Source organism: Aphelocoma coerulescens, chromosome 1A, assembly GCF_041296385.1.
Source record: "Aphelocoma coerulescens isolate FSJ_1873_10779 chromosome 1A, UR_Acoe_1.0, whole genome shotgun sequence".
Taxonomy (NCBI): Eukaryota; Metazoa; Chordata; class Aves; order Passeriformes; family Corvidae; genus Aphelocoma; species Aphelocoma coerulescens.
In genome coordinates, this window is record NC_091014.1 from 62,127,856 (window position 1) to 62,199,944 (window position 72,089).

General features: G+C 39.0%; 1 protein-coding gene across 1 annotated transcript; it reads right to left on the reverse strand.

The window, feature by feature from the left end:
• Positions 1-594: 594 nt before the first annotated feature.
• MTPN (myotrophin) lies at positions 595-31,383 on the reverse strand. The gene is made up of 4 exons (XM_069003129.1): positions 31,202-31,383; positions 9,550-9,663; positions 8,354-8,437; positions 595-3,836 (listed from the first exon to the last, which is right to left on the reverse strand). Exons 1-4 carry the CDS (start codon positions 31,271-31,273, stop codon positions 3,750-3,752), a joined length of 357 nt encoding a protein of 118 aa, XP_068859230.1. The 5' UTR covers positions 31,274-31,383; the 3' UTR covers positions 595-3,749.
• Between the last annotated feature and the right edge of the window lie 40,706 nt (positions 31,384-72,089).

Here is a 72,089-nt window from a genome sequence, read left to right on the forward strand (position 1 = left end):
ACTTTAAAATAAATCATATCAAACACTTCAGGCAATTAGATCCAAATCTCTACTGACAAGCAAAGTTATAAAAGGAAGTTCTGACAAAGTCACTGTAAAGATGTCATGAGAATAATGAATAAACATTTCTATACAATTTTATTTATACTTCAGCTGTGATTTCTGTTAATAACTGTTTTCAATTTCTTTGATGAAGTAAAGGAGAAAGAAAATTGCTTCAGTCTTCACAGGTAATAGGAGAAACATTCCTCTCTTTACAGATTGTCTCTTAGAATTTAACATGAACAGAAGATCTTCATCATTATGCATTACCATTTAAGCAGGAGAAGCAGACTACAAGACCACAAAAATAATCAAAACCCCTTTTAAATGGATGTAATTTAACCCCCCCCCCAAACAAACAACCACAAAGAACATTATATATTTAGTTTTCAAAGCAGCTTCCATTCCACATTTCATTGCTTATAAGCAGCTGAACACTTTAATCACTGTACATGTGAGCTTAGATACCTTTCAGGCAAATAAAAAGTTGTAGCCCGAGGTTAATAAAACACAGGAGCAAAAAGGGAAATAAAACTCTACATTCTCAGATCGCACAATTCAATTCAAGTTTATTCCATTCATTCTTGCAACACAAACTTAAAAATACAGTATCATTTAGCATTCTGATGTCTATGAACCATGATAATGATGAACCCAACTGTGTCAAAACAGTTAACAATGGTGAAAAGAGAAAGTCAAATATCAAAATGCACAGAGCACTAAATTTTCTTCTGTCACTGCGTAGAAAGATGATTGTTTATCCATTTACAAAATATAATTAAGACAAGTTCATTTTGAAATTTTGCATGCAACACTGCAATTGCTTGACCTAGGACACTCTATTCTTACCAGCCTCTTCTACAAATAATCAATGTTCCATTTAACTATTGTACTCCTTTTCTCATTTGCTCCCTGTAATAAAAAGGGAGCAGAGGGTACAAAATCCAAAATATAGTTAACTTTTTAACTTATTCAGCACAAATTTCAAAGGAAAAGGTTTAAGAACAGAGTGGATTTCCAAGTATATGCAATTCCAGTCTGACAAAGTATTTAAATTCTGTTTATAGAATGAAAAATAATTTACAGTTTGGTATTTTTATCTAGTTAGGACCTACTCAAAGATAGAGGAAGCCACCCATTATTTTTTCCACAAAATAGCTAACAAGAAAGAAACAAATTAACAAGCCCAGTCTCTAGACAATTACAAATGCATAAGCTTTTATTTTAACTTTTTTCTTTTTTTCTTTTAAATCCTGGGCAAAAATTATTAAACACCTGTTATGTAGTGCAAAAAGCAGAAAAGTATTTCTTCTTTATAAGCCAAACATTAAATGCCATCTTTTTAACTATCTCAAAAGGCAGCTTGGGTATATATTACAGCCAAATTAACACTTGACTCACTGAAGTCTGTTTGCTTCTTTTTTTCCCCCCAGGGTGAAGTAAGAAAAAATAAGGTGTCCCCAAAATTGTAGAAAAAGGGAGGCAAAATCGCCTCAGTGAATCACCAGAAGAGTTAGTACAAAGATGATGTTTCTTTGCTCACTTAAATGAGAGTTAAAGGGAAGGCAGGAAAGACTACAGAAGAAAAAAAAAAAAAAACCAACAAAAATACAAAACCACTATGGCCAGACAACGTGACACTAATCAACACAAAAAACTTGAATAATCAAGTTCTCCACATAAAAACAGATTGCAGTTTTCTAGACTAGTATTTGAATAGCTAAGTATTTAATAGCATAATATGGAGGCAAATTGATGCCAAAGATTGTTACTTTCATAGCTGAATAAAGAGTTAAACCTATAGTCTGTGTTCACACTATTACAATGACATGACAATCCAGCACTGATCAGAGATAAGATTAAAGAGTCCTCTTATAAATAGTTATTAAAAGCACTGTTCACCAAATATTCTTGTTCTTTTATCAGCAGTTCACCAATTGATTTATCACTGATTTCCAACCCTTCTGTTCTTCCTTGCCACCCATCTCCAAGAAAAGGAGTAATTGCACTGTACAGTTTATGGCCAGAGTTGATTGTTTTCTCCATTGCTTTTCTTATGGTATGTGTAGATGTAAATCAGTTCCTGCTCTCATTTTACACTCTAAATGCAATGCTTTTCATAGCTGAGACATTCAATCCTAATATGCAACATTATTCAAGTAAAACTAAGTCTCCATTAAATACGAGTGGCAGTCGCCAGTCTACTTCTATATATCCACTCAATTTCAACAGTGATATCAAACAATATCAGCTACTTTTGTTTAAGAATTCACCATGAGTCATTATATACATTTGTGTTTCTGTATTGTGTTTGTTACCAGAAAGTTTGAAATCTGTATTCCAAAAGAGAGAAAGATGTATAGTTTGTGGTATAGAACCTGTTACTCAGTTTTAGGTGAACCAGCAGTCTAATGAAAACTTTCAGGATGAAAGCCAGAAGCTCAGACATTCCTGAGGACCACAAGATGTGACAAGAGTGTCTACAACATCATTAAATACCTTCCCATGAATGATCAAGACTGCCATACTTACTGGTATAGTAAATCTTATCTAAAAGTCAATGGTTAATGTGGTATGGTCACACTGGGAATTTCCAGAACAAGCCTCATGCCTTAATGGAATTTAAGAGGTTCATCCATTCAACAATGAAACACTGATCTGAAGATACGCACAATTAAAAAAATTCTGTAGTAGTTAGAGCAAGTTAAGACTTCTGCTTGTACATCTTCCTGCTTCTACATCTGAACTTAGAAAGGTTCCATGTTTACCAGAAAAGTTTAGCAACAATATTCACCTGATATGAATGTCTAAGTAATTATTGTTCATTTTCCACATTTGACTTGATTATCCTTGTGTACCAAAGAGCCTGGAGCTTTCACACATGTCTAGGAATTTTATGCTAACGTGGCGAGTAAAGAAATTTCATCTTACATTCCTATTGGAAAAAAACTACAGTGAAATTTTGACCTCTCTCTCAAAAGCAGTTACTTAAAATGTCTGTCCTGGACTAGAACAAATATGGGATAGAAAGACTTCAAATTCAAGCATCCAAAAGTACCTTGGCAGATATTATGGAGTGTAACACCATCATGCCTCAACTGGTCTTTCTTGGTTTGCTCAAGAGTCAGAAAACATTAGTGTGACATCCAATTAGTCAATATAAAGAACAGCTCCAATAACTAGTATCAAAAGTCCTCAAAACTGCAACAGAAGCTTTAGGCAGAAGAACAAAGCTACCCACTGAGAGAGAAGAGAGAAGAGCAACCCAGCCATCTATATTACTACACTTCAGATTATGGCAGACACTAAGAGCATGGGACTATTGTCTCCTTCACAATTAGTTTCAGGTACATAGCACAGTACTTCCATCTAAAGGAAGTACTTCCATCCATCTAAAAAAATCTTAGTACTAATCTAGGAGGCTTACAAGCCAAAAATTCAGGAGCAAGGTCTGTCTTCCTTCTTCCATTTTCACTAGAAACGGGGAGATTGTGCACTGGAAAGAAGTCCTAGAGGGACACTGTTCATAATAGTTTTCAACCCTCTCTGACCAGATTATCTTTGATACAAGCCCCTAACTAGTCTGATTCATAAAGAATTTCCCTCCCCCCAAAGTATTTAGCTGAAGAAGCTGGAAGATGCAAAGAGTGACAGACAGGCAGCAGTGTGAGGCCACAGGAGAGACATTTAAGATATCAGTCCATCCATCACTGAAGAAGAGTCTTGATTGCCTGGTTGTCAGTGGCTTCAAAGGCAGTTAGTCCATCTGGGCCTTTCACAGTCTTATCAGCACCCTGCAAAGACAATGAGAAGGACTGTCAATTCATAAAGCCAGGCTGCATCAGTACAAAGTGTGTCAAAAGTTACGTACCTTACATAATTATATTGATTACATACAGCTTTTTACTCTAGTGCCTTGTTTTCATTCAGAAACCAACTGGACAGGATTTATATACAGAACTATTCAGCATGCAGCTAATCTGCATTTCCAACTTTGTCATTTAAAATAAGGGAAAAAGCCACATAACTTTTGTTACACAGCAAATTGCAAGTTCAACAGATTATCAGTTAATCTTAGAAACAGATGGATTTTTTGTTTCCAGCAACTACTCCTACAAAAGCAAAAATTCAGTGTTACACACTTCTACAAAAGCTATGGTGCAAGAAGCTCTCACATGCTGAATTAGACAGGTGACACCTGGAAGAGCTGATTTACTAACAAATCATACTATATTTGTTCTAGATCATAAAACAGCCCCACTCATCAAGGATTGTGCTTCTCTTTCATTCTAAAAAAAAAAGTCCCTATTGATACACCAGAAACACCACCACAAAATCATTCCAAGTCCAAAACTGCTCAGGTTTCTTTTGAAAGAGTGATGTGTACACCTAAAATGCAACAAAACAGAACAGGGAGGCAACAGGAGAATGGAAGATAATGAACCAAGTGGATAAATTGAAGAATTAGAATAAACTAGTGCAAGTAAGCACAAGCACAGTGCCAGAATTATGGGAGGACAACAAAAGGAGGGAAACAGAGTGATTACCTAGTCACATTTGCTTTGAGCACTGTGTAATCATATTCATAAAAGGGAAAACACAGACTAAACTGTAAATAAGGTAGCTAAATAAGGGGACAAAAGTTATTAGAGCTCACAGGACTGATTTCAGAACAACTCTGCAACATGATATGCAAATCCCACTTGAAAATATGTGTAGTTGCTCTATCAAATGACAGGAAAAGCACTGTGGGTGCACACACACTTTGTCAAAAGTGTGTACAGCAGAGGGTTGTCTTCAGTTTATGCATAAGCTCTCTGTAGAGTAAGTACAAATCCCTTCTCAATTACAAGGAAGATTGTCAGTATTAGGGACACCCAATAGTTTAAGAACATAATGGACCTAGAATTTCCATAGCTCCTTTACTGATTAAACACACAAAGCCCCATGAACTTCCATACATAATACCATGTCTGTTCCCAAGATGACTCTCACTTTCCTAAACTTTTCTAACAGTCTAATAAACTGGATCTGATACCACTGTGATGTTCTACTAATACTACTTTTCACAATGTAGGATATCTCCCTCTCTGAAACTTGTACGCTCTTTGCTTGCATATACTCAACATGTCATTCCAAAAAGATGGCTTTGCAGTGTTTTTTAAGGCAGCATTGGCAGTCTTCTGGTCTACTGGCCAAACTGACCCTCTTGGAGCTGTTCACCTTCCTTGTGGCCCCTAGAGACACTCAGTGCAAGGTATGCACTGAGTTCACACCAGTGACAGGAGCAGTTGTAGGATCACACCTATATCACTTGGCTCAATGTACAAGGATGTTGCAGTTCTTTGGGATATGAACGTGAGCTGAATCAGCCCGTCCCCAACAAGTGACAATTTGGTCACTGCAAACACATGCTTGGGCTGAAACCATGGGAACACTGCTTGTGAAACACTTATTTTTCCCCTAAAATAATCCCTGAGAGATTTAAGAGGTATTCAACACTTATAATCTTAGTTGTCCAGGGAAAAGAAAAGCAACTAAGAGTACAAATGGCTTCTTTTGCAAATGTTATTTCTACTGCTTAGATAGCACTCAGATTAGAATCTATGTGGAAAACAAGGCTTCAAAGCTGTTCCTTGATGTTAAGCTCAGAAAATCTTGACTTGAAGAAAAATGGAGCTATGCAGTAACTGACCTGACAGAGTTTAAAGAACTTTAGGTTACAAAACTCTCCATCAATGTACCAGCATTTAGGGTACAAAAGATAACTGTTAACTGAGGTAACTTTGAAGTATAAAGAGAGCTTTTAATTAAAACATAGGACTGCTCTCCCCCCTCAGAAAAATACTTCAGAAAAGTTATTGACATGCAAGACCTGAGTTTCTAAAACAGCTTTACTGAATGTAGGATAAGAGGGCCATGAATACCCAAGGAGAACACCATTTATTAAACTCAGTGCTAATAAATTAAGAAAATGGCCCATTAGCTAGACAGAAAGATTCCTTCCTACATTCAATAAAAAGAGAAGGAAACAATAAAGGTCAGGTCAAGAGGACTTTAATTTGCAGAAGTACAACACTGCCTGGAAGCAACTTTAATAAAAATCTCATAAAAGTACAATGATTCCACAGTATTCTCTGCTTTCCCAAAGTAAAAAGTTACTAATATTGGTGTTATGTTCCACTCTGAAAATACACATACATAAATAAATATAAACCCCCTCTCCTTGGCAGGGTAATAACAAACAAGAATGCTTGCCCATTTAAGCCACCAGGCAAAGCACAAATGTTAAACAAGCTCTGAGAGCCACACAGGAGCCACTTGGCTCCAGATGCAGTTCTGCAAAAAACCCAGAGCAACAAACACAGAACCCACGATGGGAGCTGAGCTCCCACCAAACTGGGCAACCACCACTGGGGGCACTTAACGAAGCTGGGAGGAGAGTGGTTTACACAGCAAGCAGCAAACTGCTAAAAAGAGTTGCCAGATGACACAACAGAGGCAGATATCTTCTTGCTCAAAAAGCACATAGATGAATTCATGGACAACAAATCTGTCAATGCTTCTGAAGAGGGGACAGATGTGCACACCTCCAAAATCCCCAGCAGAGCAACCATGAACGAAGGGAATGAGTGAGCAGACGTGGTCATACTCACAACTCTTCCTTTTGCCACTGTCAGAGAAGAAAAAGCTGCTCAACTGCCCAACTCACCAGGATATTTCTTGTAACACGTTTTTTAGTAGAAAGCAGAAATCGAATTGCATTAGATACTTTACAAAGGCAGAACTATTTTGGAAGTTAACAAATGGGTGAACTTTGTTGCATCTTATGCAACAAACCCCATCCTCCATTAGAAGCTTTCAAACTGTTAATTGTCTATTTAAACATATTGGTTTCTCCTACACTAAAAACCCACAACTTTTTACACTACAAATCAAATATCAGATTATTAAAGAAAAACATGCATCAGTGCTTGGAAGATTTCTTGAAATACTCCTCCTTCTCCTCCCTCTCAATAGCTCAGGAGTCTCACATGAAAGGTTTAAAAACATCCCCACAGTCCATACACCATAGAAAGCAATGGAGAATGGTGGCTTAGTAACTGGGAAGAACATTAAACAGTCAGTAATTTTTAGGTCTTTCAGTAAGGGTTGAATCCTGATTGCCCTGTATCTGCTATCAAAGAACATATGACTATGGTACACACAAGGCATGACATGTTTAAACAAGGGTCATAAAATAATAACTGTGTTAAGAGCCAGAACAACCTCTACATATAAGCCCTGCCTCAAACAGACTGAGATGATAAGCAAACTTCCAGTTTATAAATATTTCATCAGCTAGCCCATGTGAATGGAAGTGATCAACATTTAACTCTGCATGAAGAAATTTATTATTTGGGCAACTTATCCAGAATGGAAAACCCACAAAACAGAAATGGAAATAAATCAACTTGGGAGAAAGGACGCCTTTTTTTTGATGATCCTAAATGAAGGATCAGTCCTCACAATAAATTTAAGCAAGTTGGATGCACCATTTGAATCCTAAATTAACAGTCACTGCATTTGTTTACAAAAAAACATAAGTATTATCAGACAAGATCAAAGACATTAAGTGAAATTCATGCAACATTAAAGCAGTTAAGGAAAACTTTACCCTGGAAGTGACATATGAAAAGATTACACAGCAAGAAATCCTTTGGCCAAATGACATAAGTGTAATCAAGAAGCAGTGCATATGAATAGAGACAAAACATTGCTTGAATTAACTACTGGCTTTGTAAAATTGATCACCTTTGCAATATAAATCAAAGTGCAAACAGAGACAGATTAAGCTTATTCTCCCCAGGACAAAATTTACAAGCTGTATGACAGAGAAAGCTTAGCCTCCGACTTCTATTTCCCCTCCCTCTGCCAACCCAGATGGGTTCTCAGTCATCTGGCAAAAGTTGAGGGAAACCACACCTCTGAGCAACTTCACAGCAGAGATTCCTTCACGTGAAACACTTAAACAGCTGCCAAAGCCAAGTCCACTAAAGGAATGCTTTTTTTTTCCCCTTACTGATTTGCAGCTCTGCTCTCCAGCTGGAGCCCACATATTCTTATGGTCACTGTTACTTTTGCTACACCACAGAAGTCCTGCAACTTTGTCCTTCAGCTATCTTTTTCCACGATCAGAGTTTAGTAAGACAAATGGCATTTGTTTGATGTTCTGAAATTATCATCTGGAGCATCATAATCTCATTGAAAAAAAACCCCACAGTAATATGCTTTGCTAATGGATAACTTGGTCTAAACATTTGTATCTCACCTTTGACAGAAGCAATTTCACACAGGAGACGTGGCCCTCATAGACTGCTGATAGGAGTGGTGTGATATTGTGTTTGTCTGGAGCCTGTAAATTGAGATACAGTTACTTGAAGGACAATTTCACACAGCATTATAAGGTTGCACATAACTTTTTCATTTTTTTTTTTAGTCAACAGTAGAAGAAGTAAAAATTTAAGAATATTAGCCAGAAATGCATTCCACTGGATTTTTTTCCTCTCCTTTTAAAAAAGAAAAGTTATTGTTTAAAAAAAGAGGTAATAGCAACACATTTCTTCCACAAGACTTTTACGTATCCCAAAGCTTGTCTATAATTTTAGGCCAATGATGGAAATTGTGGAGTTTCAGCTGACAAATTTTGCCCAGTTTAAAAACCACTACTCCCAATTCTCCCATTTCACAGCCAGCATCACTTCACAAAACAGTTTTGGCTGAAACATTGTTTTGGCTGTCTTCTCTCTAAACTATAGTCCTGGAAAGAATAAGAAATGGAGCAACTGAAATGTTATTTTTAACTCTTCCCCAGTTAGGAAAATTCCCAAGGAAGAGATGATCTTTCCAGACATCCAGGAGAAAAATCTAAGCATTTTAGTAATGAACTAAAGCAAAGATATCTTACATGTTAACTTTTGGACAAGCATTCTAAGGCACAACATTTGGGGTGCATGGTTAAAGTATTTAGGGACTTAACTTCCAGAGAGCTACTATAGGTTAGTCCAGTCTTTTCAAAACCAGAAGCCATGCATGTCAAGCTACAGTAAAATGACTTATGCAGGAAAGAATGTCTCCAAAGAAGAAAAAAAGCACACTAATTTAAACAGCTGATCCTGCCCTGGCCAAGGATGTCTTCTGGAATCCCTTCCAACAAATGTCCATATGCATTGTAAATATTATTCTGATGTGATAACTGGATTCATTTTTCTAATTGTGGTCAAATTAAATTTTAACTTTTTACAGCTACAAACAACTTTTTCCAGTGTGTCCAAACATAATTAAAACATTTAAGCAACATAATTTTAAGCTTCTAATCTCTAGAATCCCACCTCTCAAATACTTTTAAATGCATCAGTTGTTTAGTTTGATTTGTATCTTTCATCAACCATTTAGGCACTTACACCAATCCCTTCAGTGTGTGTGGGGGAAGACCCTAAGATCTGTTTGCAAACCATTAATACATACATTAATGTCAGCTCCTTTCAAGAGCAGAAATTCCAGAATCTCAAGCTGTCCACAGTCTGCTGCATAGTGAAGAGGCTTCCTCCCACCTTCAAGTGTCCGGTTGACATCTTCACCCTTCAATATAAATATAATCTGGTCAGCAAAATTTTAGATCTAACACATCAAGAAGAACCTGAAAGAAATCCAACACCTTCAAACATGCTGAAGAATGCTCCACCCAAATATTTCAGTCACTGCCCAAGAAAAATGAAAGTTAAGTCACTCGACTTCTATTCCCTCACATCTGCATTTATGACTGTAAGACAACCTTGATCCCTTCTTCCATAGTGCATCTCAGGTGTAAGAGGTACCAAGTGCACTAGGTAACTCATGATTTAAAATAACCCAAACCAATTAAAATATCATTAGAGCTTGTACAAAATGCTCCCTGTGGCTTATTTTGCTTCTCCTGCCCCACAACTGGGATCAAAGTTATGTGGCTAAGTTACTTTATTGAAGTTCCTTTATCTGCTTCCTTGAATATTGAAGTTTTGCATAGTGAGAAACCAGCTGCATAGAAGTAAGTCAGCATCATAACTACCAGCAAGTGAGTCCAGGCCATCCATAATTTAAAACCCAATTATGAAACCGTCCACTCTGTTTTATAAATAGCACTTCCCAATTCTACATGATCCAAACAAGTCTGAGAAATCAACCAAATCAGGCCACAGGAAGTTGTATTCTAATGCCTCTCATATGAGTGGATTGAGACATCTCTTAAGGCGTAAACAAAATTTAATTTACTGAGTGCCTAATCAGCTTTGTTTCCTCACCTTGGGTTGTGCAACTAAGGATAAACTGATTTACTGCCCTTCATTAGTGTCAAGAAGTTACTGGAAACCAACTACAGACAAGCTGTGTGGTAAGTGGTTTCTTGTTCCTATGTGCAAGGAATCTTAGTATTTTAGGAAGTGGCTAAATTTAGCATCGTACCTCAAAGCCCTGCACCTCCACAGAAAAACAATCAGAAGAATTTCAGCTGCAGCACCAATCCATACTTCTCTATGGAGCCCCTGCAGTTCCCTCACTCCTGTCCCAAATTTCTAGAAAGTGCACAGAATAGAGGGATTGACATATATCTTCCAGACATTACTTTCCTTCTAAGAATGGAAGAGAAGATTGCCAGAAGGAAATCTTACTCTGCTTTTGATGTTCTATATAATCAGAGAGTTACACTACTAGTCAAATGACAAGATGACCTCGTTATTCTCCTCTCCTCTCAATTCAATTATTCATAATATACCCTTGTAGCAGATAGCATTGTGATGTAGCTTCTCATCTGCTGAATTTCGTTAAGTTCCAATAAAAAAAAATCATCCAGATCAAAGTAAGCTAATAGAACATAAATAGTCTGAAAAAGCATATAAGGAAGCACCATGTACTTATGTTGAACAACTGGCATTTAAATAACCCATCATGTTTGCTGATACATTAGGGATTGGGTGCACGAGTTTGCAGAGCCAGCCCCATGAAAGCCATATAATAACTAACCCAAAAAGTCTCACCAGCCCTTGTAAAGTCTGACACATGCCAAGACACAGTAAATAAAGGAGCATGGGAGAAGGGCAGGCAAGCTAAGTCCTGGGACAGCACATAAAGTTCACATTCCAAAGGAAAGTTAGAATCATCACATTTTAAGATTAGGACAGTCCAGCAAAGCTCTCACTTCCTTAATCCTATAAATATTATTTGGCTCACTGGCTTATACTGTAGTAATTTTTCTTTGTTTTTAAAGAATAAAACAAAGATCCTCTGTTCTCTCCTAAGCTGGCTGTGGAATAAATTCCTGTTGGACAATGAACTTTCAGAGGGGAAAAAAACAACACTTGAACTCCTAGTTTTTTTTAAGATCCCTGTAAAGATGATGAAAACTTTTTTATAGGGGACTACCTAGCAAAAAGGCTGCAAATAGATATGTCCCAAATGTAGATTACATGGTATTGAATACTGGCACTGAGAACACATATCAGCATTCAAAGTTAAACACCAGGACACTTTAGTCTGAATTAACAGAACAAAGACATTATGTAAGTTACAAAAATTAAAAAAAAAACAACCCAAGTACTCCTTTATTTTGCAATAAACCAAGTCAAATTATCCAGTTGTTTCAAAGGTGTGAAAAGCCACTGTAAAACAGATCACTGAATGTTATAAAGCTTTACTTGGCCTTTCCTATTGCCAGTCCAAGAAATATAGAAGTACAAAGGGAAGATAAACCAATGTATTTAAGATACAGGGATCAAACTCTGGCAAACCCACTTGTTTCAAATGCAGTCACTAACACATATACATCAAAAAACTTGCAGGCCTCTTCAGAAAATTTCCCTCTGGGCTTTAGATCTCCTATTTATACTGCCCAGGGCATCTCTCCGTAGGACAAGCAGTGGTTTCCAAAGTGAAGTGTGAAAACCCAGAGAGGTGTGCAAGAAAATCCACCGGGGTGTGAAAAGAAAATGTATTTTGAACTATTAATAAAATGTAAAAATAGCGTTTATTTCATCTTTAGCACATCTTTAATTTCCATTTTTTCATAATTTCCATTGGGGTATGTTTTGTAATGTGCACATTACACAGTACAGGAGTACATATGAAGTTGTCTTAAATATCAAGTTCCAATTCCCCTGCTCAGGGCCAAGTTAGATGGGGCTTTGAGCAACCTGGTGTAGTGAAAGGTGCCCCTGCACACAGCAGGGGGGTTGTAACTCAATCTTTAAGCCTAAGATAAAGACTTGAGGCCCCCCTCATAAATAGTAAAGCTCTGGTGAAGGTGTGACTAATTATGTCAGCACAATGAGACAATGTGGTCTCTCAAGCCCTGACATAGGTTGGTGCAGGAAACAGCACCCAGGTAAGGATTCAAAGAAAAAAGTTATCTCTATGTAAAGTTTTCCAAAATTACTGTGGTTTTGAATAATACTAGCCAAACATGTCATATACTGAATGTTAGGAACTTGGGTATCAGCAATCTTAGTATGTGATTATTCTCAATACTGAACTCTGAGACAGCAAAGTGTTACCAATATATTGGTGGGCTGAAACTAAGCTGCTGAATGTTTACATGAAAAATTACCATATCCTGCAGAGGCATATGGTCAGAATCCACATGAACTGACAAAAAGGAGTATAATTTCTCCTTTACACCCACAGGTGCAAAATCCTCCATGCACTAGACCAAAAGTGACAGAACAATTCTTCAAGGAAGTTTTATGGGACTTCTGCCATCTTCTAGAGTCTAAGAGAAGAGCAACAAGGTTAATAGTTATGAGAGTACTTTGAAGGAGATAGAATTAAGCCAGGATCAAGGAATGGTATCACACTCAAAATAAAACATAGCTTCAGTCAAAGGTCATGCTACTCCTGAAAGAAGATTATTTATTTTCACTTTCTAGAGTAGACCCACAAATTCACTAACAATTGTGCAAATATTTGTGCACAGCTTCAAAAAGTAATTTTCCCATGCAAAAGAAAAGACATGGTTACCTCTTCAATGAACTTGCAGAATACATTGAGTTTAGTTAGTCAGCCATTTAAGGCTAAGTCTGGCATAAACCACATCAGTACCATTTTTCTTTTCAGATCAAAGACCCAGGGCACCAGCTATGCAATAATGTTAAAAACCGGTTCAACACATGAAACATCAGAAACAGCAGTTCCCAGGTATTTTCTTTAATCCCCTCTATTAAAATCTGATTACAGGTAAAGAAAAGCCTCTGTGAATCTCCAATTACTAAACAAGAAGACATGAAAGAAGACTTCTAAGCCCTATTTCAAAAAGTCACATAAAATGGATAACAGAAGAGTATTCAATTAGAAGGTCTGTAAGTATCAATGTCAGTTGAAACATGGCGATCAACTTTTCACTGAAGGACAGGAAAATAAAAACTGGAAGCTCACTTCCAAGTACTTTTAAGAACTTTGCTTTTTAAGAGCAGGATTCATTACAGCTTCCTCTGAATGCAACTATCGCCCCACTTTCTGTAATGGAGCAATTTAATCCATAAAAAGATCTGTTCTACCTAATTTCTTAAGTGCATACTGTCAAAATTAGCTACTCTTGAACGTAATTCGTCCATTACCCTCTCTCTCACATTTTTCATGCTTTACCTTCTCTTGCCAATATACCTACACAAAATCCCTCATTATATCTCATGTCCTTTTCCAGTTCAGCTCTAGTCAAGGCTTTGGATTTTTTAGTTCCATCCCTGCACACCCTGGGAAAGTGCCTATGTTCTTCTTGGGTATCCACCCTCAACTCCAATTTTTATGCTTCCCCTCTTCCCACCTGAGCTTAGAGAAGAGTTCCTGACAGCCAAGCTGCCCTCCTGCACACCTGATGGATGTCCCAGAGTAATCTGGAAGGATCTGCACCTTAACAGCTACCCTCAGTAAGCTGTGCCAAGTTTAATTCCTTTTTCTTTTGCAGCCCTTATTAAAAGGATGAACCAGAGATCGTCCCTAATGCACATTATGACATCAGCTCCACGAAAATGTTGAATGAACAAGTTTAGTCATAAAGTATAAATTCTAAAGCTCATTATTTTCCAGGGAGATTATTTAACCACACCAAACTGACTCCATCCTTCAACAGCCCCTGCCTTTCTGTAGCCTTTATTACACAAGGCTGTATTCCATGCCTCCCTAATCTGCCAACTCCCTGTTTTCCCAGCTCCTGCCAGTTGCAGAAGCATCAACTCTAAAGCCAAATGAGCTAAACTCAAGTTCAACCTCATCTAGCACCATTCTAGCACCCCTACAGCACACTCCAGGTGCTTCAAGCACAGGCTTATGTTGCAGTGGGGCACAGGAACTGAAACCAAACCTGAGCCAGGTGTTCACATGAGCACTGTGCTTTGTCAGCAGTGTTGCTCTAGAACATTACTGCCAGGCTATGAATGTCTCAGCTCACCCTCCACTTTAGCACCAATTTTCCTCCTGTGTGGCAGCAACAGCTTCACTACTTCCAGCCACAGTTTGACCCTTCCAACCCCCACACCAGAATTAGAGGCTGAATGATGAATCCAATGAGGGAACTAACCAATGCGAGAATTTATTTGATCATTTTCTTTTTCCCTGATGAATCTGTTCCTTCATCTGCTCCATGACTTGGCACCTGAACACACCAGAAATTAGTAGCTGGGATTTACACTGCAGTTCTACCACAGGAATAGAAACTGAAAATTGTGGCCTCATTAAATGCTATTGCATAGGTTAACTGTATTAGTAGAGCAGTGCCTGTAATACTGGTGGCATTAAAATGCTCTTTCAAATTTAGAAACAACTCCATATCCCCATCTGTACTTATCCTGTCATACAAAAATAACTGCATCACCCCATTTCATGCATTCCTTTCATTTCAGTTTTAATGAAGGAAATCAGATTCCATGCAGTCAGATGTCCTTAGAGTGCAGGGAAGCGTCTTGTAGGAACTACTGGGTAATTCCTGCCTTCATTATTCTAGGAAAGCAAATAATTCACTGTACAGTCTGTTGCATTACTTCCACCTCTTTGCATACAAGGGATGGCCATCCTTACAGTGTACTAGATAACTCTGACATTTTAAATAAAGCAACAACTTTATCATTGCTATCTCAGTGGTAAAGAGGAAGAGGGAAAAATCCTCTTTCTATAAGGAAAAGTTTAAGCCCTATGGATGAGATATTTTGACTATCTTGCTGCATATTGAAAATACTACTTCCAAAAGTTTCATATTTACTGTCTTCCCCACAGGCCTTTGTTCATGCTGGTTGTATTACTTGTTTTTAAAAATTCAAAGAGATTAAAAGTAAGATGGCAGAAGTAAACTGTAATTTATGGTGCTGGATACAATCTCAAGACATGTTTTACTATAACAGAAATTATACTGGTATCCAGAGAATGAAATCTTTCCCTCCAATGTAAGTAATTTTTAGTTTTGAAATCAAACAAAGTGCCTGAAATGTTAAGTTCTATGTTTTGAAGTGGAACATATGTAAACTGAGGTATGAAATCACTTTAGAACAATGTATTCCTTAGTGATCTGAAAGGAGAGCAAGCTTGGATAAATCATACCTTAGAAAAAATTATTATCCATATACTCAAACAGTTTAGAAAACAATCTTGCACTTCCACAGTGGAACTGATTATGTCTTAATCTTCCCCAAACACTCTATTTCATTTTCTCAGAGTTTGAGTCCGCTCACACCCCTTCAATCATTCTCCAGATTCATTAATCACTGGAAAGACTTTAAAAAACCCCACAACCCCACTCCCCCATCCCCCCCCAAAAATCCACAAACACCAGGTAAGTACTCTGAAGATGAAAATACATTGCTATTTTTGCCATTCTACTTAAATTCTCAGAATGCTTGCATTCTAAGTACTTAACCAAAGTACTTTACTGCTTAACCTGCGTTTGTTTCAGTTGTATGTTCACAGAGTTTTCAAGTGTTTACTGCTGCCACATCAGCTCTGGGGCTCACCTAACCAAAAGTTACCTCTGTAGGACTGAAGATGTAAACACCTTGAGAATCCTTAAAAACAATACAGCAGAAACAACTGAAAAAGCCATCTTCTACACACAAGGTCAATCATTCTGCAATTTCTAAAATAACTGGGAGCTTAAAAATATTGTAAGCCAAGCAAAAACTTCAGTCCTTACTCAAACAGAAGAAACAAGATCATGTTTTTATGTAGCTAATCCATGGGTCATTAAACACTGGTGGTATCGAGGGAAACCTCAAATACTATGCTTCTTGAAATCTGACTAATAATCTAAAAATATAAGGACAGTTTAATTCTACAAGCTTGTCAGTCTAGTGACTCATGTCATTACAGACTATTTATGGCTGAAAGGGAACTCTGGAGGTTATGTAGTCCAGCATTTGCTCAGAGTAGGTCCAATCAGATCAGGCTGCTCAGTTGAGTTCCACAGACCTCTGAGGACTGAAGACTAGACAAGCCCTCCAGGCATAAGCCCTTCCCAGGGTTTGGTCATCCTCACAGGGAAGTATTTTTTCTCTTACACCTAATTGGAATTTCTCACATTTCAAACTGAACTGTTGTCTCTTACAATTTCACTGTGCACAACTAAGCAAACTTCTCTATATCCTACCCTTTGTACAGAAAGATAGTTATAAAATTTTCCCTTTACCTTCTTCAGGGAAAAATAAAAAACCCCCAAAAAAACCAACAACAAAAGCCCAGAATACAAACTACCACAATTCTAACAGCATCAGCTTGTACATCCTTCATCTACCAATAAAAATTGAGGTAAAAAAGCTTTTATAATTTTATCAATAGGTGCTCTGCTCCATAAAGCAGTAGCTATAGATCTTCCTGTGCCTTCCAGGTTCCTTACTAAGGTCAATTGAACTTCAGCTGTCATACCTCCATCTCGGCGTATTTGTACAATGTTTCTAGATTCCTTCCACTGGACCATTTTGCTTGCCCCTTCTGAGTAGCTCTGTGTATTGGTTATAGATTCCTCAAAATACGTGCCCCAGGATGCAAGCTGCACCATTGAAAAACACTCAGCATTTCTCATGCTCTCATGTAAGAGAATTCTGGGTTCTAAAGAAAGGCCCCTGAAGGATCTTGAGCTTCTTTACTTTAGAAAGGCTGCAGTAACACCTCAACTGTATTCAAATAGCACAATTACAGCTAAGCACACGCTCAGTCTGGGCAGAGACTGGATCGAGAGCTGTCCTGGGGAGAAGGACTTGGGGGTGCTGGTGGAGGAGAAGCTTGAGATGTCTTGGCAAAGGGTGCTTGCAGCCCTGAAAGCCAAATGTATCATGGACTGGACCCAAAGCCATGGGGCCAGCAGGTCAATTCTTCCCCTCTTCACTCACCTGGAGTGCGGTGTTCAGCTCTGGGAAAGATTTAGATTAGATATTAGGAAGAAATTCTTTACTGTGAGGCTGGTGAGGCACTGAAACAGGTTGCCCAGAGAAGTTGTGGATGCTCCATCCCTGGTGTTCAAGGCCAGGTTGGACAGGGCTCTGAGCAACCTGGTCTAGTGGAAGGTGTCTGTGTCCATGGCAGGGAGGCTGGAGCTAGGTGATGTTTAGGTCCTTTCCAACCCAAACCATTTTATGATTCTATGAAATAACACAAAAAAAAAGGCAAGCTGATCTTTCATCACAGCAACAAATTTTATAGGTTTTCTCCCCTGAATTATTCTTCCACAAATCAGTTGTTCAAGCACAGAACTGGAACCACAAACACTCTCTTTTTCAATTAACTTTGAAGACTTGAGAAGACCTAACACTGAATATTATGAGTTCAAACACAAAAAGCCAACACAGTAAGCTGAGTTTTACCAATGAAAACTCAACTGCTACTACCTCAGTTTCTTTACTATTGGAATTTTATCACTATTGAAACAATCCTTGGGTCTATGTGCAGAAGGACTAGATTTCTCATGTGACCCTGAAGAAGAGTGCTTTCCCACTCCTCAGTCTGCCTCTGGAGTGGTTCTGCATTGATTCCACTCTGTATTCCTGTTCTCTCCTAAAGCACTGATTCACGCACTGCCAACCTTAACTGCAAACTGGAACAAAAGGCACCTACAAACCCAAGAGATGTATTTTTATAAAATATGTTGAAGAAATCTGACAGCATTGCAGAATACCAGGTCTTAACACAGCTTGCTACACAAAAATAGTCACCCAGTCTGCCCTTTAGGCCTTCACTTCAGTGATCCCACAACATTCCATCCAGTCTTTTTGAGTAGTGTTGTAGTTCAACTTTTGCCCCCACCCCACAGAACAGTCTCCAAGGCTAAAAAGCAGCACTGACTTTGATGAAGTAGTTTTCATTCTTGCCAAGACAAACTGATTTAGCCAACCACAGTCCACACTAGCACTTCCACAGGTCTGAATACTCTAAACACCTTTGAGTAGAAGAGAAAATAAATTAATTTCTTCTTCCAAGCTGGTTATACAATTTCCTTTAAATATTTTCTTATGCTAACTGAAACAAGCACCAGCCTGAAGCATTTTTTGTTGGGCAGAGAGGTTAAATATTTGCCTCTATGACAGGAACTAACACAGCTTTACATTTATCCAGTAGACAGACCCTCACATCATCAGCCTTAATACAAATCTGAAGGTAACTGAACCACCAGTTCAGTACTTCAGACAAGGAAACCATTTTTGTAATCTTTTGTGTATTTCAACATAACACTAGTCTAATGTGTTTTCACATTCCCATCTGTTTTTATTAACTAAGAGCAAAAACAATTCAAATGACCAGCTCAAAACAAGTCAGTGCAGCATATAATTTAAAGTTCTGTACATTTTTTTTTCCTCTAAGAGGGAAACCTCTTGACATATGATGCCTTGGGTACTGCAGACCTAAGAACTGGGCAGAGCAGATGGAAAAGATAAATTTCACATTTCCACTCAACCCACTGTATTGAAAAAACTACTGAAACAATGCAGGAGGCCTAAGAAGAAGCAACAGTATTTTATCATTTCTGCTCAGCAAGTTTATTGAGTCTCAGGTTTTCTTGTCTCTATCTTCTGATTCACAAGAAAAATGACCCTGTTTCCCTACTTGTCAATAATATTCAAACCAAGAGCAAGAGTGGAACCTGGTGAAATAACTAATAACTCAAAGTCTGGGTTAAGTCCAGAGAGCAGAAAGGGAAGTAAAAAGATTAATGTTGTAAACTGTGAATCCTTGATGATTTTGAAGCCAATTTCTTCAGTTAAAAACTCACCGTAAGATCTTGCCAGAGCCGAGGAAATCAACTCACTGTAACTGTAAGTAGGCAGTTTCCAATGGCAACTGCAAAAATTTTGTGCCGGGTCCAAATTTTCATGTGAATCCCCTACATTTTAAAAAATTACTGACTTTCAGTCCACCCCAAAAAAGTAAATGTACCCTGGCCTCATTCAGCCTGCACAGAGAGACAACTGCTGTTGCTGCTCAGCGGTTGAGCGTATTCTGACCAGTCCAGTAGTTTTCCAATGGTAGCCTGAGTGGACTACTGAACTGAAGCAAATGACCTAGATTTATTGTATGGGATAACTACTTTCCACTTGGAGAATTTCAGAAAACCTAGAAGTCCTTTGGTTTTTGTTTTAACAGCTGAGAGTAACTGCATTAGTTGAGCTGTCCTACTGATTGTTTTTGTATTTACCCTCAGAGATATTAAATAACATCTTTTCAACACTTCTGGTGTTTTATTCCCTGTCCTCTAAATGCTATAACTTGAAGGAAATTTTCTCCCAGATGTCTTCTTTCTACCCTGCATGCTTTGGGGAATATATGGGACAAGCTGTCTTTACACCTCCCCCTTATCACATCTTACTGAAACAAACAGAAATACCAAAAAAATCCTGTAGATAATGATCAAAAACCAAATCCAAGTTAACAGATGTTGAGAAGGGAACTTGAATACAGAAAGTTAAATCCTATGGAAGAGGCTGAAAACACAAGTATCAAATTTTCATTATTTTTCTGGATTCACTTCTAGTATTTGCTATTAGTTTTGCCTGCAATATCCAACTGAGTTTCCATTTTTAAAAAGATGAAAAAAAGGCTACTCAAAGAATTTCAACACAACATTCCCTCAAAAAGACCCTCATCAGTTTATCAAAAAGGGGTTTCTGTTCTGAGGACAGTGTGTGTCTCCCCAGTTGGCATTTTGCAGCAAGTTTTATAACCAGAGCAGACAGATGTAGATGTCCATGTAAAAAATGGATATCTACTTTGCAATTCTCTACTGTTGGAGAAGCCTTAATTGCTAATAATAACACCAATAGTTGGTCTATAAAAGAAAATGAATTATGAACCTGATGATGAATTTTGCCTGTCTTGATATGGTATCTAAAGTACTCTGAAAAGCTTTTAAAGCACTGCTACACTTGTTGTGGCTTAAGCCAACAAAAAGGTGCTTACCAAGGCTTACTTTTCAGGTTTTGTTAGTGGAAAACAAGTATCTAGCTTACCCACCATAATCAAATGCAATCTGAAGTCCTTTGTCTGAGTAAAACGAATACAATTCCAGAAACAACTGCAAAATAAACCAAACTACTGAGCCATCTGTGCTTCAGTTGTATCAGCATTTTGGGAGACAAACAAACCTGGTACATGAGTTGTTCTGTGGAACAGTAATGAACCAACTGTTTCCTAGCTACAGCTTCTAGAAGCTTGTGCTACAATTCCAGCTTCAAAGATGTGCTAAACACACGTTATTGAAAACAGTTGTTCTCCCCAAAATCCTTAATCTGTGCAAGACTTGAGCGAGAAATAGCGTAACCCACTCACTACTTGCACTAGCAAGGGATGAAACAGGAATGAAGGGCCTAGTTGTGCAGCTTCTCTCAGCTCCTATGAATTTCCATCTATAAGTTTGGTCCAAAAGCACTTGTTTCTTAGTTAGGCAACAGCTCAGAGTAATGGCAGCAGCTAGTTCTGACACCATAAACTGTTGCAGACAAAGGTATTATTACTCTTTCAGATTACCTCTTTAATTGATGAATGTTAGTGCACCAAATATTCTGGATCGTGAACTGAAACAGTCAAAGATCAGACACTTTCCAAATCGTCTCTGCTTAGAAAGATTGTTAGAATTTGGAATGAAAGTTAAAATGCTTCAGTTAAAGCATCAGGACTCGCCTGCCAGGTAAGATATGGGGGCAAAACATCAATAAAAGCCTTTAACCATTAATTCTGAAAGAACTGCAGATCAATCTAACAGCTTTGTACCTTAAGTTGACATAAGCCTAACGTTCACTTTAAAGAGATGTGTTAAGTACTGCATCTACTGAACACGGTGCAATGTCCATTTTCATAGGCAACACTGGGCTGGCCTAAAAACGTTCTATTTTTCATTCCAGATGTGACTGGCCAGACTGTGTTTTACCACTGCATTTTGGACGATGTGGTTTGGATGATACCTACTCTAAGGGTATACTAAGGAGAAGATATTCCAGCCCACGTGCATGCAAGATGATTTCTAAAGAGGAGCCATCAACCACACCTAAACCAAGAATCAGAGCAGTAATTGTCTCAGTAATTCAGTACTATACCATCAGCAAACTGACAACAGACAACACTATGAAAACAGAAAAATCTACAAAACATCTGTTCCTACAGTTTCACACAAAATCAAGCTTAACATGTTAGAAATTGCTCCAAAACTTAAGCAGCTGAGCAAAGGATCCCAGCCATTAGCACGCAGTCTGCACTGAGTTGTTAACTCCCAATTAAAACACTTTCAGTTTCTGGAGGAACCCACATCCAAGTTCTGTATTAAACTGCTCAGGACATGTTTGTCCCAGGAATGAACAGGAAGTGGATGTTTTCCTTTGAGGCAAACACTCGGCGCCAGCTACTGAGTTTCAGTTTCAATAGATGCCAGCTTGATACTTTGAATTCTCTGCATGATCTGAAGACACAGTAATTAAAAAACCCCGCAACAATAATAAATGTGAATTCTCAAAGCTCAGGTTGTACTGTATCAGGAAGATATGACAGAATAAACAGGAAGATGAGTGTACCTCCCAAAGACAATTGCTGTGGTTAAAAAAACCCCTGAATTCAAGTGCTTTAATTGGGACTTAGCACCATAAGCACGAATTACTTCTCCAGAAAAAGAACAAAAGGTATGTCCAAGGCAAAATCAAGAGTTCTATCAAATCCAAAGCAATGAAGCTTAGCTTATAAATAGGTTTTCCTTTAACATGCATTATTTTCTTGTGCACATGGAATTTACATTTTCTTCATTCAGCAATGCATAAAAAGATATGAAATGTCAAAAGCAGCATTAATGAGTTCTAGAAGTTGTGTGCCTTAACACAGAGTTTTGTTGACATGATGAAGCAGTTGGTGATTGGAATAATGCAACAACAAAATACGGAAGCAAAAACACTTGATCAGAAGAGCTGTTTTTACATCCATAAAATAAATGCTGCTTTCTAAGCAGTATATACTTAAAAACATATGCATTAACAATTACAGAATGGCTCCCTAAACCAGTTAGACACATTTGGAATATTCAGCTTCACTGTAATACTTTTATTAAAATTTACAAATATTGGTATTGCACTTTTAAGTTTGAAATAATCCACCTACAAAAGTTAAGGTATTTTGTCCAGATTTCCAGGAATTACTGTTGAAAATGCTTTAGTAAATACAGTCTACTAACTTGTCACAGGACAGGAACTAAAGACTGTATTTCATATTATACTCTCATTAGAGGAGTCTATTTTGAAAGTAATTATATTTACTGCCATTATGCCCAAGACAAATTTAAATAACAGACAATTGCTGGTTTTATCACAACCCAAATTCAAGTTTTTTAAACCTTGCTAAATAACCATGACTTTAGCCAAGAAACAGTTAATAGTATTATTGAAGTTATTGAGAAGTCAGCAATCCAAGAAATAAAGATTCTCACAAACGCCTCACTTGAATACGAAGGATTCTGTTGTTTTTGTTGTGAGTTTGTTTGTTTTTTTTTTAATACAGGGCATACAGAGAAATGCAGATCTCACCTCACAGGAACTCTCCTAAACTTTTTTATTTAAGGACTTGAAATCATCTACTTTTAATTGCATTACCTGAATCAAGCACTGGAAGTATTTTTGAACGAACAGAAAAATACTTTTTAAACATTTATTGCCTGTGGTATTTGCTTTCATAGTGTCATTAACAAATCAGTTTAAATGAGAGATGCTGATGGCAACTGTTCTATGGACAGCTCTCTATCTATTGTCTCAAATGGCCTAACAGCTCATCTTTCCTGCTTGAAGGTAATCACTAATTTATAGGTCACATGTGTGTTAAAAAGCAAGTTCATAAACGACCCGAGTTTGAGAAACGACAGTATCAGTCATTCAACAACAATTATCAAGATTTGATCTTAGCTCATCAGAAACTTTGAGCACACAATTTTGTTGTGTAAACTGACTCAGAACATTCTTTGAACTTTGGCTGAAAAGAGTGACAGGGCAGTCTCCCAAACACCTAGGCAGTGATGATTTGGTCTGCTCAGTTCATTAGCCATCGCGTGCAATTACTCTCTTTGATTTCCAAAGCGTGGCTGAAGGCAAAGTAAAATGATTTCACCATTTCCCTTCTGGCCTGTAACCAGCCAGGAAGGCAGCAATGTATATAAGCGAAGACAAAACTGAGGACCATATTCTAATTCTTGGTGCAGCAAGAAAGACACATAAATTCTTTCTTTGGAGAAATGCAACGCCCTTGGCAGACAATGTATCTGAACCGAGCTACAGAATTACACTGCATAAGAAATACTAACAAAGACTGTAAAAATGGGCAAAGTGCTAAAAGCACCAAACCCCAAGTCGCCCAAGCTACTTCAAAGCCGTATTTCATGTGCATTATGACTTTTCAAGACCATATTTTTCTTTCCCTTCCTACTCTCCCTCATCAGAATTTCAGTTGCTTTTGGGGAAACAAATTATTTGCTATCCTCGTCTTTATTAAAAAGAGGGGGGGGGAGAAGTCCAAATAAAAAAATCCACACCAAAAAAAAAACCCCACAAAACACACACAAGTACATTCCAATGAAACAGAGAATTAAGAGGAGAACTGTAGCTTGTTCAGTAAGACTTATTAGTACTGATTGCATTCCAAGTCAAGGCAGCAACACTACAGATACCAGTTCCTTAACCATTTAAATGAAAGTATTGTTTCCCTCCCCATCTCTAGCATGTGATTGCAGAATTTGCCATCACTGGTCCCAATCAACACAGGCTTTAACACCAGTATGCTATTAAAAAGAAATCAATATTATACCCAGCCCCCAATAAAGGTTTTTAAATCATTTTAATATGAGCTGTGCTGATTTTTACCTGCCCCTCCTCATAATGAGCTAAAGCAGAAAAACATCTAATTGTTCAAAACTGCTGAAACTGCAACTTGTAAGAAAAACAACTGTTGTATAACCAACTGGTCAGTTATTGGCACTTATTAATTCCAGTTCATGCTTTTGTCCTAGCAATAGATCTGTCTATGGAAATGACAACTGCTTCTTTCCACAGAATTGTACTGGGAAATTCAACATTCATTTTGATACAGAGGGGATGAAAAATTAGGAATAACACAAACCTTCAACTTGAGAAGTGGGCAAATTAGATAGAAAGAAGTAACTCTGCTCACACTTTTGCGTGGACACATTCAGAAGTTCAAACAAGCATAAACATACAGCCATGAAAAACCCTGCTAAACTCAACTGATGCTGCACACAAAACTGTATCCCTGACTTTAGCAATATAGCTGTATACATCCCCAGGTTTTCTGTATCTTTCCTAAATTTTCTCTTGTGACCCTTGATCAGACATAAAAATTCTTGGACATGAGAACCCTGAGTCCATGATGTTCTCCTTGAACTCAAGTAGAATATTTGACCTTCAAGTCTTGGTATCTTACCAGCTAAGCCTATGGTCCTTCAGAAAAAGCACATGGAAGTTGTTTGGGCTATTGAGAACTATCCAAAGGAATCCTTATTTATGCATTGGGACACTGCTGCAAGATCCACTCATTCAGTATTTTTACTTACGTGACCTGCATGAGTCACCAATGCCATGGTACCCAAGTCAACATCCAGTGCACAATCTTCACATCTAACACAACTTTCCACATGCTATTCCAAATGGATACAGATACATACCATTGCAGAACTGTTCTCCTGGACTTTTAGAAAGCTTAGCTTATCTCCTGTAAGCCTTCTTGTTGAAGTCAAAATTAACTAACTGAGCTAGGCTTGAAAATCAAGGATTTATTAAAGACAAAACTGATAAAAGAGGAAAAAACATGGTTAGAATAAGGGAGGGCAGAAAGAAGAACAGCAGTAGTAGAAGTAAATATTTTCCTCACATCACTGGATTCTCTGATTGTTATTCATAACCTATTCCCAACTTTGACTGTCACACTTAGGAATGCATATGCTGTACACCACAAACTTGGACAAACCAGGATACATTTCAGAGATAAAATTTGCTTTCAATTTAGGGAATGGAATACATTAGCACATCAGCAAAAAAAAAAAAGTTTAAATTCAGTGTTTTATTACAATCTGGTCTTAATAACTCTACTTTTTGCAGCAACCATACATTAGGCACAGGACAAGTCAGCATGGGTAAGAATAGCCCAGACAGAATCAAGTAAGGAAGTACTTAACTTGGGGTTTTTAAGCATAGGAAGGTCAATTATGAATCACTTAGGCAATATGTTAAAGCCACCAAGACTTTCAGAGCACAGAACAAAATCACCATAGCCTGACATCAACACCTCAAAGAAAATACTACATTTAGCAGTTCCAGATTCATGATCATTCAAATGATCACAGCTGGAATGAGCTCCATTTACATTTCAAATTGAAATGGATGAAGAATCAGTTCTATCTGTATCTTCACAAAGAGGACAGATTTGAGAATCCTGGGATGTTCATTCAGGCACTGAGTCACACATTCCGCTGCAATGCCAGGTTTGCAGGCAAGTTTGTTACTCCATGCTGTTCCTGTAAACTACTTAAGAACTGATGCACAAACTATTAATATCTGTGAATAATTCTTTGCCACATGTCCTCAGACTCTCTTGGATCAGACTGTGGAAATTAATTAGCCATCCTGAAGAGGTGGTTTTCAACAACTTCATTCATTTTATTGTACACACTACTTAGAAGTGGGAGCCGTGCTGTGTTTTTCTGAAAGTTTTTCTAGTATATTCCTGGTATTTTAGTTAAGAGAAACTCCACCATGAATATGAAACCTGCTAACAGCAGCTTACAGAAGCAAACAACTCTTGTTACATAAAAGAAAGATTCAGGTCATCATGTTCAAATTTGCAAAATGTAAATTGAACACCAAGTTTAATTAGAACTAAGCAGTAAAACAGAATTATCTTTAGCAATCACACTTCAGCAGACTCAACAGTAATCAAGTCGAAAAGAACAGAAGTCCTAGAATCTCCAGATAAAGACAAACCTACATAGTAGAATTGCTGGCATAATACTGGGGAGTTACAATACAGAGACATCCAAGAGGCCCCACAGGGAATAAGCTCCATCCAGCAGCTCCCAGGTCAGGCTAGCTCTGATATGCTCCTGGACAAACTAGTGAGGTATAGCTACCCTGCACTGTAATCCAGACAGGCTTTCAGGCTGTCACTCAAGAGCAGGAAACCTGTTACCCGACCAGAGGCAATCCAGGTATCAATGTAGCCATAATAATAATGTGCACTTCAGCATTCAGCATGGTGAGACAAGATGAATTTCAATGTGCCTGTGGTATGCTTTATCTGTAAGCCAAGTTATCCACCATATATAGCAACCATTTAAGTACTCATTTTCATTTAGTTTGTAACTGAAGGTGTAGAAGTTGTTGGAATGGGCACTGAAAAGAACAGAGGTTACCTCCGAGAATTAAAAGCGATTTATTCCTCCATGTTAAGCTTTCTTCTTGCAGATATATATTGAAGTCTCTTCTCTTTTTCACAACACTTAACTATACCCCTGACTGCTGCTTCTATTTCAAAAAGGTGCTTCTAAACATTTTTTTCTAATTTTAGCCACTCTAGTTAGTTTATAGCAGTAGCCAAGTTTTATGCATTTCTCAAGACATATGCATTTCTCAACATAGGTGGTTGCTGTTGTCCAGATGAGTTACCAGAGATCCTCCAGGAATTTGGTTTTGTTTGTTTTGTTATTTAAAAAAAACAAGACTCCACACCAGAAGTGCCTATTAGACCACTTTCTACAAACATCCATTTCACAGCCGACCATCACTTCAACCTCCCAGTCCTCTGAGCAGTAAAAATCTGGTGCTTTCAGTTTGGCTGCCTGTCCTATCTTCTTATGGTATTAGGCTAGTTGATTTACCAAACTTAACTGTAAGCAGTGGTAGGTTTAGGAAACGATGTAAGGGATTAAAGCAGCTCGTGAAGGGGGGAATTCTCAGTTAAGCTACAGGAGATGAAATTACTTCATAACAAACTTTTATTGAAGCCTCTCCTACAAATCTAAGTTTATCTCGCCACAAACTTTATGCCTAGTGAATAAGAGAAATTGTACGTAGCCTCAGAAATCTACTGCTGATTGGAAATGCTTTGGGCACATGCTGACAGAGAAGTAAGTCCTTTCTAAGCAACTGCATAGTTCAATCTAATTCTACTGGGGAAGAAGACTAAAGAGAAGGAAAAAGAGCTAACATCATTCATGTTAAGAAATTCTGTAGGCTTAATATAACTTGCTTTTCTTCTAACTAGTACGTTTTAACCCACTCCCTACCTCGAGGGAGGTAAATTTCTCTCAGCTGCGTGGGTCCTCCTCATCCATTAAACTGCACATTCATCTGTTCCCACGGAAGTTTCTGCTTTCTTGAGGAATTTTAAAAATTTGAGTGGATGTATGTGGGAAGAGTGCAGAATTCCTTCAATTCCTTAGATTCCTGTATGCATCTCTGAAGCCAACATATGCTGGCTATATTCAAAAGGAAGACATCAAACAAAGCAAACAGTAAAAACTACTTTTTAATCTAGTCATCATAAAAATAGCTGACACTACTTAACTGTTGGCATAACACACTAGATACAGTATTTCAGGAGAAATTTACATTTACCATAAAGAAAAAGTTGACACTGTTGCAAGCTGAGAAATGTAGATGCTAATATGATGTCTCTTACAGAAACAGAAAGAAGTGTTACAAGACTATTCAAATGATAAAAATAATCTTTCATATTTTCATCAAATCGAAGCCAACAATATCTTCCAAAGGCAGACTAGCAGCACTAAGATCTCTTTTGCTAAGCAACAAAGCAGGATCATTTGGCACTGCCTGTTTCATTGCCACCCCTCAGAACTACTCTTTCTGTGAAAAGTTTTTTTTCTGAAGTGTGTTCAGGAGAATGCAAGATCCCTATGTAGAAATACATAAAATGCAAATGGAGATTCTTGCTTCTGTTTCTATATCCTTTCTTTGTCCAGGAACTGTTGAAGTGGCAGAAACATTCTTCCTGGTACTTACTAACCAAACCTCAGATAAAAGAACAAAAGAGATGAATCTAAAGACAGAACCTCCACAGCTTATTACACACAAGTGAAGAAAAGTCATGGCTGATTAAGAGTTCAACTCCTACAGTCCCGCTGATGACATCCATTTATACTATTCTTTTTAAAGCACCCAGGTTCATCTAGTTAGCCATTCAGACATGAAACAAAATCAAGAGGTCAAACCCTTCATGTGGTAATCGGTGGAAAAAGTGCAAGATTATAGTTAAAGGCTGTATTGTTTCCAAACAAATAATGAGGAAACAAGACTAGAACAAGAAACCAAACAAATGAGAAGTTGGGAAACAAAAGTTTCAGGAAGATAGACAAGGAAGAATGTTATGAAAATGAAGTCTGTAAGATATATGACTGCCTCCCCCATTATAGGGAGAGGAAATTTCTGCCACTGCAAAGTTTATATAAGTAAAATTCCTGAACATGAAATCATACATAAGAGCAGGAAAGCAGCAGGGAGCAGAAGCCACATAACTGATAAGGAACAAAGTCAGAAAGAACATAGAGCCCAGAACAGATACTTTCCTGAGAACTCTAACTACCAAAGCATGATTTGCCTTCACATAATTCATTAATCTCAGAACTGAGAATGTGAAGTTCCAGCTGAGGCTTCTCCTACATTCAGATGATTTACAGAGTTCTCTTGCCCCACTTCAATGTACATTTCCTGTTGTACAGTAAAACATAAACTCATTCTTGTACTCTTTTCTTCCCTGAAAGTATCCACCTCTATTTCATTTACCTTCCCAAAACCCACCTACCTGTGCCTCTGTAAAACTTACAAAAAATTAGACAAGAAAATTTAACAAACCACTAGGAAAGAGGAGGATAAGTCAAAGCTTGCTTATATAAGCGTTGTTTCCACAGGAAACCAGCCTGAGAGTTTACTAGCCCACGGTCTGTCAAAGAAACAGAAAGGACTGAAAACATTTGACTTCTTGTAGGTTAACAACTGAAGACAGAACACATCCAAGTGGGAGAAAAGTATGACTACAATTAGATCACAAACCAACAGAAAATTCCCAGAGTTTATTCACTTTCTACATTTCAAGCAATGTAAGATTGCTCAAGGATTGCAGGCTTCTTTGGCTCTAATCATCTAACCCCAGTAAGTATCTCTCTTTTAAGGATTTCTGCCTCATTAGTGCAGTTAGATGATAGCCTTCAGCCTCTTTACTACAGCAGCATCCAGGCTGGTTCAAGCCTCCTTCAGTAGCAGATGGAACCAAGTACTTGACTCTGCACTGAAGCAGATGAAGAGTGATCACATAAATCCATTTGCTACATGAGTCGCAGTGCCACTCAGGAAGAGTGGGAATATAAAAAAAGCCTTCTAATTAGTACTGTAGTGAACTTGTAGATATAAACTGAACCAAGACAGTTATTGCCGAAGCTTTTGCCTCAGCAAAAGATACACAAGGCTCCAGTAATTATTAGTGTATAGTGAGTTTTCTAGATTCACATGGAAATCCTTTAAAGGATAGGAAGAATCCAAATATGCTTATGACATGCTCTGCAAGTCCCCAGATCTGAGACGATATTAGACATACCAATGGACTACCCAACTTTATTACACAGACACAGGCACACAACCTTTAGTAAACAGCTGAAGTGGGATAATTACATTATTCCCAGCTACTTCCTCAAGAACTTTATACACAGAGCATGTGAGTGCACAGCCACTTCGATGCAAAGTCCAGAAGCTTAGCTGGAACTGTCAGAGAAGACTATTCAGGCTAAGCTGTTGGACTTTGTACTAAAGCAGCTAGAAGTACTTGCACACTTTTCTTTTTGCCAGAAGCGCTACAAGTTTGTGAGTTGACAGCTGGAGTAGAAAGGACTTAAATCATCACGGCAAGTTGTGCCAGCATGTGTCAAGTTCCCAAAGACAATCACTGACTTGTTTGAAGATCTAAATAATTACAGGTAAATTATATGTATACCTCTGCTCTGGTGTAAAAGTTCCCAGACAATATTCCTGAACAGTAAGGATTCACTGAAGCAGAATGTTGCCCTTATGCACTTTTCCCACACACCTCAGTGACAGGAGAAGGCAAATGAGGACAGAATGCAGCTTCCAAATACTGCCATGTACCTGAGGACTGTTCAGCCATCACACAGGTGTCTGCTGTTCCTGCAGCACTCGCCCTAACTAGGTATCAACACACTTCCCAGAAGGTTAATGAATTAAGCCTCAGCACACCCGGTAGCTTAGCATCACCCTATTAAGGATGAGCCCTGAGGCAAAGGGGGGAAGGATAACCACACCGAGGCCACAAATCCACACGAGATCAGCGAGGCAGGACTGGGATCTTGGCTGTCAATCCATTTAAGTTTCACGCACTGACACAGAATAACTCCACCGGCAGGCGCGAGGGGCGGCTGGGGGCAGGAGAGAAGGAGGAAGCCCAGGAACTGAGAGGCCCCGCGGAGGGGGAGGGGGCCCCCCGCTCCGCACAGAGCTCAGCGAGCGCCCGTGCCCGCCCAGGCCGCGGCTCCCGCCGCCCCGGCCCCATCCCGGGGGCTGCGCACACATCCTTCCCTCCTCCGCCCGCAGCGCCGCCGCCCCCACCCCGCACCGCCGCCTCCTCCTACCTTGGCCACGTAGTCCTTCACCTCATCCAAGTCTCCGTTTTTGAGGGCCCACATGAACTCCTTGTCGGACATCGCGGCCGCCGGGCAGGAGGACGCGGGCGGGCGAGACGGCGAGGGGCCGGCGGCAGCTCCCGGGAGCGCGGGCGGCGGCGCGGGCGGCGGGAGCCCCTCCCCGGCTGCCGGGCGGGGCGGGGCGAGGCCGGCACGGGGCAGCGCGGGAAGGCGCGCGGGCAGCGCGGGGCGGGGCCGGGCGGGCACGAGGCAGCGCGGGCGGTCCCGCCGGGGCGAGGAGCGGCTTCTCTCGCGCGCGGCCGCGCTTCCGGTTCCGGTTCCCGTCCGCCGCGACGCCCACGCGGGACCGCAGCACACGGGGGGGGGAAGCGCATGCGCGCGCGCGGGCGTCCCCGCGTTCCCCCAGATACCGCGGGGGGAGAAGAGGACGGGGAGGAGGGAGGGCTGCGCATGCGCACGCGGCCCCGCCCGGCCGGCCGCGGTTGCCATGGAGACGCGGCCTATGCCGGGCACGCCACGACCGGGCCCTGCCGAGCTCAGCCGGACACGGTCGGGCCGCGGGCTCCGGCCTCAGAGTCTGTTCCCGCTGAGAAAACCGCGTGTATGAATAGCTGTTCTGCAAACCCCGAGGCTCTGAGCTGCGGATAATTATCATAATGCTTCTAAAGGATCAGCGGGGAGACATGAAAGGAAGGATGTGGTGGTTAATTAGTATGTTGGCACTCAGCGGTTGCATCTGTTTTGCAAAGCCACATGTTTTGCTTGTGGAACATGCAGCCTGTTGTGTGACTCAGGCTTGTCTGCCAGCAGGCAGCTGCTCTTCCTAATCCCCCCTGGCAAACAGCATCCCGAACACCCTTGGAGCTGGAGCTGCTCTGCAGTGACTGTAGCCAGTCTGTGAATCACAGAATCAGTTTAGTTGGAAAAGACCTCTGCGATCATCTAGTCCGACCTGTGACCCAACACCACCACGTCTGCCAGACCGTGGCACTGAGTGCCACATCCAGTCTTTCCTTGAATACCTCCAGGTGACTGGAGACAGTATGAAAATGCACAGATTAGGAAGAATTTCCTTACTGTGAGGGTCATGAAGCACTGGAACAGATTGCCCAAAGAAGTTAACAGATGCACCATCCCTGGAAGTGTCAAGACCAAATTGGATGGGGCTTGGCACAATGTGTTCTAATGTAAGTTGTCCCTGTTCATGGCACAGGGGTTGAGCTAGATATATCTTTAAGGTCCTTGCAACCCAAACCATCCTATGATTCTGTGAACCTATCATTCCATGATAATGAGTTAAAGCATAGGAAGACTGCTAGATCAATGAACTGTGTCTTTTCTAGCCCTGTCATTCCCTTTGAGATGAAATTTAGCTTTCTGCTTACTGGTTAAGCTCTGTTTTGCATTCCTAAATTGCTGCTAAAATGTCCCACTCTGTTTCAATAAACAAATTGGAATTCATTGTTTAAGTCAGTTATACACTGTTGGTATTCTATAATGTATCCACTTGTATAAATCATAAATACAGCACACAGACTAAAAGATAATCTAATTAATTCAGCTATCCAAATAAAAAAAACCAAATCAAACCAAACCAACAAAACCCAAAGAACAAACACAACATAAAAATCCAAGAAAGAGACTTGAATACATATTGGTCCCATTGCAGGTTTTATTTAAAAACATGAGTTTGATCTCATACTTATTATATTCCCTTTATGTAATCCTGAACAATTCATACACAACAGCTGTTAGTTCAGCAACAACAGCCAAGCAGTAATATAAAATATCATCATATAGATTTCAGTCTGTTGAGGAGAAAATAATAAAAGTGACAGATAGCAACCCAGATAAAGTTATGAGACTGACACAAGAGATTTAGAAGTGACGGGTAAAAATTGGACAATTGATTTTCTTTCTGTTTATTAATTTGTTGTATTTATACTGAACGAAGAGGGAGTGGAAAGGAAAAGGAAATAAGTTATTTTTTCTTTTCCAAGGTCAAGCAAGGCTTGCAGACAGGGAAACCCAACAATTATTGACTGTATTCATTGTTGAACTTGAAATAGGAGAGGAGGCAGACAAAGTCAGACATTCAGCGCCAGTTCTATGGGTCATGTTCATGAATCCCAATGAGGCTGGACCTCGGAAAGTCACTTGGGGGCCAGCCTTTGGTGGTGAGGAAGGGTGTAATTCTGTGGCAGTGCATCTTCCCATGGAGTGGAAATGCCTTTTCCTTGCACACTGTTTAGTAAACACAATTAGCAATTGCTAAACAAGGGGCTGGCTCTGAAAACTGAACCAAGGGATGATTCATCCAAATCTGACAAATACTCTCAGCCAAATCAGAAGGTGAATAATGGTTTGGAAGTCTGACCCATAATAAATAACCAGGCTGGGCTTATTTATTAACACAGAGTACAAGTCTCCTTTTGGCTGTAGGTTTCCATTCTTTCATCATTAGTTTTCATCGTTTATTTCACATCTAAGTACTGCACCTTCTTTTATTTATGAGAGTATGCATATAAGTCACTGTTACATTAGTCTATTCTCCATGATTAAAGTGAACTAAAATCTTTGTGCCTCACACAAGAGAAGTTACCTTTCATTTCTATAATATAATCTGTATTTTCAGGAGCAGTTCATAGGAAATGGAAGTTCAAGGAATTATCTTTTGATAATCTCTGCTATTTCTCTAAATCAAAGTAATAAAATTCTAGAAACGGAATAATTTAGATTGGGAGGAACCTCTGGAGGTTACCTGATCTAATCCCTGCTCAAAGCCGGGCTAATTTAGATGAGGCTGCTCAGGGGAACCAGTCAAGTTCTGAGTATCTCAAAGTATGATGAAACCACAACTTTTTCTGGCAGTTTATTCTGATGTTTGACTGCTTTCCCAAAACAAACAAAAAGTCCTTCTTTCTAATCAAAATTTCACTCCTGTAACTTTTGTTACCTCTTATCCTCTACCTACCTCTTTAAGAATGTTTATTCTCTCTATCTTCTCCATGTATTCTCATGAGATGTGTGAAGATAGCAGTAAGATCCCCCTACCTTAACCTTGTCAACTCAGGGCCAAACAAGCCAATTCCTTTGAGCTTTTTCTTACATGTCAGTTGTTTAAATCAGCTTATCAGCTTGGTCATCTTCCAATGGACTCAATCCAATATGTCCGTGTCTTTTTTTACCCTGGGAAGTGCAAACCTGGAAGCAGTACTCCATCTGCAGTCTCACAAGGGATGACTGAAAAGGATCAGTCCCTCATTTTCCTTTGAAGGCTGGAATTGCCTTCAAGCAAACTTTTGCAATGAAGGGTCAAGCATCAGGGTATTTAACTGTGCCACGCTGGCAGTGAATGTCAACACATCTCTGTTCCAAAGCAAGGGGCTGTTCAGGATAGCTGAGCATCACAATCGGGAGAACTTAGCCCAAAGCTTTGTTGATGGGGCCAGAGGCTGAATAGGTTGCAGTTTGTTTTTTTTTTTTCCCACAGCAGCAGCCTGGGCAGTGCTGACAAAGGTGAAATCTTCTGCTAGTAAGCAAATGAGAGTTGGATGCATTAGGGACTGATATTAACAAAGAGGAAATGTAAGCAACATCATTTCCCTCACAGTAATCCTAGTTAAAGCAATGAACAACTGACTACTAAAAGTGATACCAATGTGATTTTTTTGGTTAAATGAAAAGAAATAATAATAATAACAATAATACTTAATTTATTATGTTATAATAATTAATAATATAATAATTAATTATATAATAATAATGATAATGATAATGATAATGATAATGATAATGATAATAATAATTTTTGTTACTATTATTGCATTTTCTCAGCTGCCTAGAGTAATACCATAAGTGAATTTCTAGAATTTTACAAGCACTTGGAAAACTGAAAATTCCCAGCTCTTTATGGAAGAATTGGAGAGAAAAATTCTGCCTTTTGTAGAAATGATGGCCATTGAGGAAAAAAAAAAAAAAATTACACCTATGCATGTATTTTTAGCCTAATTCAGAAGAAGTGTCTGTGTGAAAGGTGCATTTGGAAAGCGAGCATAAATGTGTGTTATTTATATGTTGGGTGAAAGAAGGACTGGAGAGGTTGGGTAATACCAGAAGTAGAACAAACAAACAAGAAAATGCCTAAAAGTTCCAAGGAAGATGCTTCAGAATCTCTTGCTTGCTAGATCTGCAATTTTCCACTCATGGACTATGTACTTCGTCAGTGGTTAGGGTTTCCTTACCCTTACTAAGAATTTCCTGAGATTCTCTTTTTCATGGTGGCAAGATTTTGAACATGGGAGAGACATTGACTGCTGACTTCCAAATCTTGCTATTTTTGAAAGAGTCTCGTATTTTAAGTGTGTTAAGCACTGTCTGAAACTCTCCACTTTCAACCCAAGTCACAAGATGAACGACCTTCATTCAGTATCCTAAGCTACAAAATGCAAGATGAGCATTTATTTCACTCATGTAAAAAAGCAGAAGTATGCTGTATTTCTACTCTTTGAATGCTTTATGGATCACTATTTATGTCTAGCAGTAGGCACTAGAAGCAAATGCAGCTGCCTGAGTTTTGGGCACAGATATTACAGTGTGTATAGTCTGTGTGTGTACTGTAAACTGTCATTGTTCTAGAAACTACAGAGGTTTTGATTATGAGGCGGGGAATAAATTTGCTTTAACCAAAACAACAGTTTTCAAGTTCAGAATGTCCAAATTAATCATACAGATTATACACAGGGGATTTAATATTTGAGCATTTGGAAACACTAATGAAAAATTTATGCTTATAGTCCACTCAGTATCATAATAAAGTAGGGACCACTGGTTCCACCCTGAGATGTGCATTTTCAGAGCAGTGTGGTCCTGGTTTAGTGTAGGCTGGTCACAGCTATACTGGTTGTCTGGTAAGCATCAGAGGATAAAAAACCAAACCAAAACAAATACCAAAAACCCCCCAACCAACCAAAAAATTTAAAAAAACCCCTCCTTCCTTCCTTCCTTCCTTCCTTCCTTCCTTCCTTCCTTCCTTCCTTCCTTCCTTCCTTCCTTCCTTCCTTCCTTCCTTCCTTCCTTCCTTCCTTCCTTCCTTCCTTCCTTCCTTCCTTCCTTCCTTCCTTCCTTCCTTCCTTCCTTCCTTCCTTCCTTCCTTCCTTCCTTCCATATTCCTTTCTTTTCTTTCCTTTCTTTCCTTTCCATATTTCTTTCCCTATTTCTTTCTTTCCCTATTTCTTTCTTTCCATATTTCTCCCTTTCTCTTGTCCATTTCCTATTTAATACATGGGCTATCCCTTTATATTAACAGAGGCGGAACTGTGGTAAATGCTCTTGCCATAACCTATTTATGTAAGAGTTTGTGCCTCCTTTTGCAAAAGGGAATAGCTTCCTCGAGTGGGTGTATATTTCATCTTGCTACATGGATTGTATGGATTATGAAACATTTTGCTCTCAGTTTGGAGCAGATCTCTGGTACAGTACAGTCTGGAGCAATGTTGTGTTGCAGGGCTGCCCCTTCTATCTTCCCAAGGAATGTTTTCACTCTATTCTTCACTGGCCTAGCAGGCAGTGGAAGGACTAAATGCCATCCTAAATTGAAATGGCTTAAAATTTTATCTTTCACCTTAATAGTGAGAACAGCTAAGTAATGCTCAGTGTGTTCTGTCAGATTGCTCATGTTGTGTGCATGTCACACTCCAGGAGCACAGCTGCTGATGTTAGTGGCGACGGGCACAGTGACAGGGTACAGCCATCACCACTGTTAACAGACTGCAGCTCTCCATCACTGTGTGCCCTTTGCACACATCTGCATTGCTGTTTCTATCCTAGGAGATGCCTGGCTGCAGCAGTGGAGCCAGCTCAGGTGCCTCTGCACTGGCTGTCCTGTGCCTCCCAAAGTGCCTGCGTTACCCTCACTAATGGAAAAGAGTGGTTATTGTAGCCCCTCCTGATTTTTACGGTTTCTTTGTCCTGTCAGTTAACCAAGCATATGCTAATGGACACCTCTGTTTATTTCCTTAGCAGATTCATGAAGTTCTAAAGTCTCAACATGGAAAAGGAGAGGGAGAGTCCTATGCCTGGAATATTTCTGCAGCTATAGATAATCTTAAAGCTTTGTGCTCATCCACCATGAATTGGCAGAGCCACTTTTTATGCATGCTTTGCTCCATCCAGTCAATATACTCAGGAGCTCTGTCACTATTCTTGTGGAGGTCCCTACTCTGTTTCTGTCAGAGGGGATGCAGTTTAGGAGCAGTGTGTTAATACTGCCTATCTGTATAAAACAACACATGCTGTATATGCCTCATCCCATATCTGTTCCCTCTTTCTGGTATGCTCTTCTTTATCTTGCAGAATCACTAATAGCTCCCAACTGAGTATTTAGAGTGTTTTCTCACAGTTCCCGTTTGAAAGGCAATTGCAGATTACATTATGCACATGGCAATAATAAAGCCTGTGCACAGACATGTGACATTTATTTCTCTATCCATCCACCAGGTGTTATTCTCCAATTTCCAGCTGCTATGCAATGTGAAATTCAGGGCTTAGCAATGGAGGTAGAAATACAAATGAGAAAAACAATGACTTTTCCTGTGTTTGTGTATTTCCTTGTTCCTCTTCTCCATGAAAATTGATGAACATTTGGCCCTCTCTGTTTCATTTGGTTGGGGTTTTTTTGAGGGGTGTTTTTTTTGTTTGAATCTAAGGAAACTGAAGTATGCATGGATTTTGGCTATGCATATGGTTTAGAAGTATTAAAACAGCAATGACACATATATAAAATGCACTGGGACACAGGAACCAGAGCAGACTTCAGTAGCACTTTTCAGTTTGCCTCTGTAGACCCTGTTCATAGTGGTAAGAGGCAAATAATGGAGTCACTATGAGCCACAGCTTCAGAAACAAGTTCACACCATTACAGGCAGCAATTAGACATTATGTGTATCTGTTGAGACCTAAATCAGAACAGAAAGGTTCCCAGTTTTTCCTACTTTGTGTAATGTTGGTTCTGACATTGAAACAGCTAAATAGAAGATGTAGGACTTTTTAATATCTGTTAAAGATGACATGAGCTATCAGTAAAAGATTAGCAGATTCTCTTTTAATAAGTAACATATGTTTGCATGTTGTTCCTTTTTTATTTCCCATCGTATTGTGGCAAGTAGGTGTAAATTTTTTGTGTTTCTATTTTTGCCAGGTACCATTAAGAACTTACAGACTTCAGACTGTCTCACAGTCCAGTAGATGGCAAGTACCTCTACAGATTTTGGCTAACTTGAATTCTGCTGCATGTGCTGGTTTTGACGGAGCTGTCAGAGACAGGTATCACTAAATATAGATTTGCAGATCTATACTGAATTAGGAATGTAGGAGATACAGTTAGATGTGAAGCTTAGTAAATGTTACTGAGTTTTCAATCATGTCTTCCATTCACACAGGATTAGGTAGCTGATAAAATAAATACGGCTATTTGCATATGAGTAAACAAACCAAAGCTACTGTAGCCTTCTTTTTGATAACTCAGCCTACCTTAATGTCAGGATTGGTGGAATTATTTTAAATGCTTCCTAGGAAATAAGCTTCCAAGAAATATAGAAGAGCTGTTAGAGCACTCAGCTGCAAATCAGGCAGCATGATGAGTGCACCAGGTAGTAAAGTGGCACATGGGAAAAAGAAACATGATTGTTTAAGGAAGTTCTCTAAAACACACTCTGAAGTACAAAATGCTACCTAGCCTTTGAGCTTACAGCCCTGTAGAGGGTGCAGGGAAATATGAGCAGGTATATCAGAGGGGAGGGATATTTTCATCAGAAGTAGCACTGTTCCTGTGGCCAGGGAAATCTGTGAGGCTAAAGGAGGCCCTGGCAGCTGCAGATCAGCTCTCCCACTGAGTGGTGCCACTGGTTTTGTGACAGGGGGTGGTCACGTGTGAGCCCATGAGCTTGACTCATCCATTTCCACTGAAGGAATAGATGTCCCTGAGGAGGTCACCGGAACAGTGACAACTGAGTGGGCAATTCAGGGAAGCAGCTGCTGAGCAATTGTGCTCATTTCAGTATGATATTCTACACGTATTCCAAGACTGGACTGCATTTCTTATTCAGAGGAGAAAAAAGAGTATTACAGTGTTTTTCTACATATTGTCCTGTTCAGACACACCTTTGTATAATGAAAGCAATGTGGAAAACCTGTTTCAGGTGGCAACTGAAGATACAGTAAACAAGTAAACTTTGGGTAGATTTGAGCACTTTCTGAGTGTTTGTTCAGCAACGGTGTTTACTGTGATCAACTGCAATTTATATAGAATGCCCATATTTACCTGCACGCCTGTTTTCTATCTAATAAAACTATTTCCTCTCTGATAACTTCATACCAATGCATGTGATCTGTCTTGAATATATCAGTTTTTAAGAGCACAGTTTTGTTTCCTGACATGAAAAGTAGCCAATATTTAATTTTTTTTTTTTTTTTAATCTAAGTGTCACTCTGGTCCCTCATTTCTCTTGTTAGTGGCACTCTGAACAATCGCCCTTCTCATTGTGGGCATGATTATATCCTGCCTGACCTCTAGTGGTTTCTTCCCGAAGTGAATCTGCTGCGTGCAGAGAGGGCAACACGAAGAGAAGTTAAATGGGATTTCAGGAGCATGCCAACGGCATCCCGGCTCGTGTCAGTAGCGTGGCCATCAGGACCAGGGAACTGATTGTCCTCTTGTGCTGGGTGGGCACTGGTGAGGCCCCACCTCGAGTTCTGTGTCCAGTTTTGGGCTTTTCACTACAAGAAATACATGGAGGTGCTGGAGCATGTCCAGAGAAGGGCAATGGAGCTGGTAAAGGGTCTGGAGCACAAGTTCTATGAGCAGTGGTTGAGGGAGCTGGGAGTGTTTAGTTTGGAGAACAGGAGGCTCAGGGGAGACCTTTTTGCCCTCTACAACTCCCTGAAAGGAGGTTGTGGCCAGGTGGGAGTTGGTCTCTTCTCCCAAGGAAATAAGCAGTAGGAGAAGAGGAAATGGGCTCAAGTTGTGCCAGCAGGGTTTAGATTGGCTATTAGGAAAAATTTCCTTACTGAAAGGGTAAGCATTGAACAGGCTGCCCAGGGAAGTGGTGGAATCAGCATCCCTGAAGGTATGTAAAGTACATGTAAATGTGGCACTTAAGAACATGGTTAAGTAGTAGGACTTTGCAGTATTACGTTAATGGTTGGACTAAATGATTTTAGAGGCATTTTCCAACCAAAATGATTTTATGATTCTGTGTTTCTCAATTGGGGTTGTTGCACGAAGGGTTGCATGATTAGTTGCATGTGGTTAAAGACTTGTAGCCCCCTGCATGAGTTTTGGCCTATCTTCTACACATCCATGAGCTAAAATAATACCTGTCAATCTTTTTGAAGTGCTTTAAGATCTATGGATAAGTTTTTCATGGGTTTAGGTCGACTCTATCTAGCAGTGATAAAGAGGTTGGACACAGAATATCCTGACCGAACGTTGTAAAGCAGGAATGACCTTCTGGAGCTGTGTAAGGGTGTGTGTACTCTCATTGCATTGTTATATAGATATTTATCACACACCAGTGCCTGGGTACTCAAAGGTTATCTCTATTGCTTGTAAAATCAAGTGAAGCCATCGCTGTAATTATAGGTCTTATCTCTTTGCAGGTAAGTCTGCCTGTTTGCCTGCATGTACATGTAGATTATGCAGAGATGTGTTTGAACATATTTCTGCAGGTTGAATCTGCATGCAGATTTCTGCTTGCTTTAATCCTATGTCAGTGGGTGCACAATCAGACTGACATCCTCAAACCTGGTTTTCCTATGAGGATTAGTCATGTTCCTTTTCTGTGAATTTAAACCTTTCATAACTATCTGCTTACTTAACAATTGCTATAACAAACTATGGATGAAGCATAAATAATTTATATTCACCAGAACAGACATGTTCATAACCAAGTTACCTGACAAAGGAATGGGCAGGTACTCATACTGCTGTTCCAGTCCCTCATATCTCAGCAGATCAGCTCCATAAATTCCCAGATGCTGCTGCACTTTTCCATCCAGAATCTTGCTGGCTACATTTGCCATGCTAATAAAAAAGCCAGTCTTGCTGTTCAGTATGTACCTAATTCTAAAAAATGATCTCTATGTATAGGTTTTTCTCCCAGAAGAATGAATGTGGCTTTAGAGTGGTTAATGTCAGTGCCTACACCAATTTCTCTTGGTAATGATTTTAACGTAAGCAGTTCAGCTTAGAAATGTTGACATTACTGATTTCTTTTAGCCTGGTATTAATGTTTCCTGTCTGTATTGCAGATGCTAAAATTGGTAGGAGAAGCCTTCCTGCATTTGGAAGGGGTTTCTGGATGATAGATCCACCAGACTGGGTAATGATGTAAAATCCCAGTGCATCATAGTCTGAACATCTGAGAGGGAAATAAGGTTTTCTATGCAAGTAAGGAGAGAAAATAGGAGAAAGTGTGGGAATGTACACTGAGTAAGAGTAAACAGATTTTTTTTCCTTTTCTCTGGAGCCTGTCCCTGTTGTACCTAAGTAGTGCTTTAATATATTAAATTTTAAATTAAATTTTCTGTTACTGAACTTTGTGTGGCTGATGAACCAGACACAGTATTTGAAGCATTACCTTAGTAAACTGCAGGTTTGGAGCTGAACTGAATGTTCTCTGTAATATTCCACACTACCATCAGTGAGTAACTGTTCCTTTTGCCTACAGTTAGGGGAATTTTACTCCATAACCACCTGACATTAAAAGAGTAACTAATGCTTGAAGTCAGCATCAGAAGAATAGAATCTGAACTAAAACTCTATTTAGCAAAAAAATACTAGTGGATGAATCATGACATTGGAGGCAAAAACTTCCGTAATCTACTGGCAATTCTGGTGTTAGCTACTTTTATAGCCTTGGGCTGGTAATATTAAACATATTCTGACAAGACTTTCTGAATCAGGCAGTTGCATAATTGAAGCATCTGCGCAGAGTTTTGACCATCATAAGTTGGCTTTACCTGCTCAAGATCATTATTAATGAGAGTAGATTAAAAATGTAAGGTCAAGCACTTCTAAATTAGGGTGTAGCAGACTTACTATTTTCCTCTTTACGATTATTAACCAGTGCCTAAAATTTAGGAGAATTTAGAAGAATTGGGATAGTGAACAGTCAGTCTTAATTAAAATCACTATTTACAGCTACTCTAAGAAAAAGAAATAAATACAGGAAAAGGGTAACCCAGCTTTCACCTTGCTAGCAGTGATCCCAGATGTTGGGTTTGGTGGTACTGAGGTTCACTTTCTAAGAAGCTAAGAACTGGATTTAATCTGCACTGATGTTTTGAAATGATTGCTTATTTTACTAGTGAACATTATATAAAACACAGTATTCCCTGTCCATGATTCATTATGTATCTAAAATTATACAGGGCACTTTATTTGGGAGTCAAATATATTTTACTGCTGTCCTTAAAAGAGCAATGCCAATTGAAGGAAGCAGAAAGAGTTAATTTATAGATGTCAGCACAGCACCTGTAATGGGATGCAGATGGAAGCTTTGTTCTGTTATCCTGTCAGTAAATTGCCTATGCCTTCTTCAAATAGACAGATTCTGCATTGCCTTCCTGTCAGAGTGGATGGAGGTGGCAGTTAGTTCAAGCTCCCATCTTTAATGCAATGTTAGAGTGTTAATTTTGGAGGAGTCATCACTGTGGAAAATGCTTGGAGATATTTTTGGGGAGTAGCATAGTGATTTTGTGCCCTTTTAAATGAGATGATATTAGACTGTGTTCATCTGGAAGCTGTTCTCCATGGGGGTGGAGAGGTGAGAGAAGAGAGGGATGGTGCAGGATCCTATCTGAACCTCGATAGGAAAAACAAATGTCTTCATAAGAGAACTGCTTTAATAAGACAAAATAATAAGAAGCATATAGATAGGCAGTAAATATTATGTCCCTTCAGCTTCTGGACACACTATGTTTGTGGAGCATTTGATGGAGCCTGGATAGATTTTCCCACAGCACTGCATAGAGCAGAACAGGAGAGAGAGAAGCTTGACCCTTTTGGCCATTGAAGCTAGTATATCATTTCCTTACAAGAAAAAAAAAACCCTCTGTTCCTACAGGATGCTCTCATGAGACCTTCTTGCTGCACTTTCAGTTAAAGGCGAGGCTGGGAAGGCAGCTGGGATCTGCCTGCAGGTTCCATTGAAAGGAGGGAACAGAGATGGTCAGAGGGCTGGAGCACCTCTGCTGTGAAGACAGACTGAGAGAGCTGGAATTGCTCATCCTGGAGAAGAGAAGGCTCCAGGGGGACCTTAGAGCACCTTCCAGTACCTAAAGGGAGCCTACGAGAGAGCTGGAGAGGCATGTTTTACAAGGGCATGTACTGGCTTTAAACTGAAAGAAGATTAGATAAGATTAGATATTAGAAGAGAGGAAAAAGTGTGTTTAAATTCTCATTGCATTAACTTTTCTTCAAACCTGCAAACCTGAGCAGACATCACAGACAAATTTATATTGTTTTATGCGGTGTTTTGCTAGCACAAGGACTGAGTAACTAACCCCAAAGGACTGTCATTTCTTTCCCTGTTTTTCTCATGGCGTTACAGGAAGCAAAGTTTTATTTACCTTGCCTATAAGTGCACATTTTCTCCTGTTTCCTGGCTTTGCTTTATTAGTATTTTCTATGTCTAAAACATGTGTTCCTGCCAAAGCCTTTCAGATGTAGGAGAATCTGTAAAATTATGCTTTTGTATAAAGCAGTTTAGACCTGACAAACTAGAGAATTATCATGCAGTTTTCTGTAGAGTTTTAATACTTGTTGTTTCCAGATCAGAAGCTAGGATTTCACTCTATGCATTACAAATAAACTCTAACAAAACTTCAGGCATAAGATGTGGAATGGATGGAACATTTAAAATTTTCCCTGTAATATGTCCAAGGAGTGAATTATCCTGAAAAATTAAGTGAAAAAGTGACACTTGCCATAAAAAACAATACTATTAAAATAATGATAGGTTGTCAAATAAACTGTGTACAAATTTGACAGTTGAACATCCCCAAGATATTAGGGGATGCAACATCCCTCCCTCAGCTTCCACAATTTCAAGGTAACATTTCAATTCTTACTATAGGAATGGAAGGAATCAAATAGCCAGCAATGACAAGGTACATTCTGAAATCTGCAAAGATGGCCAAATTTTAGTCTTCAACTCTATAGAAAATCCATATTTGTTGTCAGGTTCAAAAAGAAAACTGTTGTGCAGGAAGGAGCCAGGTTGGCTAGAACCAGCTGGGGAAGGTGAAAATACCACCATGTGTTGTCACTGTCACTTCTGGTGGATTGCAAAGGACTGACAAGCAGGCACCGTGTGAAGGTCATCGGCGCCACCATTTATTTTGTCCCAAGAGCAACACTGGTGACTGCATCTACGCATCTGTCTAGTCTTGGCTGCTGTCCTGGGTTGAGGTGTATTCTATTACCACCCTCATGAGCTGTTGAAATCAGGTGGGGCAGTGTTTCCTTGCCTCCTCCCCCCAGACTATCTTGCTGTTAATGGCCCATCATTGTCCTGCTGCACGACTCAGAGATAACTCCCTCCGGACCATCTTCTGTTAATGAGCCTAATCAACACTTGGCCTCATGACTCATTACCCCATTGTGAGATGCTCCACCCAGAGGGAGGAACCAAGCATCCCATCGTGGATATAATCTGAGACTGAACACCAGCAACATGCCTTCTCCACTGGATTTCCAGAGGACAGGAGCTACACAGCCACCACTGGACCTTCTGAGGAAGAGAAGACCTTTTTTTTTTTTTTTTTTCCCTCTACAGGATCACTGCTTCAGAGGACTGCTACCACCACCCTGCCTAACAGGGACTCAGGTTGTATCTTGACTCTGTCAGTTGGAACCAGTGTTTTCTTTTAGTCTTTCTTTTTTACCTTTCCTTTAATTTTCCCCATTAAATTGTTATTCTGACTTGGTGCCTCCCACTGGTTTGTTTTCAAACTAGTACAGCTGCTCAGTGTGAGCTTTGTCCATCTGACTTCTCCTTTGTTCCTCCCCACAGCAAGGGCTTTTGTCTCCCACACTGACAGGGCTTGTCTCTGACATTTTCCCCTGATAATCCTACCAAGAGTAGCTGTGAAGGAAACCATCAGTGGGGTCATGGGCTGAGACCATAAAATGGAGAAGAAACAAAGACTATGTTGCTGCCAAGGAGCTGGTTACCAGTCAGATCTGGTGTAAAACATTGTCCTACCAAGTGGCACAATCTGCATCCAAAGCCCATAGCTGTGGCTTTTCCGAGCCATATGATCTGAAGCACCACGAATCCCTCTTGCATGATGGGAAGATGAAGTGCTTTCTCTTGCATCTCAGAAAAAGAAATCTAACATGTCTGTGTGTGCTTAGCAGAATGGCTGAAGGCATTTACTGACTCTGGTTTCTAGCATGAATTTTCTTAACTGAAGCATTTGTTTGTGCTTCCCAACTGAAATATCATTTTAGATGCCCTTGGAATCTGAAAGGATTCACGTCCTGCTTTTGGACTGTGGTTGGAACCATCTCTAGTCACTACAGATCTATGAAAATTTTTTTTCCCCAAGGGTTATAGTTATGTGATATGATAGCTGTTAAAGTTTGATGTAGAAAACAAAGCTCAGTTTTTAAATAGGAGCTTTGAAGAGGCTATAAAATATATAATGCTATTTTGTGAATCAATTTTTCATTTAACACAACTTTTTATATACTGACAGATTTCCTTTGATCTATATTTATTATCTGTCACTTGCCTTGAAATGAGAAATGTAACTACTTTGATAAATGGATTTGAAAGTTTATCTAGTTTCATGGTAACTTCTCTAAGTTACCATTACATGCTTTGCTGAAGTGCTATTTGGCAGGTTTCTGAAGGGATATCTGGGTGCTCTGGGGTAGTAATATCTTTCTTTTTTTTCACTGTATGGATATACACGAGAGGACGTGAGAGGCAGGAACTGTTTCACTTTCCTCTGTGCAGACAATCATTAAAGTAGTCCAGCGCTTTTGTCATTGGCCTGTGGAGGTCACTCATTCCAACCTCTTCTTCAGATGTTTAGCAACATCCCTAAGTCACTTTTTTCTTAAACTTGAAGTGATCCATGACGTTTAGTTTTATCTTGGGCTGAATTTCTCATGAAGAAGATAAACTTATATGCCTGCTGCTTTGCTTATTACATGATGTACCTCAGATTTCTGAAAATGACCAGTAACCAGAACCAAAGGCTCATGTACCAATGGGAGTCCTTCCTGCAGCTTGGGGTGAAGGAGTCTGAGAAATTTCCATGTGCAGGATATGACCTGGTTTGTGATGCATCCAGAGACACCCACCTGACAGTTTATTTTTAAGAGAGCATGGGAAAAGTAAATAAGGTACTTATCTGGGGAAACAGTCCAACAAAGTAATGCTTTCAGGTACTTTCTGTACTTTTGTTTCAGCCAAAGACACTGTTGTCTTGCTCCCTGGTGAGAAAGGACTGTTTTTCACTATGGCAAATAGCATTCTCTGCTGTTAACCCCCCATTTATCTTATGCAGATAGTTAACATTTTTATATATATATTGCCACTTTTGTCAGGACAATTTATTCTTCACTATGGTTTCTTGGATCTCTTTTTCTTCTTCCTCACCAACATCCTTTGTACAATCACTGGCTAAAACACCTATCTCTATTAATCACAGGTAAGTGTGCAGATTTATAGTGCATCAGCTGTACTTTTATGTACCTGCTTTATGTTTGAGTCATCTATCTCAAGACAACTGACTGAAGCAGGACAAAATAAAAATATAAGTACTATTCTAAGCACTCTGCAACTGAAATAATCCCTTTTCAAAAATGCTGAAGGAGATTGGCAAGGATATGCCAATGAAATATAAATTCATTATTGATCATAATAGAGAGAGCTGGGAGGGGAAAAATACTGCTTTGTGTGGGTGTATTCATATATAAAAGGCAGGAGGGGAAGCCAGGCTTCTTAAACTGAAAACAATAAGCTATTTGTTTCTGGATGGCTCTAGAGGGAAAGAAGATTCAAATTGTAGACCCAAGTTTTTTGAGTGAATGTATTGTAGTAATTTCTTTTTTTATTTTTATTTTTGGTAACTGATTCTCTGCAATTACTTTGCAGTAGCAAGGTTATTTTCTGTAGTCTTTTGTTTTGCTTGCCTATGTATGGGGACCTAGAATGCAGAGAATATTTCTCTGCCTGTTTTGAATGGGTTTGTTTTTTTCAAAAGCTCCTTACTCAACCATTTCTTTGTGCAATGCCCAGTGTTTTTCTGTGAGGAGAAAGGACTGCGCTCTAGTGGGCTCTTAAGCTGCTGCAGCTTAAAGGGCAGCAATAACAGGGCCTTTGTCAGACCTCAGCTGTGCTTAGGTTAACTGATAAAAATATTTGTCTTTGGAATGTAAAGTTCAGACCAGCTACAAAACATCTTAATGTGCCAGTTCAGCAGGGAAGAGAGCCGTGCCCTTCACCATACGTTTTTTCTCCTGTTTTTTTAAAATCTTTTTTCAGCCTTGTTTAATTATGGGCAAGGAAGTTGAAATCTTCTGCTGAATCAGGGTCTGTATGTGAAAGGTAGAGTTATAATATGAATATGGAGGAAGCTAATTTAAAATCCAGGGGAAAAGGCAAGAAAATCCTTTTGTCACTGTTCTGTTGCTGTCACACAAAGCCTGTTTTGCTAAGAACAGTGAGTGTGGTACAGCTCCCAGAGAGCAAATCCAATGACAAGGAGTCATAGGTTTTCATTGTATGTGCTTGAAAGAGTAGCAGTTTGAGACCCAAGTGAATAATTCATGATGAACAATTTATCTGATGAGTTTTTCTTAGATCATGAAATATCTATGAGCAAATTGTAGCTTCCTAGTATTAATTTTTTGATGAGTGCATTTTTAAAATTTTGTCTTTCAAGCTTATGAATTACAGAAGTGCTTTAAATGCAGGCTGTGTTGTAATTGGTCATTTAAATTAAAAATTTTTACTTTCTGACTCTTCAAGATGCTCTTTTGCCCCCATTGTCTCATTCTAAATGTGATGGGAACACTCAGTGGGCCTAGAACTTTGGGATTTTCCCCCAAAAATTCTCCTCCATCTCTTCCTTTTTACACTAAATAGACTAAATGTGAATGTTGTTGTATGTATATGAAGAAAACATGAAAAAAACTGAAGGGAAACTATAGGAAATCTACCAGAGGGATGACTGACACTGTTGGGAGAAGGCTGATTTGAGTTTCTGGGTATCCTATCCATCTACCCAGTATTTTATGTTTTATTGTCCTGCTTTGAAGATTTCTTTTCTGTCTGTCAGTCTCACTCTTTTTCCCCTGCTTTCCACACACACACACACACATCCTCCCTTCAATGTCAGTAATCTGTCTGGCTAAAATCCTCCTGTAACACAAAAACAAGAACAGGCACAAACATTACTGAAGTTAATTTCATTACAACTATTAATGAACATCAGTGGTTATTTTTCTTTCACTCTTTTGTTTAGTTCTTGTGGTAACAAAAAAGAGCTGTGTGCATGTCATGGCTGAGCAAGGCATGGAAAGATATTGAAGCATATTGAAAGCTTCTTCTGTAAAAAGCTATCCCATCCAAAGGAAGAACTCACCAGCTCGAGAAACAAGAAGAGAAGGAGAAGGAAGGGAAAGCAAGAAGATTATTTTGCCAGATGCTCCCTTGCAGCTGATTGATTACATGGAGTCGTTCTAATTCAATGTATCAACTTTTCCAGCTGGGTATGTACCTGCCTAATATGAGAGTATTACTGCAAGTGGGAAAGAGGTCCTGGGCCTGAGGGTTCAGATAAGGAATCAGAAATCCAGGCATCAGTCTCTAGTTCTGTCTGAGACACCTTTGCTATTTTAGACAAGTTTTTTATCATCTCATGTTTTTGTTCTCCTTATGTAAAATGGGTGTCTATCCCTTTTTTCTTACCGGCTGCCATACCTGCATTTTGTGCAATTATCATGGGTAGAAACTATTTCTAACACAAACTGATAATTTTAACAGTCAGAGCTGTGGGTAAAGTTAATTAATTAGCAACACACCTCAGGCCTTCTATTCAAAGCCAGTCTGTCAGCTGTGCCAGCTGAAAAGCACCCTTAACCACCCTCAATTCAGGAAGAGTGCAGCCTTCCCCACCCTACTACTTTTGGCTTCTCACCATCCCCTTTTTCTGCATGGGACCTGGTTCATCTCCTACCCTCAAATCTGATCTATCCTCCACTCTCCAGTACATACTGAGAGTTTCTCAGCAAGGATAGACCCTGCCACTCATTGTCGTTTGTAACTCATACAGTGATCAAGTTCCCTTCTAAAAGCCATATAATATTTTCTTAGAATAAAATGTTTTCAAGAAAAGTATATCACAAAATCAGTAAACCCAAAATGTGTGCTCTTTTTCCCAAGTCTTAATGTTTTCTGTGGCTGATTATCCTTAGGTTCTCTCCACAGACTCTGCCTGTCAGCTTGGCATCAATTCTGGTAATTGACCTTCCATTCCTTCTTCTGAAGTGCTTTAAAACACATTACAGTTCTTTTGATCTACAGCCTGCTGATTTAGTTAGGAGGCTGATTGCTATCTGCTGGAGCTGGGATGCTTGAAGCTAACAGCTTGTCTGCCACATTCTCGGAGACTGCACTGAGTGTCTCATGTCTCCTCTTGAGATGTTGTGTAGCTTTTTTGGATGCATTCCAAAAATCCCGAATCAGTTTTTAATCAGTAAGTAGGGCACAGTGATAGTTCACTCTAAGTCTACAGTAACCAACATGTGGACAATATTCCCATGGTAACCTGCAATATTGCTGCTATGACTGCATATAAGGAGTCCTTTTCACTTCCTTCACTGTAGGCTATCAAGCATTGGAACAGGCTGTGCAGGGAAGTGTTTGAGTCACCAACCTTGGAGCTCTTTTAGATTGATTTCTGAATAGTTTTGATGGGTAACCTCTAGTTCCTGTATTGTGGTACAATGAATAATAGTTCTTCATTCACTGTACCCACTGCTTTATTATTTTGTAAATATTTATCTCACCTTCCATCATCCTGTTCTCTGAGTTGAAGACTTCCATCCTTTTTGGCATCTTCTCATAAAGCAGCTTCTCTGTCACCATGATGATCTTAGCTACCCCCTCCATACCTTCTCTAGCTCTACTACATCCTTCATGAGCTGCAGGGATCAGAACCTATCACAGGAGGTTCTAACTGTAAGAAAATAATGTCCTTTTTCTTGTTCTCAGTACTTTTCCAAATGATGTCAAACTTTTTTTTATTGATTTGCTGACAGCTGTTTCATAATGAATTGATGGTCTCAGCTGTTTTCAGTGAGTTATGTGTCAGTTCTGATTTTGGTATCCTGCAACCATGGTTCAGGTTATTTTTTCCCTATATTCATTGCCTTGCATTTGTAGCAAAACATATCTGTACTCCTACAAAACATTTTTCTGTCATTCTAATTTATGAAGTTTGAGTTCTGCACTATTGACCATTTGATTAGTTGCAGATCTCTCACATCAGGAGACAGCATTCTACCAGAAAGAATCATGTCCCCAGGTTGTATACAAGGCCTGCATTTTCTTACTGCTTCAGAAATGCAAGAGCAGATAGGAAGGCACTCCTGCCATACCTTTTCAGGACCATGCTTTTGTGCAGGGCTAAAAACACATGGCCTCAGCAGTTTGATTTAACACAACTCCTAGAAAATTCAGCACAAAAGCAACTACACTCATCCTCACTTCTTTCCATGGAGCCAAAGAAAATCAGATTGTGTCTGTGTAATGTCACAATAATTCTTCTGACAGATTACATCCTGAAAACTAAGCACAACACCTTTGAGTTAAAAGTTATATTCCAGGCTTTGCTCTCAGCTCTGTTATTCTCTGGATCTTAATTTTTGCCTTCAATATTACTTTGTATGAAACTTCAACTCTTACAACTGCTTTAATTTTTAAAGCAAACAGATTACAGGTTTGTAAGTGTCCAGGTGAACAGGATTCCAGCTGCCCTTTTAGCTTCCATCAAGGTTTCCATGAGTACAAATATTCCAGTTCTTAAAACAGGTGGGTAAAATTTGTCATGCTGTCCTGTAATTCTAGCAAAACACATCAGATGATGTAGAGAGAGTACATTTGGGTGTAACATGCTAATCCTCACAGATGGCTTTGCAATGGTTAGCTTAAGTTCCCCCTCCTTAATGGAAAAAAAGAGATGAGGTAAGCAAGCCTGTGATGATGGGGAAAATCTTTTCTGTGTTTTGGAATTCAGCAGTCTATTGTAGAAACTCTTTTAAAATGTCCAGATGTCTTAGCTAGCAGCTGAAATTATGCCCCTTTATGCCTTAATGCACATGAAGTTATTGTCTAATGTTTTTTCTCCATGGCTTTAGGCGATACATTTCTTAATTTTTTAACAATCAGCAGAAACCACAGCTTTTACACCACAAAGGAATTAAATATATGCACTAACTTAATGAATGCATTTCCAGTGACATTTGTCTTTGATGAGCCTGCAGCAGATTCATAGTCCAAAGATGTCTTTTGTTCAGAATGACATGCTTTCTAATTTATTACAACATGCTACCATCCTGTGCTTTAAAATTAGCAGGTGTAGCTTTTCAGAGCCTCACATGTCATTTAAATGCCTAATTTCAACAGAAAGTAAATGGGAATGAGATACACAGTTGTCATTCATGCCCTTGAATATTTTTTCCTGCTCTTATTGGTCCTCATAAATCATTTGGTTAAATCTACTGTGTATTTAAAAAGAGGTCCCAGGAACCTTGTGAAACTTCCCATGCAAATGGGTACCTCGTTATTGGCCTGACCAGGGATGCTTGGCAGGATTTTATGTGTCCACAAGCTGCACTAAACCAATGATCATGGCTTTAAATATGGGTCCTGAGTTCTCTGGAAGAGGCTTTCCACGCTGCAGCAGGGAGTTGGGCTGCACATTTACTGTCAGCAAAGACAATGAAGCAGGTCTTAAGAGTGCCTTTGGGTGTTCTGAGAAGCCAGCAATAAGCACACCCCTTGGAGCCATTCCCTGCCCCATTTGTTATTGCTTTGTCAAAAACATTTGTCAATGAAGACTGATTTTCAAAAGAACCACGTTTGGGAGTCTGAAAGTAAAGAGCTATAATATGAAACATCTTTAAAGGTAAATCAATTTTGTGGCCTAATCAACTGAACAGCATCCCTTCAGCTTCAGCAGCAGAAATGCTGCTGTGTATAAATCTGAAGAATTTTTGTTTTCTTTTTCTTTCTCAGGGACAACATGTTCTTGAGTAGTACTTCTTTTGCAGGAAAGACAGATGTATAAATATCTGTGCACACAGTGGTAATTTCTAATAAGAATGTAACAAATAAGGGCAACTAGAAACTCATTTAATTCTTTATCCTTCAGGGAAAAGTTTTAAATATAGTAATTAATGATAGATGTGTCTGCTTTAAGTATACTTTTCCACTGTGCTAAGAAGCAAACAGTAAAAAAAAAGTTTAAATTAATAAGCATTCAGCCTTATCAGCTTTGGTTTACCTGAATGTAATTTTAAAATGCATAACAAGTATCCCTAAGATTGATTGAACAATGGTTTGGGGTACTAATTCTGGTGAATTTCATTTTGGGGCAGATATTACTTAGAGTTTAAAGGCCTAGACCAGTGAAAAGCTACAGGTGCTCAACTATTCTATTCTGTTCTATTATGTTCTATTCTATTTCCTGTTTTGGTGCCTAAATGCCTCTCTGGCTCTGGTCTCCAGTCTCTTAATCTAAGATGTCCTTCCATCTTCCTATGAAATTATAGTCTTTCTTAAACAATACATTTGGACAAAACAAGCACATGGTTCACTTTAAATGCAAGCCTGAATCCCATTGCATATTTAGTTAACTGAAAAGATGAGTTTAATTGGAGCCTAAAACTAAAGATGTTTCTCCTGGATTAAGGCTGTAAGAAATTCTACTGATGAAGTTTGTCAGCATTTCTCACTTAGAATAAAAAAGGGATGAAAGAGATCGTTGAGACACCTGCCTAGTCATCCTATTCAGAGCTGGTCTGCTTTACAGATTTGGTTTTTTTCCCCAGAACCCACAGTGCAGTCAGAACTACATTGTGCTAGAGGAAATGCCTCTTAAAATTTATCAGTCGTGTCACTTCAACTATATAACCTTATTTTATGTTCATTTGAATGCACCACATCAAAAATAGAACAAGATATCTTCTTAAAATTAATACTTTAATACTCACTGATCCACTATATGATTATAAAAGTTGTCATTTATAACAACAACCACTCCTCTGATTTATAGGATATATTCTTTGCTGTACTAAGATTAAAATCTAAAATCTAAAATTTCGAATTTCCCTCCTTATGGGAAACACTAGAAATCATTACAAGTAATCTGGACAAATTCTGCATTGCATTCCATAGGTAGCCTGCAGAAATTTGGCCCATTATGTTGATTTTATTAGTCTTTCTCCCCGTTTCCTACTCTGACCCCTGAAAGGAGTAAAAACACTTCACAGAGGTAGAAGAGAATTGCTAAGCTTGAATAAGTTCACTCACAGCACTATTGAGAAAGTTTACCTGGAGGAAAGTGAAGCCTGTGTGCGTTGCTTACACGGAAGCCCTGTGAAATGAACTCGAACAGGACTTCAGTCAGGCATGGGTTTCTACCTACCCTTTAAGGCAAAGCAGCAAAAACTGTCTAAATTTAGATGTCTTCATGTAGGGCAGTTTAGTGATTTTATCCTTTTGCTTGCTTGGTTTTTGCTCAGGTATTTGAAAATAGTATTTCATTGGAACATTTCAACGTGGGAAGGAAAAATCACCAGCCAGCTAAGCAGAAAAGAGGACAGTCCAGGTTAGTAAGCAGCAAAAAATGTGTTTTTTTCCAGTTTTTCTTTTACAATTTTAAATAGCTGCTGTGTATTCTGATAGATGCATGAAAATTCAAGCTCAGATCTGCCCTTTCCTGCTCATGCATCCTAGTCCAATATCCATCAGGGCCTTTCCATCAATTTAATTTAAGACTAAGAATTGTGTATTCTCTGGAGCAAAGATGGTTTTATCTTTTTAATGTCTGAGCAGTGCAACTTGCACCTAAACCACTTCAATAATGAATGCTGATCATTATAGTCACCTACTTGTGTTTTCTTCACAAAGCTAAAGAAAAAAGCTTTCTGCAGAAGGCTTTTTGACTGCAATAAAACACTACTTCCTGTCATGCAGATATCTTTGCTATATATAAAGATGAACAATTCTGGCTTAAGCTGCTTTTACAAAGGAGATTTATTACTTACTTCCAGAGTGATATGACAATTATTGAAATCTTAATAGTGGAATCCCCAGTTTGCAATTAACAGTACTTCTGTTAGAGCAGGTGACAGTAGCAGAGATTAAGTTAGGTTTTTTTGCACCTGGAGAATAATTATAGATCATAGCTGGCAATCATTAGGCTTGAATAGCAATTATTCCAGCTGCATAAATAATAATAAAAGCAAATGTTATCATCCAGTGGTGTATAACTGAATGTGTGTAAGTATATAAACTGCATTGCCTTGTATACATATGCATTTAAGTAACTACACTTAAAAATATGGTTATATTTTGTTAAACATTATATGATTATATATATTCCAAACATATTTAGAGAAAAAGACATATTCAAAATCACTTTAACTGAATATTAAGGCTGTGAAAACTTCTAAGATTCAAAAGCCAAAGAAAACCTGGTTTAGTTTTTTTCTCTTTTCTTTGTGCACTTTCATTATTACATCATGCCTTCTATGTAGTCACTATTGTTATGCTAATTTTGGTCTAAACAAATCTTAGGGAATCACTCTACCAGGGTGTGATATCACCTCCTAAAAGCTTTCCAGATAGAGAGGTTTCAAAATCAATTCTGTTCTGCTAGATTTGCTGAAGAATGGGCTGTAGAGGATAAGAAACATTTACTTATAAACACTTGTAATATTTTCCTGGATAAATTTCTATTCTCTTGGTTGTGACTGCTCATATGTATGCAGGTAGTGGGAGATGCTGTAGGGGAAATAGATTACTTTAGCCTAATACTTGAGATGTTTAAGTAGACAAAGAGATGGAGGTTTTTGTTCCTGCTTTGCTGGGGGACAGTTGGAGGGGGAAGAGAAGGGAAAACGAGTTACCTCAGCTTCATAATCCAGTTATATATGGAGATAAAAGAAAATGTTGCTATAATTCAGTTAAAAAGTCAATCAACAAAGAGACATAAATCCAGTAGAAACAAGACTTTATCAATTTTTGTCCTTGCAGTAAGATTTGTTTCCATGGGAAATCCTGAAAGAAAAAAATTGCATATTCAATGTCTGGACCTAATACTAATTCAGTTTTCCCTTTTTCTAGTTTGTTGCCTGGTGGGATACTTTGAGTTCTTCCCTCCCTTCCTCCAATGTAAACAGAATTATTCGTTTCCTTGGGGTGTCTTTATGACGCAGCCATTCTATTAACTTAGGACTTTACATTCCTTCATGGATATAGATGTGCAACATCTCAGTGAGTTGAGGAGTGTTTATCATGCACATCTGACACAACTGGAATGGAGGTAGAGGGTATTTAGTTTTGGAGCCTCGTGCTTCCTTTCTGTCAATACATTTCTTATTGTCTCTTTCTACATGTTGCCAAAATTTTTTGCCGTAACATCAGATTAGTAGAAATGTCTGATTCTCGGAGGAAATGATATAATGATATGTGGTTTAGTAGGTGAAACAGTGTTTACCAGTGCTGCAGCATTTATCACTTCTTCTTTTCCCACAAGAAAAGGAAGTGTCACAAGTGATTTTATAGCACAATTGATTTCCTCTTTGTTTTATGCTCCCTGCCTTCCCCTTCCAAACTGAGAGATTGTGCCTCTTTCCTGTCCTCCACTCTAATATCCTCCCCTTTCCCTCCAAACCTGACCCCTGTGAGTTACACACAGAGATCAAATTATGGATATGTCTGGAAAAACGTTGGAGCAGCTGACCTGAGGTCTCTATAATATTGTACAGCCTTAGTGTGACAGTGCTTTGATTTTTTTTGTCTCAGTGCAGCAAATGAGATAATCTCCTCTGTTTACTTTAATTAGCTACACTTAATTAAAAGACGATCTTATCTCTGTGAAGGGTTTCTACCAAAGCACATATTTAATGCATCTACCATCATTTCTCAGTCCCAAATTCTACCAAAGCCCTTAAACACATGCTCAACTTGAGTTTGGCTTTATTTACAGCTCTGGATGTGTTTCATCCTTTCCTAATGCTGGGTTTTCTCACAGTACTATCCCTTGCCACAAACCTGGACCTTGCTGAGAACAGGGGCTGAAATAATCCATGTTTTTCCATAATTAAAGAAAATACTCAGATGAATTATCTTCTTGGTGGGCTAGGAGAAGCATCATTGCTCTCCCTATTTGCCTTGTATATACATATTTTGGCACTGACAGCTCTTGTGAAGAGGAGCAGTAAGTGAGTCACACCTGTATTAGTGGAGACAGTTTCTTGGACATATTGGAGAAAGACAAGTGTGATCAGAGAACAGCAATTAGTGTGTGGTACCTGGGTACAGGGATAGGACCCAGAGAAATGGAATAGAAAAAATATAAAGAAAGAGGAGCAGGGGAGTGGAGTGTTCTAAGAATTTAAGCAAAAAAACTCAAGGGCACTTCTATATACTCTTTTTTCATCTTACCAAAGTGTAGAAAAACTTCAGATGTTTTGCATTCCTTTGCTCTTGTTCTAAACTCCTTGGTGTGCATAATTATCCTTTACAGATGAAGACAGACTGAACTGTTGATTGGCATGATTTTTTTGTGTTTATCTTCTGTAGCTAGTGGGTATACTGGAACTGATTTTCTTTTTTGTTTGTGGCTGAAACATGTTTAAAAGCTGTCAGCTTTGCTGACATTTCAGTTGGAACTTTTTTCCCCCAAATGATATATTATTATAATGTTTCAAATTTTTATTTTGATGCTGTTGGTTTATTTGGGGCTTTTCAATAAAAAAAAAAAATTTGGAAGTTAATGCATAGATGTTTTACATAAAAGGCTTGACACAAGGATAAAAACAACAAAAGCTTCTCCTTTATAAAAACAAAATATTTTGATCCATGGCCATTATTTTACTTCTCTGCTGCTCACCAGCTTGTGTTTATTTCACAGCACAGCTGTTTCATTTGTAGTTCTCCCTGCTGGTTAAAAAAATAAAATACAGTGCCACTCAATTATTTGTTTTCTCTCTGCTACCTGCCCTGCTATTCACTTGGTTCTTAGTCACTTAACCTTTGCAATGTCAGTTCCCAGAGACTACACCCTCACACACAATGAAGTTCTCTCATGAGCTACACCTACGCTGATGCTGAGGTTAAAATTGTCACAGAACTCATTTGCAGTTTTGCTGAGGAATAAATATAGCCCTGGCTTTCACTAAGTGTTCATTTATAGGAGTATAAGGAACAACCTTGGCTTTAACTAAGTTACCTGCAGAGTAAAACCATCAGCCTGTGTGGTTTACAGACTCAGTGCACAGTAGTAGAGACTGCACCACCTCTCTACAGACAGGACAGTTGCAGTCCTGTGAACAAAATTGGTGAGAGTCAGACACGGGTAACAAAAGCATGGCTCCAGTCCAATTCCTTTGAAATTATATTCTGTAACTGAGAGTGGAAGGCAATTTACTGCAGTTGAAGAACTTCTTTTCCAACTTTTGAGTAGCAAATGTACCCAGTAAGGACAAAGCTAATGAGATCCCTTTTGACTTTTGGAACAAGTTTTCCTGTTCTCTCTTTCAACAGTTGCAGATGATATTTTTTGATTATTTCAGTTTTGGACTTCTCAACAAAACTAATCATTCCCAGTCCTAAATGAAGTCAGTAAGAAGATGTTATTTTTTCTGGATCTAGTGATCCATGACACTGTACGTTGGGGCAACATTTTAACTATGGGATCAAATTCTGTGCTTACTGTGACTGATTTTGCCACAAATTCAGAAAACTCTACAGTGGATTTTCTTTGCTTTATTTCTAGCTGTCTGCCATCTGTTGTGTAGCACTCCAGCATATATTGATGGTTAAAATAAAGCAGAATACCCTTCTTTCAGGACTTCTTAGTATTTGTGATATCTCTACCACAACACATAAAATATTTATAGGAAACATATTTTTTTTTCCCATTTATTTCATGGAATACTTAGAAAATGTAATAATTTTTTTTTTTAATGAATTTACAAGCCTTTTACTGTGAGGATATAATTAAGAGTACACACACACACACGCACACACGTTTATGAGACTCCATATGCCATTTCAGTTGCAGGTTTGTCTCAAAGAAGACCTGACCAAGAACAAGATTCAAAGTGCCAGCAAAGAGCTTTGAGAGTTTCCTAGACTAACAAATACCACTCAGGTCAGTTGCTTTCTTTAAGCCTACTTATCAAACATTTAAGAAGCTTTCCTGGGATTCAGAGGAGTGTCTGAACTCCTCAGAAAATGAAGCACAACCAGAAACAGATTTTTCCCTGGTATCTCAGCAGAATGAGCATTAACCTGCCAGTGACCTGGAGCTAACAAGGTTCACAGGAGGATCTTTTCAGTGCCTATAAACGTCTGATGAGAGGGAATGAAGAGGTGGCAGCCAGACTCTTCTCTGGAATACCCATTGAAAGGACAACAGGCAATGAGCAGAAATTAAAATTCAGAAAACTCAATCTGAATGCAAGGAACTGTGTTTTTACCATGAGGATGGTCAAACACTGGAACCAGCTTCCCAGAGAGGATTCAGAATCTCATCAGTGGAGCTATTAAAAATCTGACTGGACATGACCCCAGGCTGCCTGCTGTAGGTGACCCTGCTGGAGCAGCAGGATTTGAGTGGATGATCTCAGGAGATCTCAGGATCTATCTTAAGTGTTCTGTCACAGCAGCCACTCGTTGAGTAGACACTCAAAGTTATCAAAGTTATAGTGTGTGTTGCAATGCAGGAAAACCTTTGGTGTCCATGGAAGCCCTAAGTCTTCTTCAGATTTTGGAAAACAAAATGAGAGACAAGTGTGTAGAAGAGAGTCAAAATGGTCTAGCATTTCTGAAGTGGTCTTAGTTTGTGATGCAAGAATATTTCATTTAATCAGGGACATAATGGAAAATTGACTGAGGCCAGGGCCTCTGAGTTTCTGCTAAATTCCCCAGCCATCCAAGCAGCTTCAGTGATTTTTCTTTTTTATCCTAAATTAAATCCAAGTCAATTCAAATTCATGATGCCTGCCTTTTTGACCATTAGAACACTAATGTGAGTAATGCCTCAATGCTTTCAAAGGACTGCTTTGCACTGCTTTCTTGTCACTCCACTTGAGGATGTCTTAGCAGGGTCATTGGCTTGCTTTGAAATGCCAGAGAATCTCAAGTATTCTGTCTGGAACATTTTCAAAAGTGATACGGACCCATCTCAGGTCACCTCATCTTTGATAGCCTGGAACATGCGGACTAGTCACATGTGTCTAGGAGCAGCAGAGGAATCCCTCACATTCCAAGGAAGATGGAAGGGAGGCTGTTTGCATATGTTGAAGGCTAAACCAGTAAATGGGCCCTGGACTCTGCTACGATTTGGGGCACTGGAACACTTGGAAAAAAATGAAGTGCAAGGGGAAGAGCAATAAGCATGTAGGATATAAAAAGCTGGTCAGGCACCTCAGATGTTTGCTGGTAAAAAGCATAAAAATTTAGGTAATTCCTGAATTAGGTGGCTGATAAAAGGGCTTTCAAAAATTATTATGTTGGAAAGGAGTATTAACAGAAGCAGTTATGCCAGATGCTTACATCTTACTGCATGTGAAACTAAGTGACTTGCTCAGAGCCCATATATACATCCGGGGGAAAAAGTTGTACTAGATCTCCTGAGTTCTGACTGGGTCACCTCATCATTGTGACTGATGTCAAAGGCACCAGGAAGTGAAATCTTGTGTTTACAGCCTGAATGATCAGAAATTATAGAAGATTAAAGTAGCCAAGATATCCATACTCTTGGAGTTTTCCTAAAAAGTAAATATTTATTGAATTTATTTGTGGTCCCCTTTTTGGCACTGTTGGGAGCTGCACTTTCAGCCTTTTCTGAGGAAATGGCAAATGGTGGGCTAATGGCACTGAAAATGAAGACAGCTGTTGTGATTTTATGAAGGCCTTTCTTTTAAAAAGTGTTGAAAAGGAGTATTTCAGAGAAGTGTTACAATCCCACTTTCCAGGGAGTTTTGAAACTTGAAGACTTTATTGCAGTTCAAATCCAATAAGAAGTCAGTTTACACGAGCTGCTGTGCTTGGCACATTGTCTGGAAAAAACAGAAGGCTGCTGGAAACATGGTGTTTGCCACACATTTCATCTTTGCCCTGGGCAGCAAGCTCCAGTGACAAAGTAACTTGGAAATTCCAGAAACCACACAGAAGATGCATACACATCTCTTAGTTTGTGTTAAGAACTCGAGTGCTACAGAAATAGAAAATACTGAAAAGTCACAATAAAGAAAAGGAGAAAGGGCCTTCTTTAAGGCTCAGCTTTTAAGCCATGTAGAACTCATTTCAGTCAGCAGGACTTCAGTTCTTAGACAGAAGAGCTTGGATGCTGGTAGTTGAAAGGAGGATGTTGCACGTAAAAGCACTCAATAAAATCATTCCTGAATTTCATAGGAATTGAGAATAAACTATTTAACAATTGCTCAAAAGTCTCCCATGATTCAGGGACTGTTTGGAAAAAGGAGCTGAGGTGTTGAAAGTTATTTTTGTTCCTTTTCTGTAGCTAATGCTGGTTGCTTACCTGGTCTGTGTGACCACTGCAAATTTTTAGCAAGATGAGTGGCATTCAGATGAAAGACCTGCAAGCAGTATTGCTGATTTATTTTTCCCAACATCTGGAGAATTCATTCTGCTCTCCAGTCTTCCACCCTGCAGGCAATACAAAAAAGACTTTCAAACCGAGTTTGGAGTATGATCTGGTCAGATTTATTTTTTTGATTGTCTGTGTCTACGGAGGCATAGCATTGATGTTGACTGGTTAATGAGGAGTTTCTGGGCTAGGAATAAGGTGGAGACTCTTGTTTGTTCCAAAATAATAACCACCACACCCGCCCACAATCACTGATAAAGAAAAATCTAATGTAATTGATGCAACTGAGAGAAAAAAAAAGTCTTTAATTTTACATGTTTAGGTTATTACAGTTTAAACACATGCTGCACTGTAAAATAATTCTCTGTGGTCCAATTAAACAACTACTTCTTTTGGTTTTCACAATTTCATACTTGCATGGAACCCTCATTGCTGTTTTCAGAGACAAGTAACTGCATCCTGAAGGCTTTCTAATCATACAAATCCACTGTACCTGGAGCTTTCAGTTTCATTAGATGATTCAGATGAGATTGGAAAATAGAGAGAGAACAAGCCACCCTTGGAACACCATGTTACTCTCAAGTAGTAGGATACTGAGACTGAACTGCAAGACATTTGAGAGTGGGGTGTAGGTATGGTTACAAGTGAAGAAAGACAAACATTTTATAGTTTAGTTCTTAGTTTTATGCCAGGATGTGGTGGGTAGAAGAATGCTAGAGGTTATTTGTTCTTAGGCAAACTGTTACAACAATATCAGGTTGAATCTGGAAGTTGAAAGCAATTTTGAAAAATAGACTAGAGTTTACAAGGAAAAATAGTGCTAACAAGCATAGCAATTAAATAATGGGGACACAAGAAAGAATAAGCCTGGCTGTTTTACAGGGAAATAAATCAACATATGAGCAGGAAAAAAAAATTCCAGGACACTTCTGATAAATATTTCTATATCAAGAAACATTTAAGAGGTAGAAAAATGTGAACTAAGACAGCTGTGTGTGGCCCTGACTCTTGTGATATTTATAACATTTCTGGTCATCATCAGCCTCAGTGACTGATGTAACTCGGTGGACTTAAAAAAATAAACAAATAAAATATTCTCTACCACAGCTACAGGAAGTTAAATGTATTAGGTAGCTGCTTCAGATGGGCAGAGATAAGAGACAGTGAGAGATAGAAGGACGGACTGGGTGTCCTATGATTAATGTCAGGGAGAACTTCTCTTGTCGCTGACTCACTCGAGAAAGACTCCAGGCTGGATACATGACTCATTCCCAGAAAGACTAAGATGAGGCTGCCAGTTATATTCATTGCTGTGGTCCAGAGGTCCCTGGAACTTTGTTTGAAGTAACGTCAATGATGCTGGAGGGTTTGTGTTATTTCTAGACCAGTAGCATTTAAATAATTCTGCCACACAAAAAGAAATGAAGAACGGGGGAGCTGCACTGAGCAAACACAATGTGTTTAAAAGGAGTTGGAGAGCCAAACATCCAGAGGAGCTCTGTAAGCATCTCAGAGTGTCTCAATATCTTCCTCACCATCCTCACTGAACTGCCCCTGGCCTCAGGAAGACTAGAGGAATGTTTGACTGTTGGCATGGCTTCCTTTTTGATGATCATGCTGAGTGATATTTCCTCATGCGTTGTTATGTGTCCATATCTGTCAAGAGTCATTTCTCCTATCTTGCCTGAAATTCATTTCTCTGGAGCCAGGAGCAGATTCACATTGTCTGAATAATTAGCTCTGCATGGTGATCTGGATCTATCACTGCTGCTCCTTGTTCCAGTAGCGTACAAGGGCAATAATCCTTCAGTGGGCAAGGCTGAGACTGAGCACAGCCAAATGGAAAGGGAAGGAAGCCTTCCTGTTCTGAAACACATCTGTATGGCTTCTGCCCAAGTCATCATGCAAAACCCCTCTGCTTCTTATCAGCCCACTTATGGCAGACTTTTGTTATTTTCAGTGTCCTTTCACTAGGTTTAAAAATAAAAGAAATGTAACCACATTAGCTCGATTTCTTTCTATGCTTTGTAAATCAGGTCAGAAAACCCACTCTATGAAGGCCATTTGGTTTCAAGGTTGTTTCAGAAAGTAATACATTTGCTAAAACAAGAATTAGCAATGATAAATTTGCAGTGTTGCTGAAGTTTTTTCTAGGGATCTCATAATTGCTATACAGCTTCCTGAAATTAAGCTGTATTTAGCTCCAGTTTCTTTAAAACTTTTTTTTTTTGGGGGGGGGGGCAAGGGGATATTTTATAATTTAAAATGGGAAATAGGTAAGCACGCCCTTACCTTATGGGAGTTGTTTGATATAATTTGGGTTGTATGCATGCATTCAATGCCGCAAAGGAATGCCTGGAAGATGCTGTCCTAAGTTTCAGAGGAATCCGTCTTATCCAGGTGCGTTACCTAGCTGGCCTGTCTAAACTTCATAAAATTGATTTGTGCTGTGAAGGAGGATACCATTCCCAATCAATTGTAGAACAGAGCTTTAAAGAGCAGCATTTGTACTAATACAGCCAAATAATACATCTCCACTTCACCAGTGCAAACACTTTAGTTTCAGGGCTGCCTGAAACACAGTCAAAGTGCAATGTGGTAAATTGCAATTTCTGGCTTTTCCCCACCAGCAGGAACTCTTTTTGGTCACGAGTTATTGTACAGGTAAATATTAGTTTGGATGACAAAAGGAAATATTACTTAGGCATTTGCTGTAATGTGTGAACTCCTTTGTGAGTAAGTACATTGTGATTATGTTATAGTGAAGTAAGCCTGCTTGGAGAATTACTGCATTACCTGAAAATTGCTTGAAAAAAATTCATCCATTAAACTTTATCCTCTCTGGGGCTCCCTATTAACTATGTTCACTGAGTGGAAGAATTATGTTAAATCCAAAATATTTTCACTACTGGTATTTTAATCAAGTGAGAGATATCCCTTATGGATGCTTAACCAGGGACTTAAAAATCTGCATTTAAATTGATATTCTAAAATATACAGCCCAAGAGATTGTGAGTACCTTTTTCAGTCATATTGTACGTGAACATCATGATCCTCTAACTTATTTGTCATAACTTACTAGTTATCAGGAAGCCAAATTGAAGATTTAGATAAAAAGAGAAAAATGAGGTCTGAGTAAATATTTTGCACTTATCTTTCCCAGCATAAATATCTGCACAAAGTGTAGCAAGATGCTGAACTACCAGTTGTATAGAAATTTAACTGTCTGATATTCACCACAAACTGGTGCTGTCCTCCACTGGTATAAGCTGGCATCACTGGGCATTGAGCCCAATAGCTCAAGAAAAGGCTCTGTCTCACTGGAAATATTTCCCTTAGCATTTTCCTGTGTTGTCAAAGTGACTTTTTTTGAGTCAGTAGAAGTTGCTTTTTCAATGAGAAAGCAGCTACATACTTGGATCTGCAAAGCCAATCCTGTTCCTCAAGTGCTTCCCAGCATCACTCCTGGTCTTAATGAGAGTACATTTATCTGGGGAGGAAAACCAATTCTACTCTTCTTCCAGGGCTTTCATTAGTTAGGAGAAAACAGTGAAAAACCAAACAAACAAAAGCCCAAACCAAACCAAAAAACACCATAGCCCTACAGCCTTAATCTTCAATGGGGTCTGATATATTCTCCAGCTGGTGGCTTGATCTGTCTTCCATAAAACCCTGGAATGACTCCACAGCAGGGCTTCAGTAGTTTGATTATTTGCTGACTATTGGGGCTTCCACCCCACAATACAAAAAGTGGTTGCATACCTGAGGACTGGAATGTCAGAGAACCTTCCATCGCCAAACATATGTACCTAGGAAAAAAAGGTAGTATGGCCCAGAAGAAGCAAGCTGTGTTATGTCTAGTTAATAAAATGTATTTGTTAGAGGCCTTTGAGCAAACAAGTGAATAATTTGCAATCCTTTTAATCTCATTCACCTGTTCTGCTTCAAAATTTTAGGACAATGAATTTGTAATTGGCTCTAGGATCCCTAGAAGCTTTTACAATTTTAACTGGGCATTAGAATTTAATTAAAAGACCAAAAACCAAAAAACCAAACCGAAGTAACAAAGGCTTTTACTTCCCTTGTAAAGATCTGGTTGCTTGAGCTCAGTGTTTATTTATCACATCAACCAATGTACCTGTGAGTGGGTGGTGACAAGAAGAACCCCAAAGTGTTTTCTTCTCTTCCTGTACTTGTACCTCTTCCTCTGCAGCTAACACTGAATTGCCTTTGCATGTCCTAGGACAGACTGGTGATGGAAGTCTTGCATTTTCATTCCTGACAGGTACAAGTGGCAGGTACACTATAAATCACTATAATCTGTGCTGGTTTTAATTTCGGACTGCTTTGGCTATTTGCTCTTACTAATCTTAGCAATTAGAATGTACTTTCAAAGTTTTCTGGGAAGATTTACAGGTAAGCCAAAGTACAAGCTTTACACTGAAACTATAAAAGTTGTATTGTGTGTTTATATAACACAGATGTCATCACATACCTGCCTGTCATATAAACTATAAACATAAGAAAATTAGGTGTTAGATGTTCTAGTAATAATTAGAAAAAACCCAAACAAAGCACAACAGTGATAAAGTCCTCCCTATTGCTTTGAAGTAGTTTTATGATAACCAAGTCAATGACATAAAAGTTGAGCAATCAGTCTGAGAAAATGTCAGGGTTTTTTTCATGAAGATTATTCAGAAAGATATTCAAACGACCTCAGTAACATATATTTGCCTATTTTATCTTAGTGTCACACCATATTTGATATCATATGCTACTTTTTTCCTCACCAAAACCCTAATCAAAGTTTTATTCCACACATTGCAGGCTAACACTCCTAGAGTAATGCCCCTTTAACTCAAATATATTTCATTATTTAGCAACATGTTATAGAAGGCTATGGTTTAGCTGCCTCAGTTAATGCCTTTCAGCTCTGCAGAAACACCACCTGATCATATCCTGCTGGTGGCAGAAAACTTTATCAGGCTTGCAGCCATAGTCCTTTTTCTATAAAGAATCACTCTATTGTACATCAAGATATGATGTTAAACCCCCACCACCAAGTATAAGCTAAAACAAGCTATAATTTCCTCTCTTATTAGGTACAAAAAAAAACTCAAAAAGAAAAGTAAAATTATTAAGATACCCAAAGGAGTGAAAAATACATTTGCAGTACCCAACTTCATTTTCTGGACTCTCACTCTAGCTAGGGGTGGGATCCTCACCTAGAGGTGCTGAATTATCCCCTGGAAAACACTTGCTCTCTGGAACTGAGAGAGCAACCAGTGCTCTGATGGCACCTAGTGCCCTAATTTAAGCTGGTTAATTTAGGTGCCCAAAGCTCTGACCCTCCCTCTAAATATTTTATGTCTCTCACACAAGTAGTTTGTTGTTAATTTCTGAGATGGTGGTGAGTGGAATCATGGAAAAAAAAACACACACGCAAAAAAAAAAAGAATAAAGCTCTAGAAGTTGAGAAGCTAGGAAAGAAATTTGATGTAAATGATTTGGAGGAAGAAAGACTGTTCAGAGCCCAAGCAGAGGAAAACCATCCAGGAAAGGCTTTGGTACCTCGGCTTGCTGCAGAATGTTTTATTGCTCTCAAACCACTGTTTCAGGGAAAAGTAATCAGTCCTCAGTATCCAAGTTCTGTTCAAGTGCTGCAGCTGCCTTGGAGTGGAGTACTGAGAGCCACGAGAGCTCTGCACTGGTGGGGTGCTCAGTGTGGGCTGTAGAATCCATCTTCCCATTCCAGCAGCTTTTGCAGTCCCACCTGAGCCCCCTGCTGCTGCACTTCTGTTCTTCTTGGGATGTTTATTAAACCTGCCTGTGCTTGTATGAATTATTTTGCCTTCAGCTCCAGCACTGATGGATATACAATTAATGACTGCCCTCACTAGTGCCTGGAAAATCTTGAAAATATCTCTGAAATGCTTACTCTTGGATTAAGCTATACATCACTTTGGTTAACCAAAATATTTTAATTCTAAGCCTTTCTTTTCCACTACTTATTTGCCATGGGGAAGTTGTTTGAGGTTTTGTTTGTTTGGGATTTTTTTTGTAATTTTAGAATAACAAGTGCTTCATCAAAATGAGAACTTTCTTTAGGAAATGAAATATGTTAATAAAAAGTATATTTTTTCTCGTTGTTTAATCAAAATTATCTGCTGAACACCACGCAGATTGTCATATGATTTTATTTCTTCTCATTCTTTTTCCAACTAAGTGTTCTGAATCAGACTGTTGTTATACAACTCTAGCATGTATAATGTCTGTTTTCAAGAGGTTGGGCTGGAAGACCAAGCTGGATTGGATGTGAGACTGAATCAGTCACCGTGCAGTGATCTGAAAAGAATGTTAACATCAGTTTTATTAGCAATATGTGAACTTCAGTGTCCCATAATGATTGAAAAGAAATCCTCAGATTGCAGAAAGATTATACTAAACTGCAGTGGCAGTGACTTTTCTGGGCCATGTTATGAAAACAAGAGAAATTCTTCCCCTGTTCTTCCAAAAAGTAAAGCAAAAAGAGGAAAAAAATATTCTTTCCAATATGTACAGGAAACATAACAAATCCAGGGCATGAGCATAGTTTTGACATACACTATGGCAATTTAATATTGTTTAGCTAAGCAGAAGTACAAATCTTTTTGATGTTTAAATATATATGTTATTTGCAAAGGAACAATTTCACACATTTTGCCAGTATTATAATCTCTTTATGGATTATATTGCAGCAGAAAAGAGAAAAGGGAAAATCAAAGATAGGGAGTATTTGAAATGGGTCATTTAGTATAGGAATCAAATGCACTGATGGTTAACATCTGAAGACATCCCTATATTAGAGATCAAGGCTGTCATGTGTTTCTTTTAGTTTAAAGGCAATGGAAGGGGCAATTCAGTTTAGTAATCTTGGAAATGTATCCAAAACTAAGAAGCCAAAATATGGGAGACTTCAGAAAGAAAAGGCAGTCCCTGTAGATCTGGCATAGTGTTTTGTGAGGAAAATAAATGAGTGGTTCAACAGAGAGAAAGGTTGTAAAAATTTTGTTAGTGTGGTAAAACCAGTTCTCTACAGATGAAACTGCAAATGTCGAATTTTTATTACGTTTATAAATGAGGAAGTTCAATTAGCTAAAGTGCATCTCATCAGAAAGATTTTCCAAAGCATTAGTGTTGACCTGGCAGTCCCACTGATGTCATTGCCCTGCCTATATTGATTTCAGTACAGAAAATTTTAAAGTCACTGGTGAAAAGTTTTTAAAAACTTAATCCTTTTTGATTTGTTATATGGCACAATCCCTGAGAAAGGGAGTATGGCATATTAATGACTTTGGTTTGACAGGGGGACTAGAAAACTTTTAAGCAATGCCCATCTTCAAGTGTACTCCTGAAATTTCAGTTTAGCTCCTTTGGCTGCAGCTAAAGAATAATTATATTTTTTTTTTTTTTTGTATAATTCCTCAAAATAGAAGCTTTTCCAGTACTTATAGTTTGTTCTCATGCTCTTCCATAATTTACGTCTGCATGTGTGCATGTATATTAAAGCTCCATATTTCAGAGGCAGGAGAAAGCAATGTGATAAAGTGCTGAAATATCTTTTCTCTGAATATTAAAAGTCAAAGAAAATAGATTTCAGGCCACCAGGGTACTCCTCACAGGGGATGAAAAGGTCTTTGCTCCCGAGATAACCTGCAACGTAATCAGTGATCAAGCACAGAGGAGAATGATGAGCCTGCAGTCATTAGGCTACAAGCCAGGATTTTGAGACCCTGCAAATCTCTTTCTGGCCCTTTAAAAATTAAATATAAAACTTTGAAGGTGGATTCCTGTCCTTGTGGCTCACAGCTGTACAGCTGTGGCTTACTCTCTCCACTGACCCCTGCCACTGATTCGATCCCTCTTGGCTGATGACTTGGAAGTGAAGTTCAGCCACCTCCTCTGATTAATTCCCTGCAGCATCCACACTCCATTCAGATTACTGCATAGTTGAGAAGAAGAAACATGTAACGATTTTATACCAGAAATCAGAGTCTGGAAAATTGCTTTGGAAGGCTGAGAATGATTTTTTGGAGTCCCTGTTTGCAGTAAATATCATTCACATTTGGTAACATAGTGACTCTGGGATTCGAGGAGGTTGGGAGTGCAACTCAGAAACTGGACCCAAGAAATTCTTTGTGGTTTTGAATGGCTCGTTTTTGCACCAGTCACTGATGAACACTTCAAAGCCAGAGTGATGATATTTCCAGGCTCCCTGAGCCTGTGCAACTTGTAAGAATTTGTTGGTTTAAACTCAGGACTTCTTAAATAAATTGTATTTGACTCCATTTCAGCAACAGAGACATTTGTAGCAGCACGTTAAAAAACACACAGAAGCATAGAGGTTAGTAAGATGTCTTGCAAGTTCTCTCACCCTGTGCTGAAAATCCATCAGATCTAACAGGTGAAGCAGCCATGGACTGCATCAGTGTTCGGGTAGGCACCTCCAAGGAGTGTCCATTATCAATTCAGCGCCCTTTTCAGGACAGATGAATCCAGTGTGTGGGGGACCTGGGAGTGCAGGGAACAGTGGTTTTGAGTGGCACATCAGTCCATGGTCCTGTTACTCTGCAGCCAGAGGATCTATGCTGCCTTCATAAGAGCTACTTTATAAAAATTCTCAAAGACATAAACTAATGAATAAATTTAGCACTTTCATCCTCAAAGTATACTACTTCTCCTAGCTTTCAAAGCCTGGCACTTTTTAATTTTAGCTTTTTTTCTTTGAGCCTCTCTGTTTTCTCTCACCCCTTATTTCTCATCACATAATCTATGATCAAGTAGTCCTTGCAGTCTCTCACATTCTTTCAGATCTGTGCACTCCCCCACATCTTGGCATGCTCCCCCCACTTCATGTCTACCTATTTAAATAAAACAAAGGAAAACTGGCTTTCTCACAAGAAAATGGCAAACTTGGGCAGACAACCTGGACAAAGAAGAAATAAGTGTGAATGAGTATGGAAAAGTCCTGCAGTGTCATGGAGAAGGTCAGGCTGGGGATAAAGGAGTAATCTATGCCCAAGGAGTGGCCTCAGAAGAACAGATTACCCATTTCCAATTTAGATACTTCTGTACTGAGAGTGCTGATGGTTGGTCATGTGGATATTCCCAACAACTTCATCTGGACTGTCTGTAAAAGGTATAATCACTTATGTAAGGAAGGACGTCCTAAGAGAGGCTCTGAGGCTGTGCATCTCTCCAGCTCCAGTGTTAGCTACCCTTGTGATAGCTTTCTATTGCATTACATTAAAAAAAAAAAACAACAGATTTTTCTGTTTCACACAGAATTTTAATTTGTGTCTTGCTGGGAATTGCACTGCCTTGCAGAATCCCTTTTTATTTCCTGTCCCAAGACTATTTAGTGATGTTGATGTGCTTTATTGAATAGCAGCTTTGTTCCAAAGGCTACACTTTGGAAGAGTATGAAATGATCTCTGCTATTCATTTGTAAAACAGTTTGTGATGAGAGTTATTGAATGTGGTTAGTCTTATTGTTGATTTTTAAATCTGAATACCAATTGTCTACAAAGGGTGTATATTTTGTTGGTTTTGTAGCCTGCTTGCCCAAATACCTTTCCTTCCTCCCAGTAGTTTTCGAAGCTATTGCAGTCTCGTTATCATTCAGGGAGCTGAGATATCTTGAATTCCCAGTATCCTCGTGAGTATGGACAGCAGGCTGAGGGGACAGATACAAGCAGTAATAATGCTACTGGTAGAAAAGCAAGAGCTCTGCCCCTTGCCCATTCAGAGAAGGCAGTCATGGGGCACCTTTGGCTTGCCAAGCCTTAAACACAGAGTTCCCAGGCAGGAGTGGATTAGTACAGGCTGTAGAAGAAAGCTGTACTTGGGAACATGGAGTGCTTAGTAAGTTTATCACTTTTTATGTCTGGGTGTGTAGAAAATGTGGCATTTTGAGCTCTAGTGAAATGAGAGAAAACAGGCACATAACTAGAGGCCACAGGAATACTGGTTCTTACTCTTGTGATTTACCTGTGGGACCAATCTGCTGTTGAAACTTTAAGGACCTCTGCTCTTTATGACGCCATTCAGGTGCTAGAAAAGCAAACAATGCAAAGTGAATAGTCGTGAGGCAGAGAGAGAAGTGGCCATACTCTTTGTCTCACCATCATGGCAGAGCAGCCTTATAAATATAACAAGAAAAAACCCTTCTTTTTATGTAGAGCCCTTCTGATACTCATGAACAATAGAGGTTTTATCACACAAATGTAGTTTGTGTTAATCGTGCCCCAATGATTATACTTGTCAGGCTTTGGCACATTATTTTACTATTTGTTGATCTTTGCAGCTGTATTCCTCAGCTCCATCTTGGAATGCGTGCCCCATATTAGCAGGCAAATGAAATACTTGCTCTAGTCAAGTGTAAACAAATTATTCCTTCCTGACTGTGAAAGCTGTGAAGAAACCTGGAATGTAGTATGTAATTAAAAATACATGTTTTAGATAAACATAGTGGCTCAGTGTTTTCACTGTGTTCGTCATCTCAAATGTGCCATCTGTGGGTGATGAGCAAGGGAGCTATACATAGAAGTGGGCTCACTGTGTACAGACTTCCTTAATTTTATGGGACTACAAATGCATTGACATTTCCTGGTGGCTTAAAAGAGGCAGCAAATTACAGTCCCACTCTGCTGGTATGTGCCATGTTAACCAATACCTTAGGAAAAGTGAGAGTTTCTTTTTAACCTGTTGCAGGTTAAGGGGAAGAAAAAAGGAATAAAATACCCAGATTTCTCAGAGCCCGTGAGCAAAGCAAGAGCAGGAGATTCCGATTGTGAAGAGCTGTATAAAGGTTGTCTGTGCATTTATTGTTATTTTTTATTTTCTGCTTTCCAGAAATATTCTTCATAAAAAGAGTGAATTTTAAGCACAAAAGGTCTTGGCTGTA

What these genes read in the sequence shown, in the direction of transcription:
- MTPN (XM_069003129.1), bottom strand. Translation starts at nt 31,273, where the DNA reads ATGTCCGACAAGGAGTTCATGTGGGCCCTCAAAAACGGAGACTTGGAT. An exon ending in TGAAGGACTACGTGGCCAAG is followed by an intron (nt 9,664 to 31,201) that starts GTAGGAGGAGGC and finishes TTTATATTGAAG; the next exon opens with GGTGAAGATGTCAACCGGAC. An exon ending in TGAAATTGCTTCTGTCAAAG is followed by an intron (nt 3,837 to 8,353) that starts GTGAGATACAAA and finishes TTGTCTTTGCAG; the next exon opens with GGTGCTGATAAGACTGTGAA.